The following is a 72,089-nucleotide window of genomic DNA, read 5'->3' as shown; positions in this document are numbered from 1 at the left end:
AGCAGAGCCAGCTAGATGCCTATCAATCCCATTTCCTCTTGTTGGGCATACAGAAACTTCGCATTCCCCAACTTCCCTCAATGAAAGGTTGGCATCATGGGACTGGGTTCTAGTCAACAAAATGAAGGCAAAAAGTAGGCATGCCACATCTATGCAAGGCCAAATGTCCCATGATCCTCCTTGATCCCTTTCACTCAATGGCCTGCTTAAAGCAGAGGATCCAGTGGAGAACTTTGAGGAGACCCTCAGAGACATAGATGCCAGTGATAGAAGAAGCTCAAACCCTGAATCATTACATAGAAGGCTACCTGTCAAATACCTGCCAGACTGTGACACAAGTGGAAAATAAACCCCACTTCATTAGGAAATAAATTTTTATTGTATTAAGCCATTAAGACAAGGATTTGTTCATTATTGCAACCCATTCTACTCCATCAAGGCTATTACATCTTTGTAGTTACCCCTCTCTGGATATATACCAGCTTGTCCATAGCCCTCTCAAAAGATGATACTTTTTTTTTTTTTCAAATGTAACCAGAACAGATACAATTTTTCAAATGTGACCTGGCCATGATAAAAGAAAACTCCCTCCTTGTTTCCCTGAGTGCCATATTTTTAGCAATGCCTTCCATAGTTGCCACATGCTTAGCAACCACATTGCAGGTACACTGGTAGCATAATTTAAACTTGTAGTTAATAACAACAAGACATTTTTTTCAAACCAATAGCTGTTAAGGGGTGGCACAGTTGGTGTTCACCAAATATCCCATTTGCTTCCTGCACTTCCCAGCTTCCTTCGCAGTTTGTTGGGAGCCAGGTTTACATTTCTGAGAGTGGAAATGGCATGTGACTGGGCTGGGGCAGTTAGGAGACAATGTGCCTCCTCCATCACTCTCATTCCTGCTGCAATGAACTTGGAAGACATAAGCTAGATGAAGGTAGCCTTCACAACCTGCACCAGACGTGACACAAAGAGAAATGTTTATCATATTAAAACACTAGAATTTCAGAATTTGTTATGGTATCTAACACAAATTAACTTGACTCTCCAACCTGGCACCTGTATTTATATACACTTTAATTTCAGACTTTATATTTACTGCTATCAATTTTTTTTTTTTTTTTTTTTTTTTTTTTGCCATGGTCATGGCATGTGGAAGTTCGCAGGCCAGGGAGCAACCTGGGCTGCTGTGGTGACAACACTGGATCCTCAACCTGCTGTGCCACAAGGGAACTTCCTACTGCTATCAATCTTCAAATTATTTATTTATTTTTTATTTTCCTACATAAAAGTGCCATATCATAAGTGAATTAATGAATTTTCACACACTGATACATATGCGTAGCTAACACCTGGACAAAAAAAAAAAAGAACATTACCTGCACCTCAAAAGCCCCTTCATGCCCCTTCTAGACACTATCTGCCCATGGGTAATCACTGCCCTGATTTCCAACAGCAAATATTAAGTTTTATATTTTTGTGTTTTATGTAAATGGAATCATACCGTACATACTCTTGGTCAAATACGATATTCGGGATATTCATCCAGGTCATGCATAGTTATTATTGGTTCATTCTTATTACAGATGATACTTCATTATGTAAATATGCTGCATTGTCATTTTTCTATGATTTTTTTAATAAAAACAGAATTCCTTAACTTTCATGTAATGTAAATTATCAGTTTTCCCTTATAATTAGCACTGTTTATGTCCTATGTAAGAAATCCTTGCCTACTCTAAGATCATGGATTTGCTCTACATTTTCTTTTAAAACTTTGTTTTATCTTTCATATTTAGATTGGCAGCTCATCTAGAATTAAATCTGAGGGTATGGTATGAGGCAGGGATCAAGATACAGTTTTCTCCATTTGGATAATTCATTGATTCAATGCCATTTATTGAAGACCATCCTTCCTTCCCTACATTGAGTGACACTTTTGTCATGAATATGTGCATTCTGTTTCTAGGCTTTATGTTCTGTTCCTTTGGTCATTTTACCTCTCTTTCACAAATACTACTGTTTAACTCAGTCTTAACATATCTGATAGTGTACGTCCTCCAACTTTGTTCTTCTACTTTTTTTTTCCTTTTTATGGCCATACCCATGGCATATGCAAGTTCCCAGGCTAGGGGTTGAATTGGACCTGCAGTTGGTGGTCTACATCATAGCCTCCACAACACAGGATCCAAGCTGCATCTACAACTTACACCACAGCTTTCAGCAATGCCGGATCCTTAACCACTGAGCAAGGCATGGATCAAACCCACATCCTCGGAGAAACATCCATTGTGTCCTTAACCTGCTGAGCCACTTGTTCTTCTACTTCTGAAATGCCTTTGATATTCTTGGTTCTTTGTGTTTCCACATATATTTTAGAATTATCTGGGAAATCTCCACAAATTAATCTGTGTATTATTATTACTATTATTATTATTATTATTATTATTATTATTATTATTATTATTCCATTCACGTCCTATGGAGATTCCCAGGCTAGGGGTCGAATCAGAGCTGTAGCTGCTAGCTTATGCCATAGCCACAGGAAGTAGGATCCAAGCTGCTACCTACACCACAGCTCGTGGCAATGCCAGGTCCTTAACCTGCTGAGTAAGGCCAGGGATCAAATATGCATCCTTAAGGTTAGGGTAAAAATCTTGCACATCTTTTGCTAAATTTATTCCTAGATGTTTAATGGTTTTTGGTGTTTCTGTAAATGGTATCCTTTTTTACCTTATTCTGTTTGTTCCTGCTATATAATACAATTGATTTTTGTATAGGTACCTTGTACACAAAGACCTTGCTAAATTCATATAGTAATATAGCTTGTAGATTCTTTTGGACTTTCTATATACTCAGTCATGTCATCTGTGAATAATGACACTTTTTTTCTTTCTTTCAAGTCCTTATGTTTATTTCTATTGCATTTGATCTTTTAGTTTTTAGTCCAAAATTCCAGCTGGTTGAGGTAATTTCAAATCTTGATTTTGTAACCCAGAGCATTATCTGCTTCCCCAACAATTCATCAGTTTTGCAAATGATAAACATGCTTCCTATGTGCTCATTCAAATAAGTATCCAAAAGCAATTTTTAAACAAGAAAAAGCTGAGACAAAGACATGGAAAAGACCACAGGAGACTTATTTCCAACTCGAAATGACTCACTAATCATCCAGTAGTCTTTGGATGCAAGTGTTCATCTATCCCTTGATTCACCCATACGTTTCTCAGCCGGCATCCATTTCTTCTCTAGAATATCCCAAGATATTTTGTCAGATTTTACCTGAAATCCACATACACTTTGTGCCGTAAATTCTCTATCTCTTTAGACTGAAGATTCTATGTAAAAAGTGTAAAGTTAATTGACCCCTTTCTCTTAAGGAACCTATACTGGCTTCTTAGTAATGACTTTTTCTTTTTCTTTTTCTTTTTTTTTTCAAGCCAAATTTGTATTTTTCTTTATTAAAATATAGTTGGTTTACAGTGTTGGGCCAATTTATGCTGTACAACGAAGTAACCCAGACACACACACACACACACACACACACACACACACACACTCCTTTTCAAGTGTTATCTTCCACCATAGTCTATCCTAGGAGATTGTATATAGTTCCCTGTGCTATACAGAAGGACTATATTGCTTACCCATTCTAAATGCAATAGTTTGCATGACTTCTTTTTAGGTAATCATAAAATATCTGCTTAATAATTTGTTCTGGCATTTTTCTGGGAGGCCACTTTTCTGTCCTTTTTTTGGAACTTCAAGGGCTACAACTGTTCATCTCTAGTTTCTTGTCATGCCTCCTATCCACCATAATTTTAAGAATTATTAATAATGATTCCTTGAATACTGATGAAGATGATTTCAGTTCCATGGGCTACAATTTGTAACATGAGACTGTAAACTCCCTAAAAGCAAAAAGGAAATGTCTTACTATAGCCTCACTTAGTGCACAAGTTAGGGTCCTGGCAGGACATGGAATCCCTTCACTGCTCCCAGAGAAGAGACTTTAATAGAAGGACTAGTACTTACAGGGTTGTGGGCAGAGTTAAGGAAACAAACAGGAATAGTAAAGCACCAAGGATGATGGGAAGCTGCTAAGACCTTGAACTAATCAAGATGCCAACCGGAAATAGATAACTTGAACCATGACCCTGTGATATTTGGCTACTTTCTCACATCCCATCTTTTGGATTTTTAAACTCTGAACTCACCAGGAAGCTTTCTGTCTCCTCATGGTTCTATTAGTTGTCTCTGTTTTCCTAACTGTAATCATCTTATATTATTTTGTCAATATTTCCTTTTAAGGAATGGCCATCCACTTTGTTCTCTCCCCTCCTTGGAGTCTCTGACCATGAGAAAAACCTCTGAAACATTTGAAATCAGTTTTCGCAAAACAGGCTAAGGCTAAGCCCAATATTGTCTTCATTGACTATTTTATGAGCTCTAAAATGGGTGTAGTCATTTTTTCCCAACAGTGGCTTAACTTTCACTGCAACAGTGTCCTCATTGCTATTCAGTTACTCCAGAGTTATGGTTCTTCTTATTTTATTCTCTCCATCCTAAAGGATTGGGTCACCAGTAAACCATGTTTATAAAAAGAACATATCAATTGGTTCTTTTAGTAGATTGAGATTTCTAACAATGTCTCAGTTTTATTATTTTGTGCCATAAAATTTTATGCTATTATATGCAAAAAATAAACTTAATATATACCTGATGATATATTGAATGCTATTAAAAATTTAGAGGAGTTAACACATATCCATCTGAAACCATTCCAAAAAAATTGCAGAGGAAGGAACACTTCCAAACTCATTCTATGAGGTCAACATCACTCTGATACCAAAACCAGACAAAGATACCACAAAAAAAAATTACAGGCCAATATCACTGATGAGGATAGATGTAAAAATCCTCAACAAAATACTAGCAAGCCAAATCCAGCAATCATTAAAAGAATCATATACCATGACCAAGTGGGATTTATCCCAGGGATGCAAGCATTCTTCCACATCTGCAAATAAATCAGTATGATACACCACATTAACAAACTGAAGAATAAAAACCATATAATCCTCTCAAAAGATGAAGAAAAAGCCTTTGACAAAATCCAACACCCATTCCTGGTAAAAAAAAAAAAAAAAAAAAAAAAACACTCCAGGAAGTGGGCATAAAGGGAACCTACCTCAAGATAATAAACGCCATATATGACAAACCCACAGCTAACATCATTCTCAATGGTTAAAAGCTGAAAGAATTTCCTCTGAGATCAGGAACAAGACAAGGATGTCAGCTCTTGCCATTTCTATTCAACATAGTTTTGGAAGTCCTAGGCAGAGCAGTCAGAGAAGAAAAAGAAATAAAAGGAATCCAAATTGGAAAGGAGGAAGTAAAACTATCACTGTTTGCAGATACTGTACTAGAAAATCCTAAATATGCTACCAGAAAACTATTAGAGCTCATTAGTGAATTTGGTAAATTTGAAAGATACAAAATTAATGCACTGAAATTGACTGCATTTCTATATACTAACAATGGAACATCAGAAAGAGAAAATAGGGAAACAATCCTATTTACCACACATCAAAAAGAACAAAATATCTAGGAATAAAACTACCTAAAGAGATGAAAGAGGAGTTCCCATTACAGCACAGCAGAAACAAAACCAACTAATATCCCTGAGGATGCATGCTCGATCCCTGGTTTCCCTCAATGGGTCGAGGATCTGGCATTGCCATGAGCTGTGGTGAGGTCACAGATGCAGCTTGGATCCCTCATTTCTGTGGCTGTGGTGTAGGCTGACAGCTATAGCTCCAATTATACCCCTAGCCTGGAAACTTTCATATGTCATAGTTGTGGCCCTAACAAAAAAAAGAGAGAGAGAGAGACAAAAGATCTGTACTCTGATAACTTTAAGATGCTGAAGAAAGAAATCAAAGAAGACACAAACAGATGGAAATATATACCATACTCTTGGATTGGAAGAATCAATATTGTCAGAATGAATATACTACCCAAGGCAATCTACAGATACAAAGCAATCCTTATCAAATTACCAGTGGCATTTTTCACAGAACTAGAACAAAATATTTAAAAAATTTTTGGAAGCACAAAAGACCCAGAATAGCCAAAGTAATCCTGAGAAAGAAAAATGGAGCTGGAGGGATCAGTCTCCCTGACTTAAGACTATACCACAAAGCTATAGTAATCAAAACAGTATGGTACTGACACGAAAATAGAAATATAGGTCAGTGAGATAGGATGGAAAGCCCCGAATTAAACCCACGCACTTACAGTCAACTAATCAATGACAAAGGAAGCAAGAATATACAATCGAGAAAATGCACTCTCTTCAATAAGTGGTGCTGAGAAAACTGGACTGCCATATTCAAAAGAACAAAATTAGAACATTCTCTAACACCATACACAAAAATAAACTCAAATTGGGTTAAACACCTAACTGTAAGACAGGATACTATAAAACTCTTAGAGGAAAACATAGGCCAAAGACTCTGCAGTAAACCACAGCAATATCTTCTCAGATCCACCTCTTAGAGTAATGATGATAAAAACAAAAATAAATAAAAGGGACCTAATTAAACCTAAAAGTTTTTGCACAGCAAAGGAAACCCTAAACAAAACAAAAAGACAATACACAGAATGGGAGAAAATAGTCACAGTATTAATCATTTGTCAAGCAACTGACAGGGATTAATCTCCAAAATATACAAACACCTCCTTCAGCTCAATATCAAAACAGTAAACAATGCAATCTAAATAGATATTTCTCCAAAGAAGACATATGAATGGCCAAAAAACACATGGAAGGATGTTCAACATCACTAATTATTAGAGAAATGCAAATCAAAACTACTATGAGGTACCACCTTACACCAACCAGAATGACCATCATCAAAAAGTCTACAAATCATAAAAGCTGGAGAGGGTGTAGAGAAGAGGGAAACTTCCTGCACTGTTTTTTTTTTTAATGGATTTATTAAGTTATAATTCATATATGAAGTAGTTTTCTTTTTTAATATAAAATGATTTTTATTTTTTTCCATTATAGCTGGGAATATACATTGGTGCAACCACTCTGGAAAACAGTATGAGGATACCTCAAAAAAACTAAAAATAGGAGTTCCTGTTGTGGCTCAGTGGGTTAGGAAACTGACTATTATGCATGAGGAGGCAGGCTTGATCCCTGGCCTCACTCAGTGGAGTAAGGATCCTGCATTGCCACAAGCTGTGGCATAGGTCACATATGCAGCTTGAATCTGGCATTGCTGTGGCTATGATGTAGCATGGCAACAGTAGCTCTGATTCAACCCCTAGCCCAGGAACTTCCATATGCTATGAGTGCGGCCTTAATAAGATTTAAAAAAAAAAGGTAAAAATAGAATTATGTGCAATCCAGCAATTCCACTCCTGGGCATTTATCTGGGGAAAAAACCCATAATTTGAAAAGCTACATGCACCCCAATGTTCATTGCAGCACTATTTACAACAGCCAAGACATGGAAACAACCTAAATGTCTATCAACAGAGGAATGGATAAAGAGGATGTGGTATATATACAGTGGAATATTACTCAGCCATTAAAAAAAGAATGAAATAATGCAATTTGCAGCAACATGGATGGACCTAGAAACTATCATTCTAAGTGAAGTTAGTCAGACAGTTAAAAACAAACACCATATGATATCACATTTTGTGGAATCTTTTTTTATAAAAAAGATACAAATGAACTTATTTGCAGAACAGAAACAGATTCACAGACTTTGAAAAACTTACGGTACCAAAGGGGACAGGTTGCAGGGGTGGGGGGAATGGACTAGGGGTTTGGGATTGACATGTGCACACTGAAGTATAGGGAATGATTGGCCAATGGAGACCTGCTGTATAGCATAGAGAACTCTACCTAGTATCTTCTGTGATAATTTATGTGGGAAAAAAAATCTGAGAGAGAATGAATATGGGTATATGCATGACTGGGTCATTTTGTTGTACAGCAGAAATTATCACAATCTTGTAAATTAACTATACTTCAATAAAATATTTTTTAAAAAGCTACAGTAATCAAGACAGTGTGGTACTCATACAAAAACAGACATGTGGGAGTTGCCATTGCGGCTCAACAGAAATGAATCTGACTAGTATCCATGAAGACACAGGTTCAATCCCTGGACTCACTAAGTGGGTTAAGGATCTGATGTTGCTGTGAGTTGTGGTATAGGTCACAGATGCAGCTTGGATCTGGTGGTGCTGTGGCTGTGGCATAGGCCAGCAGCAGCTACAGTTCTGATTCAACCCATTGCCTGGGAACCTCCATTTGCCATGGGTGCAGCCCTAAAAAAAAAAAAAAAAAAAAAAAAAGGCAAAAACGGACATATGGACCAATACAACAGAATAGACAGTCCAATTGCAATTAATCTTCCACTAGAAGGAGGCTACAATGCAAAATAAACAGTCTCTTCAGCTAGTGGGGCTGGGGAAACTAGAGAGCTGTGGGTAAATCAATGAAACTTGAACACACTCTCACACAATGCACAAAAGACTCAAAATGAATCAAAGACTTAAACATAAGACATGACGTCATAAAACTCCTACAAGAGAACATAGGCAGAACATTCTCTAACATAAACCATACAAATGTTTTATTAGGTTACTATCCTGTACAACAGCATAATACTGTACACAATACTGTAAAACAACAACAGTTTAATAAAAAAATTTTAATGTTTTATTTGGCCAGTCTCCTAAATCAATAGAAATAAAAACAAAAATAGACAAATGGGACCTAATCAAACTTATAAGATTTGGTACAGGAAAGGAAACCATTAAAAAGACAACCTATGGAACAAGAGAAGATAGTTGCAAATGATGCAACTGACAAGAGCTTAATCTCCAAAATATATAACGACACATACAACTCAACAACAAAAAAACAAACAACCCAATTGAAAAATGGGCAGAAGAGCTAAATAAACATTTCTCCAAAGGAGACAAATGGATGGCCAATAGGCGCATGAAAAGATGTTCAACATAGCTAGTTATTACAGAAATGCAAATCAAAACTACAGTGAGGTACCACTTCATACCGGCCAGAATGGCCATCATTAATAAGTCTACAAATAAATGCTAGAGTGGGTGTAGAGAAAAGGGAAAGTTTCTATACTTTTGGTGGAAATGTAAATTGGTACATCTATTATAGATAATAATATGAAAGTTCCTGAGAAAATTAAAAATAGAACAGCCATATAATCCAGCAAGCCCACTTCTGTGTATGCAGACAGATGAAACTATAATTCAGAAAGATACATGCATCCCTATGTTCACAGCAGCACTATCCAAACTACCCAGGACATAGAAACAACCTAAATGTACATCAGCAGATGAATGGATTAAGTAGATGTGGTACATATATACAATGGAATACTAGTCAGCCATGGAAAAATGAAATAATGTCACTGGTAGCAACATGGATGCAACTAGAGATTCTCATACTAAGTGAAGTAAGTCAGAAAAGAAGAACAAATACTATATGATATCACTTATATGTGGAATCTAAAATATGACACAAATGAACCTATCTACAAAACAGAAACAGAGAGAACAGACTTGTGGTTACCAAGGGGCATGGGAGAAGGAGTGAGATGGCCTGGGAGTTTGGGGTTAGTAGATGCAAACTATTACATTTAGAATGGGTAAGCAATGAGGTCCTACTGTACAGCACAGGGAAATATATCCAATCTCTTGGGATAGACTATGATTGAAAATAATATTTTAAAAAAATGTATATATATATATGTATGCCTGAGTCACTTTGCTGTACAGCAGAAAATGGCACAACATTGTAAATCAACTATAATTTTAAAAAAGAGGGCTTGACAAGGTTGTTGGATCGAAGATCAATATATCAAAGTCAATTACGTTATTATATATCTGTAATAAAACATTAGAAAATATACCTACAATAAAGATTTTTTCTCCTTTAAGTTATTATATATTTGCCAGATTTATTCTTAGATACCATTTTAATGATGTATTTTTAGAAGACAATACATGCAATGATACACCATGTATTTAGATGGGGAAACTTTATATTATAAATATGTTAATTAGCCACAGATTGGCCTATAACATGAATAGCCCTCAAAATTGAAGAAAATGTACTCATTTGTAATCTGAAAATATATAAGGAAAATGCATTAAGATACAATTATACCCATAAGACTAGCAAAAATTAAATGACGATAGTTGGCTATGATGTGGAGAAACAGAAATTTTAAATATTCCTGATGGGAAACAAAAACTGATGCAATAACTGGAAACAATTTGCCATTATCTGGAGAAAATTAGCATAACCAATAACACAATAATTCCACTCCTAGGTATATATATTCTCTAAAGAAAATCTAGGAAGATAGCCTCATTCCTTAAAATAGGGGGGGAAACCGAGAAAATAACTTAAATGGGAGATTGGACTGATATATAACCAAACAATAGAAAAACTGTATGTAGTTCAGTGAAAATGAAGAGCATCAAAATGGATAAAAATTTCCAGTTTAACAGTGAGCAAAAAGCAAGTTGCAGAATGAAACTTATAATAAGTCTCTTTACATAAAGGCCAAAACTGTGCAAAACTAAAAAATATATTGCTTAAAGAAGCAGATATCCATGATAAAAATCAAAGCAAGGCAAAAAAAATAACAGAACACAAGACAATATTTTTCTCTAGCAAGGAGAGACAGAGATGAAAGGGAAAGAGGAATACAGGAAGCTTCCAGGATGCTGGTGTTGTAGGTCTTATTCTAAGACAGGTGTATACAAGTTTTCACTATACTACACATATGTGTGTATACACACACACACACAGAGACACATACTGCATGTACACTATTTGTACTCACTTTGTGTGTATGACATATTTTATAATAAAAATAATGCATGAAAAAAAGAACATAAATTCATGAAGGCTTTTGACTCTTCAACGTCTTTTCAGAATGTTATATAGACATGACTCTAGAAATAAAGCAGGAGTACCCATCATGGCTCAGGGGTAAGGAGCCTGTTTAGTATCTATGAGGACACATGTTCAGTCCCCAGCTCTGCTTAGTGGGTTAAGGATCCAGAGTTGCTGTGAGCTGTGGTGTAGGTCACAGATGCGGCTAGGATCTGCCATTGCTATGGCTGTGGCGTAGGCCGGCAGCTGTAGTTCCGACTGGACCCCTACCCTGGGAATTTCCATATGCCGTAGGTGTGGCCCTAAAAAAAGACAAAAAGGAAAAAAAAAAAAAAAAGAGGCAAATATCATGTAAGGACAACAGCCAGATATTAAAGATGGTGGCACAGGAGGATAGAAGAAGTCCAGTTTTGATCACATGGTTGAGCCCCTTTTCCATCCCTGGAGAGCCTAGGAAACATCTTGTGATGTGAGCTATTTGTTATTAAAGCAAGGCTGTCTTTCACTCTCAGCTGCATGAATTCCTAGAAGATAGTGTGTTAATGAAACTCTTAGGATTCTAGTCCCAACTAGAGTCTTCTGTCTTGATCCTCTGATCACAAGCAAGTCAATGGGATACATGGATTCACATCCCATTCTTGTATCAAATCTAATAGCAATGGAACAATTGCAACACAACTCTTCTTCTCTGGGAGAAGTTCCATTTCAACCCATGCTTTCTGATTCAACCACTTGCCTCATTAACTATGTCTCTACTGGTGTAGCTCATTACACTCCTGAAATGTTCTTGCATATATTCCATGTAAATCCAGAAAATTCAGGAAAATTCAGCAAAGCTCCTATAGGGAAATATGTTATAGAATATTATCTTCAAATTATCTCCTACAAAGTGCCTCCATTAAAAAAACGGCTTTCACATCTATAAAGGTTATATTTTTAGAGATCTCTTTACCTGAGGCAGGGAAAAAAAAATATGGCTTCTGGGCTTAAAGTGACCTGAATTTCTCTCCTCCATTATTCACAAGCCCTTCCTTTTTATGGTTGTTTTTTGATTCATACAATGAAAATTTCTCATACCCTTGAATTCAAAAAGTTGACCTAAAAAGTTTCTTGACTCATCAAGATCTTGTAGCCTAACTATATCATGCTTCACTCCACTGTGTAGACACACTCACTCATGCACACACACAAAGGCACACACTTATGTATTAAAGATTAAACCTTTGATTCCTGGAGTTCCCGTCATGGCGCAGTGGTTAACGAATCCAACTAGGAACCATGAGGTTGCGGGTTCGGTCCCTGCCCTTGCTCAGTGGGTTAACGATCCGGCGTTGCTGTGAGCTGTGAGCTGTGGTATAGGTTGCAGACACGGCTCGGATCCCACGTTGCTGTGGCTCTGGTGTAGGCCGGTGGCTACAGCTCCGATTGGACCCCTAGCCTGGGAACCTCCATATGCTGCAGGAGCGGCCCAAGAAATAGCAAAAAGACAAAAAAAAAAAAACCTTTGATTCCTGAAAACATTATAGTGAAATTTGAAACTTCGCATGTCATTAAGAATTCTGGTTAAGATCTTTTGCTGTGACTATTTAGAAATCCTTCTGGGATCTAACAAATATTACTGCCCTTGTTTTCACCATGGTCCAAGTACAAAATAAGGGGATAAGATGGTCTGCCCTTAAGTACTGGCGCTTTTTGTGTCCTTTCTTCCCAATGATTAAACTGTTTAGATTTCAAAAATGTAGACTGAATAATTCAAATCATGAAAAACATGTAATAATGATTTTATGGAATCCGTGTTAATAAACAATTTTTTCTACTATCCATTGGCACCATTGAAGATAGGTAGTTTCTGCACACTCTTGACCCTTCCAGAGCAGTACAGCTACTCTTTTCTCCTTCAACTACTTTGCAGGGTGATTCCCTGAAGTTGGACACTGACCTAAAGAGAACAGGGAATCTCTAGCAGGGAGTGGTGGTCGTTCAGTGAAAGACCAAGCAGTTCACCGATGAATATGCAATTGCACGCTTTTCTCTCCTCTATCTCATCAATCTCCATTCCAGCCAGTAAGACGTGTTCAGTCAAATAAATAGATTCATTTAAAAACATTGTCAACAGCATGATCAATATGGGTTTGTGACATGGACACAAAAGACTAGGAGTCAACCCTTTTCTCTTTCAGGCGCTGTTACTGTGACAACTACTTAAACTCCCTATGCCTCAGTTTCCTCATCTGTAATTTTTTTTCTTTTTAGGTCCTCACCTGTGGCGTAGGGAATTTCCCAGGCTAGGGGTCAAATCAGAGCTGCAGCTGCCGGCCTGCACCACTGCAGCCAGCCACAGCAATGGCAGATCCAAGCTGCTTCTACAATCTACTCCGCAGCTTGCAGCAATGCCAGATTCTTAACCCACTGAGCCAGGCCAGGGATGGAACCCACATCTTCACTGATCTGACCCATGTTCTTAACCTGCTGAGCCACACCAATAACTTCATCCTCATCTATGAAATTGAAACAGTAATGTCTACCTCACTGTGTTGCCATGAAGATGAACAGAGAATATATGTGATAGCATTTTATAAACCGAAAAGAGCTATACGATTTTGTTATTATTATTATTACTACTATTATTATATTAATTCTCAGCTGAAAACAGGCTAAAACTGGTATGATTAACTTTCCACAGAGGACAAGGGTAGAACCAAGAAGGGTCCTAAACTAATATCCCCAAATGTGGTATAGAACACCAGTTCCATAAGCTATAAATAGATACTGTGTGGTTTTTTTTATCTTTTTGTCTTTTTGCCATTTCTTGGGCCGCTCCCACGGCATATGGAGGTTCCCAAGCTAGGGGTCTAATCAAAGCTGTAGCCACCGGCCTACACCAGAGCCACAGCAACGCAGGATCTGAGCCGCGTCTGCAACCTACACCACAGCTCACGGCAACACCAGATCGTCAGTACACTGAGCAAGGGCAGGGACCGAACCCGCAACCTCATGGTTCCTAGTCAGATTCGTTAACCACTGCGCCACGACGTGAACTCCGTACTGTGTGTTTTTTTTTTTTAAAGTTAAAGGGATCAAAATTAGTTGGGAAACATTTGTTTAAAAGGTAAATCAGGAGTTCCCATTGTGGCTCAGTGGGTTAAGAACCCAACTAGTATCCATGAGGATGCAGGCTCGATCCCTGGCCTTGCTCAGTGGATTAAGGGATCCGGGATTGGGGTGAGCTGTGGTGTAGGTTGCAGATGCAGCTCAGATCTGGTGTTGCTGTGGCTGTGTTGTAGGCTGGCAGTGCAGCTCTGATTCAGCCCCTAGCCATTAAAGAAAATGTGTGTGACCATTAAAGAAAAAATAAATAAATAAAAGGTAAATGAGGTTTTGTTTTGTTTTGTTTTGTTTATTACTGGGCTTCTCAGAACCTTTAATATGCAATGTTCTTGATGATGCTCTGAGAATATCATCTGTGCTAGTTACCCAAAATTTTTGCCCCCACTCATTTTCTTTTTGCACGATATTATTTTTAGCAAGTACAGCTTTACCTTTTGCCCGCTCTCTTCAATTTCTGCACTCCTATTTTCTGTTACCTAAGTCTTAGGGCACCTTCTCTAATTTCCATCTTGTTGGATTTCTGTTAACAGGCAGAGAATAATAGATTTTCCAAAACAATGTTTCATTGGAGCAAAAACCACATGGCTAAGCCCACTCTATATAATATAGTTACAGGAACTCAAGGGAACAAAATATTAACAGGAAACCAAAGCAACAGAAAAACATGAATTCCACTGCAGCAACTTACCTCTCTCTGACCTACAAAGCAGGTTTTCATAGAGTTAGTTAGTCAATCATCATAATTTATGTTTAATTATTCATTCTTATCCAACAATACTATGCTATGAAGTCTTAATCACAGGTCTCTTTACTAGAGAGTTTCAAGACCTAACATCTTAGCTACATGTTTTCAAGTTGCATGGTAGTTTTAGGTGCTTGTGATCTGTGACATGGGACTCCACAGGCGTTGGCTTCAGGCTAATATAAAAAGAGTGCAGAGTAAGTTTTTTTCACTTAGCACATTTTAGGCCTTAGCATAACCTAAGTGGCACTCCCTTCCTTATTTGGGGTATGAAAAATTTCCAGCACACTGTCAAAGTCACAAACTTGCTGTCCTCTGTGTATGAACTCATATTTGTCTGAAGCACACAACTTCTCCTTCTCTCAAATGTTTTCATGTCTCTGAGTCAGATCACAAGTTTTTGGGCCAAATACAAACCCTCTGCCCCTCTTTTTTCTTTTTCCTTTTGTATTATATTTAGTACTTACAACCCTTCCCCAACACATGGAGGTCACCCAGGTGTAGGAAATCTCTGATTGTGGCAATTGTCTTCCTAAACTTCACCTACACCTCCCCGACTGTGACCCCCCCACCCTCCCACAGACCCTCATGGCTCATTTTCTCCACTCTGGTTAGGGCACCCATGCACAGGCTCCATCTAAGTTACAAATGACTACATCCTGCAAAGGCCCATCTGGAGTCAGAAAACAACCCAGGTTTGATTTGAGTGTGAAAACCACTGTACTCACTTGTTTGTTAAAAGACTTATGAAGATGTGTTAATCACTTCAATTTCTGGACCCTCCCCCAAAAATGAAGAAAAGGAAAACAAGTGGGAAGGAAACCTACAGTATTGTTTCATATCCTTTTGCTACCATGCCTTGACACAAAGTTCACAGACTTATAGAATCTCTGAATGAGAAAGGCTATTAAGGTCAAGATAGTTTAAGCACTGAACCCATAATGAAATTGACATGCATACTATTGAAAAGAGAATAGGCTTTGGAGTCAGACAGAAACAGGTTGCCTTTGCCACTTCCTAGTCACATGGCCTTAGACAAATCCCTGAGTTACCTTGCATTTCAGCTCCATCAAATGAAAAATGAAGAAACTATTGTACAAAATTATCATGAAAGTATGAGGTTATGTACTCAGGTGCTCAACTGTGTACCTAGCACCAAACTCATGGTAGCTATGCTCTTATTTATTTACTTACTTATTTAATTTCTACATAATTGACAAATGATCCTCCAGTTGTTTTAACTCCCCTTCAAGGATGAGAAACTGTGCTTCCCTTGTCAGTCCATTCCATCTTTGGAAAGTCCTCTAAGAGTTGCAATGTGTTTCCTTATTGTTGGGGTTGCCAACCACCCAAGGAGGAAGAAAGTGGGGGTGGATGGTAGCAAGAGCCATACTAATGGCTAACAAAGGAGGCTGTGGATTCAGATAGATAAGAAGAGAAAATAAAAATTCAGGTTCAATCAGGTCAAAATATGCGCATTAACTCTCCTACACGTGTATATACCCAACCCACAAGCTCCTAGGTTTGTTTTTAAAAAAAGGTTGAAAGAAATTGACTATCAAGTTGCTAGCAAAAGTGTAAAGGTTTTGGGGGTAGTGAGTACTTTGGGACCTCCAGTATCCGAGCAATGTTTACAAACTTATAATCCATGAAAATTAGAAGAAAACATATGGTGTCTTAACTTGGGTTCCTCAGAAAGAAGAGCATGGAACAAAAACATGGACCACAATATTATGATTGAAGCTTCAAATGTTAGCTTCTTGAATGCCAGTATAAGAATGCTCTGCATATACATGGCATTCAAAAGTATACGGAATTTAGGAGTAATTTAGGAGTAATGTGAGATGCTGAATGCCAGTGAAGGGTTTCCAGCAAACACTGACTTTTTTCCTTTTTTTTTTTTTTTTGGTCTTTGTCTTTTTGCCATTTCTTGGGCCCCTCCCGCAGCATATGAAGGTTCCCAGGCTAGGGGTCGAATTGGAGCTATAGCCGCCGGCCTACATCAGAGCTACAGCAACGAGGGATCTGAGCCGCGTCTGCAACCTACACCACAGCTCATGGCAATGCCGGATCCTTAACCCACTGAGCAAGGCCAGGGACCGAACCCACAACCTTATGGTTCCTAGTCGGATTCGTTAACCACTGAGCCACCATGGGAACTCCCAAACACTGGCTTTTATGTTGTCTTTTGACATCTTTGCCTCTAAGCTTCTAAGGATATAGAGAGTGTTAAAGTGATCTTACATAGCAAATTAAACACCAAGTCTCCTGATTCCAAATTCTATACCCTATCCCCTTTGTTTTGTTTCATTTCATTGTTGTTCATTTGGGAAATGGCTATTTTTTTTCCTTTTTGGCCACCCCAGGCATATGGAGTTCCCCAACAAGGGATCAGATCTGAGCTGCAGTTGTGATCTATGCCACACATGTGGCAACGCCAAATCCTCAAACCACTGTGCCATGCTGGGGATCAAACCTGCATCCCAGAGCTCCAGAGACATGGCCAATCCCATTGAACTACAGTGGGAGCTCCTGGGACATGGCTACTTAAAAATTCTTTGCCCCTCTTTCCATCTTGAGATAGAGCCTAATTCTCCTCACCTTGAATTTGGATTGGTCTTAGTGACTCTACTTCTAAATTCTGCAGCAAACTGCTTCCGTCTGGATCTCTCAAGGGATCCCTGCCCTCAGACCTTTGCTGCCATACTACTCAGAATCCCAGGCCAGATGGAGAGGCTTTATATAGGCTAACAGCTTCCAGCTAACAGCATCCTCTGAAATCCCAGCTAGAAACCAACATCAGCTGCCAGAGTCTATAAGAAAGCTTTCAAGATGGCTCCAGAGACCCAAATGAGGATTTCCAAACTGACCCCGGTAACTCTCAGACTGGAAGAGATGGTAATAACATGTTGTCATGTGCCATTAAGTTCAGGATGGTTCGTTACATATCAACAGATATAGAAAATGGAATAGGAGCAGGGGTACAGAGGGAGGACAGAGCACTCACACCTTTGGGCACTATTTGTAGATGTAGGCATCAACTGTTACAGAACCAATTGATCTCATGTAGGGAAAATGTCAAATGCTCTGTCCACTAAAAGGAATATAATGCAAGCTCTGATGATTTTTCTTTGTCCCTCTATACCAAGTCGCTCTGTGCATTTTGCACCAAGAGAAGAATAAAAGAGCTTGCTTTGCAGGAAACAAATCCCCCATAGTCTATTTCTTTCTATTCATGCAGAGTGCAGCAAAAAGCTTGGGAGCAGTTGATTGTAATGGCTTTTCCACACACACTAAAAATAATGAATGCTCAGTGCTCTCTGCACATATCTGTGTGGGTGAGAAGGAGACCAGCATCTCTCCCCAGACCAAGATTCATTGCTCCTCCCAACCTTAGATTCCCTTCCCAACCCTCTATTCTCTACGTGCCCCAGTATGACCACCCCACCTCATTGCTTAGGGGTCTTTCACCATCTATTATTTTCTCTTATTCTTTCAGCTTTCATTTCCCCTTTATACTAGATGTCTGCCTTCCTTAGCTTAAATATTTGCCTTAGAACAACAAAACCTTCCTTTACCTTATCATATTCCCCTTGCTTTCCAATCAACAAACATTTGTGAGCCTCCCAAAGCCCGGTTACTTAAGAAGGTGCTAGACTTTTGAGACAGCATCAAGGCACTCCCAGACCAAAGAAGGAGAGCAGGTGCCATGAAGCTTCTCTTGCAAAGAAACTTATTGCCACAATTTCTACTCTCTTGACCTCTTATTCTTCAGTGTATGATTACAATTTTCCCTGCTAAGACCTCCCTTCTAGCCCCATCATCCCACTGAAACTAGTGTTGCCAAGGTCTAGTTGCTAAATACATAGAGATGATTTTATCCCTCATCTTACCTAATGAACACTGTTGACCACATTCTCAGACTTTTCTTATCCTTTCTCTTCTTTAAATTGAACTGTATGAAGTAACTGTTTCAGTATATTAAAAACAGCCAATTAGCCAGGATTCAAAGAAAGAAAAGATGAGTAGGTAGAATACAGGAAATTTTTAGAGAAGTGAAACTATATATATGATGTTATAATAATGAGTACATGTTACTATAAATTAGTCAAAAACTATGGGATGTACAACACCAAGAGTGAACCTTACTATGAACTGTGGATTTGGTTGGTAAAGATGTGTTAATGATGATTCACTGATTGTAGTAAATGTACCACTCTGGTGGGAGATTTGATAGTGGGGGCCTGACTGGGGGTGGGGAGTATATGAGAACTCTGCACTTTCATTCAATTTTTCAGTGCACTTAAAATTACTTTTTAGAATTTTTTTATTAATTTTTAAAGGGCAAAATATCAGCAATTTCACATGGTTCAACCTAACAATTCTACTCTCGCTTTTCTGGCTGCTTCTTCCAGGTCTTTTCTTAGCTGTTGGTTTTCTCCAGAGTCCTGTGTTTTCTTCTCACTCTGAAAACCTCACAGGAAAAGGGCTTCTGTCCTGAGATTCTGCACATCATTCTCTAGAAAACATCCTTCTATATCTCTTGCCCTATGACCTCAAAATACTGGGCAACCTCCTCCAAATGCCATAAAGGTTGCAGGTTGCACCTCTGCCCAATCTCAGACACAGATTCTGCTTCCAGGTGTGGGAAGGATTGAGTGTCAGAAAATTTCATCAAAAGGAAAGAAAAATTAGTCTTTTAAATTCTTCCTCTCAGATAGCATGAATGCAATATATCCTTTTATAATATTTTTTATAATAGTATTTTTATAATATTTTTCCCACTAATACTTAAACATCCTTTCCCTTGCTTCTCTTTGGGTTCCAATTTGTGGTTCCAGAGGTGCTTACAAATTAGCACACTGCTTGCAACCATCCCATGTAATATTTTGGAACATTTTGCAATATTTTGGAACATTTTGCAACATAATTTAAATAGCTTCAAAATGTGTATATTTCTAAACTAGACAACATGCATGAAGATTGATGCTGATTTTCTGCTATCATAGGTTAGGTTACCTGGGACCAAACTCTGGCCCTCTGAAATTTATTAGAGTTTTTACAGGGAAAAAACACTCAGGGAGGAGGAGCCACAGGGAAGCAGGATTGGCCATAAGGAGAAATTGAGTTGCAATGCAGTTGCTGTTAAAACAAAGCCTCAGTCGATACTATTGGAAGTTCCAGAGCAGAGATGCTTGGTCCTTCAGAATTTTTCCAACAGTGGCACCTCCAAAATGACCTGCCACTGAACAAAGATTGTTCCCAGGGAGAAGGCACAACCTCTGGTGAAGTGGATCCCTTCAGTAGAGAGCAATTCCTGGAGAGAGAACCATCAGAAGCAAAAACTGCAGCAGCTGAAGAAATGAGGCCTCCATCCTGCAGGGAATCTGGTTGACATACCTTTGTGTTCACCACATTTCATGGCCAACTAAGTGGACATTACATGATAGGAATGCAAATTTTAATATTTATTAAAATAATCATACTATTTATTTATCTATATCTTCAAAAACTTAAACCATTTTTGTTTTAGTTTGATTATTTTTTAATTGTCAAAAGAAAGCCCATGAGAATGGGGAATTCCCAGTGTGGCTCAGCCAAAACAAACCCCACTAATATCCATGAGGTTGTGGGTTCGATCCCTGGCCTCATTCAGTGAGCTAAGGATCCAGCATCGCTGCGAGCTGTGGTATAGGTCGCAGATGCAGCTTGGTTCCCACCTTGCTGTCCTGTAGCTGTGGCTGGCGCTGTAGCTCCGATTCTACCCATAGCCTGGGAATCTCCATGTGCTGCAGGCACAGCCCTAAAAAGAAAAAAATTTAAAAAGCCTATGAGAATGACATTAACATGGTTTAAAAGAAAATGTATACAAGCCAGAATTTTGGCCAAAAATACAGAAGTCACATATGGCTTATTGTTTGTATTTGGCACTATAAGATGTGACTTCAAATGTGCTGAAAGGAATGACATTCTATAGGAAAAGCTCAAAGATTATACACAATATTTTATGGATCTGCAAAAAGAAAGAAATCTTGATGAAACACAAAGCAAATCTACCTTATAACCACTTTGAACCCATGATGAAAATGCCCACAAAATACTATTAAAGCAAAGTCTAAAATAGAGAATATATTAGAAGAACTAAGTGAAACAACAGAAGATCCTCAAATAAAGAGCAGATTGTGATGTTTTTGTTAGAAAATGGAATTATTTCTGTACTTGTTCTGGTGAGTTAATTGGTATGAACTATTACTTATTGTTTATTATAAAATAAATATATCTAAATATGGATGTTTTATTTTTAAGGGAAATGTAAAGTATTTTCATTTTAGAGTAAATTATTTCTTAGATAAAAAGGAACTACATGTGAAAAGGCAACAAAAGCAAAGGCAACAAAAGGCATTTTAATAAAATATAAAGAAATTAGAACAAAACCCCAAAATGTTTACATGGATATGATAGAGAAGATTCACCTACAAATAATCCTGATTCTAATTTATCTAGAGACTGTTTTCTAGCCTTTTGAGATCAAGGCACAATCTCAACTGAGATTAAGAACTATTATGAATATAGATAAGTTGTCGCATTTAACATTAAAGTCATCAATACACAAATTATGTTTAAAATCTTGATTATAGCACTTGTGCTGAAATAGAAGCAAGAGAAATATATGTTATGGCATAAGTATATAATAAATTTTGAAAACTTTCTGCTAATTTATAATAATACATCCAAATTGTATGTGTAGAGCTCAGTGAATTTTCAGAATCAAAAGTAACCAATACCCACTGCAAAAAACGGAGCATTATATCCATCTTAATTTTGTTGCTCATTTAATCATCTCAGCCCCTTAAAAGAAGACCCTGACTTGGGTTATAATAACTAAATTCAGCTGTTGTTGATAATTCAGTTGTTGACTTTCCATGAAGGTATATTAGTCAAGGTTGGGGAATAAATCATTTACTTTGTTGTTTTGATTTATCATGTTTAGATATTTAGTGGGTCTCCCTTGATTGTTACTTTAGCCTGAGCTCCACAAAGATTGGGGCTTGGCCTGCCTGTGACTTTAACTTCAAAATGCCCCCCACTCAAGGCTCTACACCCTGAAGGTCTAGTAGAGAAGACTTGCCTGCCTATATATCCCCCCACCACCCAATTCCCCAGTCTAAATTTGATTTACACTGTTATTCTAGCCCATAAACCTTATTCTTTTTTCATAGCACCTCCCTCAATTCATAATTATATTTATTGTTGTAAGTCTATGTGTCGATGTCTATCTCTTCCACCTGCCTGAAAACTACATGAGGTGAGGAAACTTGTTTCTCTCATCATTTTATACCCAGCATGTAGCTCATAGAAGGCACTCAGTAAATATTTGTGGAAGGAACAAATGAGAAAATGATCAACCTACAAGTTGACGGCTGACTCACAAATCTATGTTCCAGCCCACTTCTCACTCCTGAGAGCCGCAATTCCATGTCCAACTGCTTCCCTAGGCCTCTCTATCAGGGTTCCCACAGGGAAATCAAACTCAGCATGTCCACAGTGAAATTCACCACCTTTCCTCTGCACTAATATCACTGTCTCCTCCTGCATCCATGTCTCAGACAGTGTGAGTACTACCTACTATAGAGTGCCAGTCACTATCCAAGAGCAACTCTCCACCTCCTAATAAGTTCTAGTCAGCCTTCATCTTCATCTTTCTACCAACTAAGTACCAGCCCCAACCCCTCTCTCCACTCCACATTCTTGCTTGCCTTACTATAACAGCTTCCAAACTACCCTTTACATGCTATGAAATTACCTTTCAAAAATGCAAATCTAATCAGGTCCCTGTCATGCTTAAAACCCTTCCCCCAAAATTGAGAAGGTGGGAGTTAGTGGAATTAAGCTAAATTCTTCAGTTTGCATTGTGGAGAGTTCATAAATACCATTAAATATTATAAATCAAGAAGTAGGAATATGGGAGTTCCCATTATGGCTCAGAGGAAATGAATCTGACTAGTGTCCATGAGGACGCAGGTTCGATCCCTGGCCTGGCTCAGTGGGTTAAAGATCCAGCCTTGCCATGAGCTGTGGTGTAGGTTGCAGACACGGCTTGGATCTGGCATTGCTGTGGCTGTGGCGTAGGCCAGTGGCTACAGCTCCAATTCAACCCCTAGCCTGGGAATGTCCATATGTCATGCACGTGGCCCTGAAAAGACAAAAAAAAAAAAAAAAAAAAAAAAGAAGTAGGAATATAAACATATTCACTGTTATGGAGGTAAATAGAAACTGTAAAAAATGAAGACTAGAAATGCAGGGGAGGGGACAAGGAAGAGGAAGACTTTTGGTTTTCATTTTGTAGCTTTCCATAATGCAATATGATAAATGATAGACTGTAACAATTTTAAATGCAGAATATATATACATGTAAAATGTGTGTGTGTGTGTGTGTGTGTGTGTGTATACGTCCTGCCATCTCCCACATTTCACCTGCTTTCCAGCCACTCTGAATCCCCATGCTGAGCTCCTCAAAGGCAGCAGGCTTGTATTTTTGGACAAGCTGATCTCTCTACCTGAAATGTAATTATCTCTTCTATCATCTTGCTAAGTCTTCCTTCTCCTTTAGGATTCAGCTAGTGTCACCTACTCTGTGAATATTTTCCTGAGCATCCCTAATTCCTCCCATGGGTTATGTGATGCCCCACCTTTGAGCCCCTATAACCCCCTACGCCTAGCTTTATCACAAACTCCCAAAACATGGGGAACATACTGTATCTCCCATAGACTGGAAGCTTCCTAAAGACAAGGGTTATGTCTAACTCCTGTGTCAGGTTCAGTTCTTGGTATGAATGGGTACTTTAAAAATCCTGATGAATGAATGAACAGTAAAACAATGTTTACTTCTGCTCATCTCTAAAATGAAGGACTTATAAGCAAAGGTCTAGTTTTCTTCAAAGAAGTCGTTCTTTAAAAATCAAGCAGCACAACTTAGGAAAAAAAATGGCAGAGAATATATGTTCACAGAAAAAGAGATACAAACGGGTCTTAACATATGAAAAGATAATGAATCTGATTCATAAAAAATGAATTGCAAATTAACTCGGTAATGAGTTATCAAATTTTACATTACCAAATTGGCAAAGATTGAAAGTGTTGATAACACTATTATGAAGAATAAGTAGAATAACAGGCTCTCTCAGAGGTGACATGTATATCAGTATGACCTCTACACAAAAAAAATTGACAACATTTCTAAAAATTAGAAATGCAAATACTCCTCCATGAAGCAGTTCTATTTCGCACATGTTGAAGAGATGTATGTACAAGTTTATTCATTCCAGTTCAAAGCCTTATCTGGAATTTCAGTCCACAATAAGCTTTCACCTCTGAACTTGAATTATGTATCATTTAATTAGAGCTTAGTATGTACTACCCTTATGACCAGTTATTTGCCCAAACAGATTGTAAGTTTATGAAGTCAGAACTATGTCTTAAACCCCTTTCTATTCTTTTTTTAATTTATTATTATTATTATTATTATTTTTGCTTTTTAAGGCTGCACCTGTAGCATGTGGAAGTTCCCAGATTAGAGGTCAAATCAGAGCTGCAGCAGCCGGCCAGCCTACACCACTGCCACCCAAGCCACATCTGTGACCTACACCACAGCTCACAGCAACATCAGATCCCTAACCCATGGAGCGAGAACAGGGATTGAACCTGTATCTTCATGGATACTAGTCAAGTTTGTTTCCACTTAGCCACAATGGGAACTCCCCTTTCTGTCCTTCTAAGTGTCCATCACTATATGGAACACACATAGTGTGCTCTGTGTCCTTTTCACAGCACACAAGTCTTCCTCTGGGAAATCCCAAAGCCACTTTAAGTTAATGTGCCATCCCTGGAAGACCAGTGTTGCCTGAGGGGTCAATCTCACAAGCCAAGAAAGACTGAAAGGATCAGGGGTCAGGCCCTGAATACCTACTTTGAACTTCTGATAAGATTTCATTAGAAGGAAAACGGAAAAGTGTTCTGCCACTTAAAAATTTACATCACTGATCTAAATAAACAATATGATGTTTTAAATTTGTTTTTAAAATATATTTTGAATTTAAAATTTAATATACTTTTAAAATATGTATCATTTTATACCTAGTAAAACCCATCTCTCCTACTGGCCCCTGGAGTTTAGGGTGGCATTAAGGAACACAGGGGTAAAAGAGACCACTCAGCTAGAAGAATCTTGAAAGACTTTTTATTAATGTACGGTATCCTATACATATTGCAAGGATTAGTAATCCTTTGTTCCCATTGTTTCATATACATATTTTAATTCAAAATATGACTATAAATTCCCCCAGGCTCCTTCCAGGTGGTGCTCCTTCTCGTTAATTCATGTAACAGAAGGAAGAGAAGGATAAAGTCTTAATAATATTTTGCAGGGCCCTTGAATCTTTTGCTATTCTGTGCTCTATAACACCCTCAAGAGGCAATGTGTTCAAAGAACAAATGGCCCAAATTGCATGCATCAATAAATATGGATAAGGTTTGAGTGTAGTAATGGCACTTCGTTACTCAGAGTTATCAGAGACATAATTAAGCATGTCAATTGGACAAGATACGATTGAGTCAAGTTCTTTGTATCTCCAAGTAATACAGCCTATGAGTATTTATACACATCAATAAAGATGAGGAAGGAGTTACCAGTTAGAATGCTTTAAGCTTCATGCAATGGAACATCCAAGTGGAAATGTTTTAAATAATAAAATGATTTATTGTCTCACCTAACAAGTGGAAGTTTTAGTGTTAGTTCAATCTGCAGCTCACCAATGTCATCAAGACCCAGATTCCTTCCCTCTCTCTCTCTGCCTCTCTCAGCATGTTCTTCTCAGGCTAATTCCCTTCACGGTCCTAAGATGGTTGTTCCAGATGCTCCTTGCAGACACAGCACTCTGGAGCAGAAAAGAAACTGTTCATTTCCACAGAGGTCGTTTTATTTTTTATTTATTTTTTATTATATTTTGTTTTTTCTATTATAGTTGGTTTACAGGGGTTCTGTCAATTTCTACTGTACAGCAAAATGACCCAGTCTCACACACACACACACACACACACACACACACACACACACACATATATATACATTCTTTTTCTCACATTATCCTCCATCCTGTTTCATCATAAGTGACTAGATATAGTTCCCCGTGCTGTACAGCAGGCTCTCATTGCTGATCCACTCCAAAGGCAGCAGCTTGCATCCATTAACGCCAGACTCCCAGTCCATTTCACTCCCTCCCCTTTCTCCATGGCAAGTCTGTTCTCCAAGCCCATGAGTTTCTTTTCTGTGGAGAGGTTCATTTGTACCATATATTAGATTACAGATATAAGTGATACACAGATCTCATTTAAAAAGTAAGGAAACCTTTCTCCAAGGCCCCTCAGAACACACGATCATGGCTATTGGTCAGAATTTTGTAACACGTCCGTGCTTAAGATGATCATTTGTTCACGAGAAGACTGGGACCACTCTTCTGGCTTAAACCAGCCCTTATCCACTTCTTGGGGCTCCCTAGAAGCACATGGAGGGTAGAGACTTGAACACAATTAGAGTTCTGGCTGTTGCCAAGAAAAGAAAAACAGCTTTTGCTTCTGAATGTCTGAATGATGTCTTAAAATGTGTATTAATAGACTCCATCTCAAAAATTTAAGAAATGGCAAATCTTTATCAGGAGTCCTCCATTTTCCCAAGTCTTTTCATAGAACCTAGTTCATCTAATCTGTCAACGACCAAAACACCATGCAGATATATATCAAAAGAAAGACATAACTCACTCATCCATCCATTTATTTATTCAGTTAAGATGTTCTGAACACCTATAATATTCCAGAGATAGTTCAATATGGAGGCCTCAATACTACAGTTTTTGTTATCATGAAGTTTATTATTTGTAAAATGCTAAACTTTTAAAATGATGTAATGAGAAACACTAATGGCATATTATACATGAAGGTGCCTTTCAAATTAACTCCATTAAAGTTCCACAAAATTTTCAAGACTTCTAGCCTAAACCTACAAATAAATTTTCTTAAGAGAAAGTGATGGAAATAATTTTGATAAGTTATTGGATTTTAAAGTTTTAGGAAACTGCAGATTTCTTCTAATAATCCTGATTGGCAAATATCAAACATAAGATATTTATATCTGTAAAACCTGCAGATGCGATGAAGAGAGAAAACCCAAAACAGTGGCATTTCTTTTTTAATTTTTTTTTTATTTTCCCACTGTACTGCAAGGGGATCAAGTTATCCTTACATGTATACATTACAATTACATTTTTTCCCCCACCCTTTCTTCTGTTGCAACATGAGTATCTAGACAAAGTTCTCAATGCTACTCAGCAGGATCTCCTTGTAAATCTAAGTTGTGTCTGATAAGCCCAAGCTCCCGATCCCTCCCACTCCCTCCCCCTCCCATCAGGCAGCCACAAGTCTTTTCTCCAAGTCCATGATTTTCTTTTCTGTGGAGATGTTCATTTGTGCTGGATATTAGATTCCAGTTATAAGTGATATCATATGGTATTTGTCTTTGTCTTTCTGGCTCATTTCACTCAGTATGAGATTCTCTAGTTCCATCCATGTTGCTGCAAATGGCATTATGTCATTCTTTTTTATGGCTGAGTAGTATTTCATTGTGTATATATACCACCTCTTCCGAATCCAATCATCTGTCAATGGACATTTGGGTTGTTTCCATGTCTTGGCTATTGTGAATAGTGCTGCAATGAACAGCAGCAAGTGTCTCTTTTAAGTAAAGTTTTGTCCCGATATATGCCCAAGAGTGGGATTGTGGGGTCATATGGAAGGTCTATGTATAGATTTCTAAGGTATCTCCAAACTGTTCTCCACAGTGGCTGTACCAGTTTACATTCCCACCAACAGTGCAGGAGGGTTCCCTTTTCTCCACAGCCCCTGCAGCACTTGTTATTTGTGGATTTATTGATGATGGCCATTCTGACTGGTGTGAGGTGGTATCTCATAGTAGTTTTGATTTGCATTTCTCTTATAATCAGCGATGTTGAGCATTTTTTCATGTGTTTGTTGGCCATCTGTATATCTTCCTTGGAGAACAGTCTATTCAGGTCTTTTGCCATTTTTCCATTGATTGATTGGCTTTTTTGCTGTTGGGTTGTATAAGTTGCTTATATATTCTAGAGATTAAGCCCTTGTCGGTTGCATCATTTGAAAGTATTTTCTCCTATTCTGAAAGTTGTCTTTTTGTTTTCTTTTTGGTTTCCTTTGCTGTGCAAAAGCTTTTCAGTTTGATTAGGTCCCATAGGTTTATTTTTGCTCTTATTTCTATGGCTTTGGGAGACTGACCTGAGAAAATATTCATGATGTTGATGTTAGAGAGTGTTTTGCCTATGTTTTCTTCTAGGAGTTTGATGGTGTCCTGTCGTATATTTAAGTCTTTCAGCCATTTGGAGTTTATTTTTGCACATGGTGTGAGGGTGTGTTCTGATTTCATTGCTTTGCATGCAGCTGTCCAGGTTTCCCAGGATTGCTTGCTGAATAGACTTTCTTTTTCCCATTTTATGTTCTTGCCTCCCTTGTCAAAGATTAATTGACCATAGGTGTCAATTAAGTTATTGGATTTTAAAGTTTTAGGAAATTGCAGATTTCTTCTAATAATCCTGATTGGCAAATATCAAACATAAAATATTTATATCTGTAAAACCTGGAAATGTGATGAAAAGAGAAAACCCAAAACAATGGCATTTCTTTTTTAAACGTTTTTTAATTATATTTGATTTACAATCTTGTGTCAATTTCTGCTGTACAGACGATAACATTTCTTTGGGGAAGATCATCCTGGAAGTGTTATAAAAACAACTCTTTGGAAATGATTATAGGAATTAGATGAGGTTATTTAGTCTAGCCCCTTCATGCACTGGTAATTATGAAATAAAAGACTCTGCCATTAACTGCAAAGTTCCAAAGACATCTTAAGAACTAACCCCAAATCTGATATTCTCCAGGTCACAAAAACTTATTTCTATTCCTCTGCAATCTGAACCAGGAAGTTTCTTGCATTACTCCTAAAAGATAACCCCACCAAATATATGTCAGGGAAAACCAACCAACTGAATTAAAGTGTGCAGAAATGCAGGGAAGAAAAGACGAAAGATATTTTTTACAATAATAATAACGATTCCATTTTTTTGTTTATAAAAAAATAATTTTAACTCTTGTTCATCCTGAATTATTCCTATTTTGAGAATGGGGAGCTAATTTAAAGAGTTTGGTAATTAAGCAGCGGAAAGGCAAGCATTCCTTGAGGACTTCAGTACCCCAGAGGTAGGGGTGTTACAGGAGGCAACCTCTCCAGGTGGACGTAGCTCTTCCAGAAAAGCTGCCTAATTAAGAGGTTCCTGACAGGTTTCTAGCCCCCTCATCTCCTTGGCTAGGGGCTCTTGCACAGTGTACCATAAAGGTACTCAGTGGCCCTGCATGTCTGAGGAGAAAAATCTGGAATTCCTGAGGCTATTCACCCAGACCCAGAACTTGAAAGCTGTGTACAAAGTCAGGATCAATCCATTCGATGAGAAATTTTTTCATTACTGGCATCCTAGATTGTTGGCACAGTAATCTTAATCATTTGACCTTTTAGAGGCAATTTCCTCATTTTGGCTGGACAGATCAAGCTAAATGTTATATTTGGTCCTATTTTTAAATTGCCCGGATCGTGTGAATGGGTGTGTGGCTCCGGGTGCCCACATACGCTGGGCTATTTCCAGGGACTATTCGTACTTTGGGTGTGACCAACAGCTGTAGAGAGGAGTGGGGAATGGAGGTGGGGGCCAGACAGCAAGGGCCGCCCAGTCAGTGCCATTCTTATCTGAGTAAAAATGACTTTGCTGCTTACCTTAGTTTGGATTTCAGAGGGGTCACTCTTGGTCACCCATAAAGTGACAGCCAGGGACAAACTGAAAGACTGTGATGGATAGAAAGTGGGAGGCCAGTTCGGAGACAGCTGTTTCTGATCTCTGCTACCCTCACCTAAGCTGGATCTGAGGGTGCTGGGTAAAGATGAATGAACAGGTAAAGGGGTTTACTTTTTGTCCTCTGCTTGCTATGACTCAAAATGTTTCCTTGGAGATTCAAAGGATTTTATGCCTAGAAAAGAAAAGGCAAACAGGACTTGAGAGAAGAGGAACTGCTATTCCCAAGAATATGTTCTGGGGACCCTATCGTCCTGAAGCTGCCTCTTGCCCTCTTTGCTTATAATCTCCCATTTCTTCTACCAAAATTGACTTTCCCTCAGATCAAGTTTCTTCTCCATCTTCATTGATCTATGTCCTTGTTTCAAAACAGGTACTTGACATTCACCATTCCCAAATGGATGCTTTCCAGCCCCAAAGTGCAGATAGCAGCTAGAACTCAAAGACAAGCTTGTAGTTAAAACTGCAGCTAGGGTCCAAGTCCAGAGTCAGCACACTGTAGCCTGCAGACCAAATCCAGCCCACTGCCTGCCTTTGAATAGCCCATGAGCTGAGAATGGGTTTTACATTGTGAATGGCTGGGGGGGGGGTAATCAAAAGAATACTGATATTATGTGATGTGGAAAAGTTACAGGAAATTCAAATATCCACAAATAGAGGTTGATTGGAATACAGACACATTCATTTGTTTATTTATGTCTGTGGCTTCTTTCGCACTCTAATGGCAGAATTCAGTAGCTGCAAAAAATTAGATAAATAGGGAGTTCCAGTCATGGCACAGCGGAAACGAATCCAACTAGGAGCCATCAGGTTACAGGTTCAATCCCTGGCCTCGCTCAGTGGGTTAAGGATCCAGCATTGCCGTGAGCTGTGGTGTATGTCGCATACACAGCTCAGATCTGGTGTTGCTGTGGCTCTGGTGCAGGCCAGAAACTACAGCTCTGATTAGACCCCTAGCCTGGGAAACTCCATATGCCAGGGGTGCAGCCCTAAAAGGACAAAAGACAAAAAAAAAAAAAATAGGTTGATAGATAGGTAGATAGATAGATAGATAGAGTCACAAAGGGTAAAATACTTATGATATGGCTTTTTTATTTTTTTAATGATTTTTATTTTTTCAGTTATTGCTGGTTTATAGTGTTCTGTCAGTTTTCTACTGCATAGCAAGGTGACCCAGTCACACATACATATTATACATTCTTTTTAGCACATTATTATTCTCCATCATAAGTGACTGGATATAGTTCCCAGTGCCATGGAGCAGGATCTCATTGTTTATCCATTCCAAAGGCAATAGTTTGCATCTATTAACCCTAAATTTCCAGTCCCTACCACTCCCTCCACCTTGGCAACCACTAGTCTGTTCTCCATGTCCATGCTTTTCTTTTCTGTGGAAAAGTTCATTTGTGCCATATATTAGATTCCAGATATAAGTGATATCACATAGTATTTGTCTTTCTCTTTCTAACTTACTTCACTCAGTATGAGAGTCACTAGTTTCATCCATGTTGCTGCAAATGGCACTATTCATTCTTTTTTATGGCCAAGTAGTATTCTGTCATGTATATATACCACATCTTCCCAATCCAATCATCTGTCAATGGACATTTGGGTTGTTTCCATGTCTTGGCTATTGTGAATAGTGCTGCAATGAACATGCAGGTGAATGTGTCTTTTTCAAGGAAAATCTTGTCTAGATATATGCCCAAGAGTGGGATTGCTGGGTGATATGGTAGTTCTATGTATAGTTTTCTAAGGTACCTCCATACTGTTTTCCATAGTGGTTGTACCAATTTACATTCCCACCAACAGTGTAGGAGGGTTCCCTTTTCTCCACATCCTCTCCAGCATTTGTTGTTTGTGGACTTATTAATGATGGCCATTCTGACTAGTGTGAGGTGGTACCGCATAGTAGTTTTGATTTGCATTTCTCTAATAAACAGTGATGCTGAGTGTTTTTTGTTTGTTGACCATCTGTATATCTTCTTTGGAGAAATGTCTATTCAGGTCTTTTGTGCATTTTTTCCACTGGGTTGTTGGCTTTTTTGCTGTTGAGTTGTATAAGTTGTTTGTATAATTTAGGTATTAAGCCCTTGTCAGTTGCAGTATGGCTCTTTTTAGAAAAAAGTTTGTTAATCACTGATCTAAGATATGAAATGTGTTAGGGGAGAACATCTCAAAGAATAAATTTCAGGCAAACCAACAAGACAAAGGCTATCAAATAGCCACATTCAGGTCTGAACCCATAATTAAGACTAAGCAGTTACCATGAGGATTAGGATTTTTCTTTTCTAAGGGACATAAAGCATCTTCACTCTGTACTTGCTTAGTGTGGAGAGAATAAAGTCAGTTGCTTGCTGCACATCCTAGTCCACTTCTTAGAGCTGGACTGGTGTTCCTTAAATTATTATCAAGTGAATGAAGAGGAAGGAAGGAGGAGGAAATATAAAACAAATGAAAAAAGTGTTGCTTAGAGTTGGGAATGCAAAAGGAACCCAAGGATAACTTCAGATTTGTCTATTGTTGTATAATATGTCACAAGTTTTCAAAAGTTAGCAAAGATGCACATCTTGGAAGCTAACATATCAAATGCTAAGTGTGTGCCCAGGAGAAATGACTAAATAACCATGGTAATTGCCATGACGCCCATTCAAGCCCACCTTGTCCCACCCCCTTCCTCAGTCACCAGACACTCGTCTATTTAGTCCAGAGACTAAATTCAGACTTGGAGATTAGCGAGGGGAAGGAAATCAAATCTAAAGCTCATGAAATAAACAGCACCACTTGTCACTGTTGATCTTTGATGAACTGGCTCTTCTTTCCGAACCAGGGCCTCTCTCTCTCTCTCTCTATTCTTGCAGGTGACACCCACACATATCCTTCAGTGTTGGCAGAGATGCTCACTCAGATAACAACTGGAGTTCGTGCTGCACATTTTCACCGTCGTGTGTCATCATCACCAAGCAAAACCACAACTATAGGAAAACAAAGCTGTTTGCTGCTCTTCTGTCTCAACTGACATTTCCACCCAGCTCTCACAACTTGTTCTTTGGAGCCAGAGGAAGGTTTCAATCTGTCATTGAGATAGCTCTGCCAGTTGAAGTGTAAGTAGAATCCAATCCACCCCTACTCTAAGACAAATTCACCTTTCTGTGACTTTTTGTACCCTCAAATTTCCAGCATTCCAAAACTTTTCACCAAGTTGACACAGGCAAATGAGATAAGGAAATGAGCTTGGGAAGCACAGATTCTGGCCTTTAGAGCAGCCTCGGTAATGAGGTCAGCTCAGAACAGAGGAAACATTCTTGGATCATCCATATTTCATCCTTAGCATTTTTCAAGCTTGGAGAATTTTCAGTGTCCACACCCTGAAAAGACCAAAAGGCAAACTGAGAAAATGTGCTCCATTCTGCCCCGGACAGTGGCCTGACTCTCTAACTGCTGAGAGCCTGAGCTTCTTCAAAGGGAATGCTCACATTCCTTGGGGATGCCAAATCAGAGAAAGTTGGGAGGTCCACCACTCAGATTCATTCCAGAAGAACCAAACTTCTTCTGAGCACCAATTTTGAAAAGCCAAGAGTTAGTGCCTCAATTAAGGAGGCAAACCTGTGTAACAAACAGGTTTCTTGTGTGACTCCCAAATCATTCTATCTGCTGTTGCTTGGGGGGGGGGCAGTCAGGGCCCCCATTATGGTGGATCCAGAAGTTCCTTTGATTTTTCCCACTTATCCACCATCTCTGTCCAGGACAACATGAGAGAGGATAAAATGTACTGCTTTAAAAAAAAAAATCAATCAGTTTCATCACACTGGAGGGGGAAAAAAGTGAATTCAGGGCTTCGGGGAACTACACTGTTCACATATTACATAATTATGATGTGGTGGGAGGTCTGCTAGGAGAGCTGGTGAAGTTTGTATGTTATTTCCTTTTTTTTTAGTTTCAAGGTATTGTAACCTTTTCACAGAACTAGGTTACACTATTTTATTAGCATAATAATGGAGTGCTTATTGAGCAGATCCATTTAATGGCTAATTTTTACAAACTTGTCCTTTTCCAATTGATTTGGTATGTCCAATGGAATTCATGAGTTGACTAGCTAAATTCAGTCTCTCTTGGAGTAGGAGGTTTTATTATTTTTATTAAGTTTAATGAGCTCCATTTCAACCAAGAATATAGTCCCTCTGGAGATGAACTCATTGCACACCTATGTGGCTTCAGGCCACCCTCAAAGCATAATTTGCAATGAAGTAATAGGAGCTGCTCTGTGAAGTATCAAACTAGCTCTTGTGTCTCTTGTTCACAGGCCTTTCCCCACCCACAAGAGGGTAGCTGTGTGTGTGTGTGTGTGTGTGTGTGTGTGTGTGTGTGTGTGGTGCTTAATTTGCCTGATTTGAATTTTCAACTTTCTCCAAGTTCCACAATTGTGTGTCGTTGTTCTTTTATTTTTAAACTATTGCAAGCCATTAGCATTTTCAGTTATGACAAGAGCACAACAGGTGAAGAAGCTGAAATTGTCTGTCCCCAGTATTCTCATCCTTGAGCTCTTTTTGAATCACAGCCAGACAAGGCATTTATAAAATTTGCTGGGGCAAAAGAAAAGAAAAGATCAGCAGTTTAGGATGGGATCTTAACTGTGAAGGTAACATTTTCCCCTAGACTAAAGGCATGTTTAAAATAGAGTCAATACTCCATTAAGAGGGAATTTGGGAACTTCAAGGAGAAATTAATTTAATTTCAACCATGACTTATTTAGTGTGATGTTTTGAAATGACTCTAACAATACTGGTTTTCACCACTGCACAAACATTTCTAAAATATAAATGAACTGATAGCCATCGGGTTTTCTCTCCCCAGGTTTGGCTGTGTATGTTTTACCTCTGGTCTCACTAATAAAATGGGTTTTTGAGGTTATTAGTAGGAAAGTGTAAAACAGAACTGGCTCTCTTCAGAATGTGATTAGTACATTAGACTGACCATTAATTCATAAAGGCATGTGAAATTCATCCATTCAGTCCATAAACATTTGTTACATGCCAGGCACTGTTCCAGACACTGGAGATAATGGCAATAAACAAAACAAAGTCCCATCCCTTCTACACCTTACATCCTATTTGGGGGAAACAGACAATAAACAAATAAGTTTAAAAATCGAGTGTAAGATACGGTGAAATGCTATGGAAAAAAAGCCAAGCAAGAAAAGTAGATGGGGCTGATGAGGCAGGTGAGGGATATCTACTAGGGTATAAGAGGACACTTGGGCAGGGACTTGAAGGAAATGAGGTAGATTTCCTCATTTAGGTATCTGGGGGAAAACATTCCAGACAGAGGAAAGAGCATGTGTAAAGGCCCTGAGGTTGGTACATGCCTGTGATATATCAGAAAGTATGCATACACTTCTAAGAAGGAGATTTCCTGAACCTCAAATGCCCTTGCAGATACCAAGGCCTGGGTAGTAACAGGGCCATATCTGTGATGACCTTGGCTCTAGGTTCATCACTGCCACCATCTCCAACATCCAGCAGGTAGTTAAATCTAACACTTTGGGATCAGTTTCCAGGCCTACTGTGGTTCCTATACAGCAGTACAAAAGGCTGGGATGAGGGATATGATATCCATTCAACATCCCCATTAAATTAGCCATGAGAACTAGTGGCCCTCTTAGTTAACCCAAGGGATGATGAAGTCAGGGTTGAAGTTTGATCTCTCTCATAGAGCATTTATATTACATGGAATGCACAGGTAAGTCTAGCCTGACCTCTCAGAGATATAAGCCACTGATCTGATGAGAAATTATAACTAAAGCCAAGCAAACAAACCTGAAGCGTACTCTGCTTTGAAGTGAAACTAATATTTGAAAGCCTGGATTTTGTTTAAGGTCAAATCGGAGATTTATAAAAAGGATTTATCCCACACCTTTTTTAAACTGCAAATTTTCTCCAGATTCATCACCAAAAGTGAAGCATACCTGCGCTGAAAAACAACATTAAAGCACAAATTTTAAAACAGGCATATGGTAGTTCAGTAATTTTGTCAATGAATACACAGAACATAGTGTACACTTGATCTCTTTAAATTGGTATGCTCAGCCCCAAATAGGTGAGGTCACAATCAAAAATTATAGAAACATCGGTAATGATGACTCTTACAATAATAGCAGCAAATGACATTGTTTTCTTCATAACTGCCATGTCTGAAACTGTAAAAGCATTGCTCCAACCACTGTTTTTAAACCATTTCTTTGTTCACACTAATAGTGAAAAAGGACTTCCCTATTAACATTTCTACTTTGGTTTTTTTCAGAGTGAGTAAGAAAAATCTAAAGTATGATTCATCTTCAGTAAACCTATTTTTCCCATCAGAAAATAAAAGCATTTACTGCCAAAGAGCAGATCTTTCCATTTTAAATTTATTTATTTTTTTGTCATTGCCCTTTCTAAAAATCCTCCAGCTCTGTCCTTTTCAAATTCAATCTGATAACTTAGATTAAGGAGGTCTATGTGCCAAGAGGCTGGCAATGTGGCACGTGTGCCAGTATAAATTCAACAGTTCTTCATCATCCAAATACTCCTAAATTTGACTTAATTCAAAATAATTAAATTCATGGAATGGTAGCCCATGTAAAAATCAACCAAAGTACAATATCCTCTGTCTGGAATTATAAGATTTCTATCCCTCCCATGTCACAAAAAAATAAAAATAATATAAAGAAGACCTCTTTATATACATAAAAGAGGGAGAAAGAATGCTGTACATTTTATCACAAGTTAAACAATTTTGAGGAGTTCCCGTTGTAGCTCAGCAAGTTAAGCACCCGACTAGTATCCATGAGACTGCGGGTTTGATCCCTGGCCATGCTCAATGGACTAAGGATCCATCCGGTGTTGCAACAAGCTGCAGTGCAGGCTGCAGATGCAGCTGAAATCAGGCATTGCTGTGACTGTGTGTGTAGGCTGGGAGCTGCAGCTCTGATTCGACCCTTAGCCCAGGAACATCCATATGCAGTAGGTGCGGCCATAAAAAGAAAAAAAAATTATATGTATATTTTGAAACATGGAAATAGGGGGAGTTAAGTGGCTTTCAAATTTTGTAGCACCTCATCCCTGAATAGTGGGTTTTACAGTTGTGTTACAATAGTCTCTCCCTCCACAGGTCATTGCCCAGTTTAATTTTTATACATAGTTTATTTATATGACAATAATGATAATACCTAACATATGTCAGGTATAGTACCATGTGCCAGAGATAAGCAGGAAAAAAAAAAGGCAAACTTGAGACATACCCTCGTGGAAATGATAGTATAAGGAAAGACATCCGTAATCATTATCTTCACTTTATAGTTGAAGAATCAGAGTCTTACAAAGGCAGTGACTCGCCTGAAGCCAGCTAGCCTGGGACTTGAATCAGGCCTCTCTGCCTCTAAAGCCTCGACTCCTCCAACATCTGAATGAATCGAAGCACTGAACAAATTATAAGGCAGCAGTATAGCAATCCTTCAAGGTCCCAGGACATACTCCACTTGACCCGTACTGGATCCATAAAAATATCCATGGTGTTTCCAGGGTCTGGCCTTGCAGGATATCTTGAGAACTTTGACTCTTTCTCAAAAACATCAAACACTTTTCCATGTTGATGGACTTCCAGGGGAAACAGGCAGCTGAACCACAGAGTTTTGGAGCTCTGAGCCCTAAAGCTTAAAATGTCCCATACAGGAGCTCTCAACACAGCTCCTTTTGCCTGCCTTCTGAGAAACTTCCACCAGATGCAGGGCATCCCTCAGAACATGGCAAGAATGACATCACTCCCTTATATTCTCCCTCCTTTGGAAGTTTTTCAGGGCTCATCTCCATGCTCAAGTGGATGCTAACATCCCCTTTTCACAGTATCATCACTTCTCCTAGGGATGCGCTCTCAGCATCCTACTCTAGATCTCCAAGCAGACAATAAAGAAACCAACTGTGCAAACCTGAAATACATGGATCAGAAAAGGTCCCTATATGATGGGACAGGAATGAGCTGCAAAACAAATAGTCCTTTATAGTATTCAAATAATCTTGACATCAAGAGGTGTTATTTCCTGACACATTATTCCTCAGTGTGGGAGGACTAGTTTATTCTTATAAAATCATATTGTAAAGACTATATTGAATTCCTGTCACAGGGAGTAAGGAAAGCAAGTTGGTTCACCTCCCACTGCTTTGAAAGAGTTCTATTGGTCAAAATGACCAAATAAGACCAGAATTCATCAAAAATAATCTCCACATCCTTCCAAACTAAATGTAAAACAGCATTAAATAGGAACTAAGGGGCTCATTTCCTGAGTGAGAGACAGTGTTTTAATGGTTTTTTAAATGTTTTCATCTCATCACTCCTTCCCCCGTCCTAGCCTATCCCCACCCCAAACCCCCATTTAACAAAAGGGAATGATTTTTCTGACCTTTCTTCTCCACCTAGAAAGTCTTTCAATATCACACATCACTTGACCACCATGTGCAGGTGAGTTAGAAAGGAGTGGAAGTGGAAGCAAATTTCCAGGCTAAAAGAACCTGCCCCACTTTTTGTTTTCTACCCTAACTTCTCCATCAAGTCAATAAATACATGGTGCGTTTGCATCTGGGCCATGGCACTACAAGATAGAGCCTGCCACAGTAACGTTCTTTAATGTCACTTCAGAGTCTCAAAATGATGTTATTCAGTCTAGTTGTTTAAGAAATATTGGCACTGGTGGCTTAACAGGAGCCCGCGGTGGCTGGCTGAAGATGAGGCAGTCCTTTCCTATCCAGAGCAGTGGTGTTGAGCAGGTGAAGAGGTGCCAGCCGGCCTGCATCTGGATAGGCGTCCGTGTCAGGAGCGGTAGGCTGCAAAGTCACGTGCTGGTGCATAGGGCTGGTAGTGCTTCCGGGTGGGCCCCAGCCTGCGGGGGGTCATGTTCATGTAGTCACTCTGAAGCATCCTGGTTCTCTTACTCTTCATCTGCAGAAAAGAGAAGTGTCACTAAAGGGGGCTGAGGACACAGAGGGAGACGTCTGGAGAGGAGTTCTAAGATTTGAGAGCAACTCTTCAAAACATGGAGAGTCAAACGAAGCTGAGCAAACTGGAATTCATTGACTACCTGGGACTTGGATAATGACTAATCCAACCCAACTACTTTGGACCCTTCCAAATTAACTTAAAAAGTTTGAATCAAAGTATTTTTATTTGTTACTCTCAATGCAGCTATTAGAACTGAATTCCAAAAGCATGTCTAATTAAGATCTCAACTGTTGATACGGGAATACTCTTGAAGGCTGTACCTCCTCTGAAAAGGTTAAGCATCTATATTGCAATCTTCTTGCTTTAGTTATATGCTTAAGAAGCCATTTTTCCATAATTAACCAAAGAGGATCTTCAGCCCTCCTGAGTCTGGAATAGTCACAAATTTATAGCAGTTGAGTCCAAATTAATTGGGTGTTACGGTTCTAGGCAACATGTTACATTCCCATTTCTTTATAAGTATGTACATTTCCATAAAGACATTAGGTCATTAATCTCCATTCCTTGGAGATTTCTGTCTTGGCTCAGTGGAAACCAATCTGACTAGCACCCATGAGGACCTAGGTTCAATCCCTGGCCTTCCTCAGTGAATTAGGATCCAGCACTGAGATGTAGTGTAGGTCACAGACACGGCTCAGATCCTGTGTTGCTGTGGCTGTGGTGTAGGCCAGCAGTTACAGCTCCAATTTAACTCTTAGCTGGGACCCTCCATATGTGTCGGGTGCAGCCCTATGAATGAATGAATGAATAAATAAATAAATAAATCTCTGTTTTCCTCTGACTCGGCTTCCCCTGGATGAATTTCTATCAGGGGGATGGGACATAGGTGGAAGATTAACCCCAGAGCAAGAGTTATATTCACCATGAATCTTAGCAAAGTTTTGACTAGGGGCAAGAAGCATTTTTTTCTGGATCAATGCGATGGTAAAATTTACATGTTTGATAAAATACCCATAAAAATTCTAGAAATAGAAAGCTTTCCAGATTTCTGGATTCAGAATTCTCTATAATGAACCAAAAAAAAATGTCTATTTCTTGGGCATGTAGATAGGCCTGATATGTAAGTAAATACATGGGACATGAATGACAGAATAAAACAGTGAAAGACTGGCCTTATTTCCATGCATTCCTACCTGAGTCTGCCTCACCTTCCTGGGCCAGAGAACATAGTGTTAAAGGTTGGGAAACACAGATCTCCAATCACTAAATACAACCAATATGTTGTCAGGCCTCATCTTTTGAGCTCCCAGCAGCATTCTAAATTATCACTGAAACACATCTGCTTTGCCTTCTGTGGGATGGTACCACCCAGTTTTCATCCCACCTCTCAGGCCACTCCCTCCAGGCTTCCTCTGCCAACTCATCCTTCTCTAAGTAGCCATCCAGGGTTAGAGTTCCTCACAGTTTGGTCCCAAGCCTTCTCTTCTGCTCAGCCGTCCTCTTTCCAGAGGCAACCTCATCCACATTCACAGCTTCGACTGCTAGCTGCGAAAGCATTTATATCTCCGGACTAGACCTCAATGGTCCTTTAAACTCAAAATGTCTAAAAGGAACTGAAGATCTTCCCCTAAAGTCTGGCTTCTCCAGTGTTTTTCATCTCAGTGAGTGACTGATACACCGTTGCCCATGCCAAACCTCCTAAACCTCATCTTTAACACCTCCAGCTCCCTCGTCCTCTCACCTAAAGGATATTTGACAATGTCTGAACACATTTATGGTTGTCATAACTTAGGGGAATGCTACTGGCATCTAGTGGGTAGAGGCTAGAGAGGCTGGTAAACATCCCATAAAGAACAGGGTACCCTCAACAACAAAGTATTATCCAGCCCAAAGTGTCAATGTTGCCAAGACAGAAATCCTAATCTGAAGAGCCTGATCATGAAAAAGTAGGGAATGGAAATGAAGCAGTGGGTACAAAATATGTCACCAAGTTAGAATGGATATTGTTAAACTGTTTGACTCCTCCTTCTTGCTTATACCCAAAGATGATGGATGATTTGTGCCTGAGTGGCTAGGAGGATGGTGTTCCATCCATAGATGCAAGGCAAGATGATAGGAGAAGGGGATTGAAAAGAGGCTATGGATCCAGCTTTGATCATTTGGGTTTTGAGATGATGGATGAGTAAGCTAGCTGCAAGTAAGAAGAGGACCATACTAAATAGACATAAGTGGGGGATTCATTCAGAGAGAGGTAGCTATGGAAACTGAGCGGGTGAGGGAAGTTGCTCTTCAAACATCTTGGTTCTACATTCTTTCTATAAATAAAAGACTAGAGTTCTCTTGGGCACAGGGTTATGGCAGGGCAGGAGTAAGGCAAGGAGGTGTCTGCTCCAACATAAATGTGGAAGGTTGCTGCTGATACCCTCGGACGCATTATGGTAATTTAACTCTGAGGACTCCCTTTACCAGACTCTCCAGAGTCTTTGCTTCTGTACACTCAAATAAAACTATAACTAGTAAAGGAGCACCCATAAGGAAGATGTCTTGACTCTGAGGTTCTCTGGGTTGCAGCAAAATTATAAAAGATCTGTTGCAATCAGCTCCCATGCTTACCCTCATGCTGTTATCAGATAGAAGATTTAGTCATTATCACCTTAACTGTAAACACAATAGTGGGATGGAAATGACAAATGCATGACTGGGAACAGTAGACAGAACCCACAGTGTCCATGTGCCTCTAGCATGTGCATATATGGGTACAGAGTTCTCTCCTTCATGTCTATGTGACTAAGTCATTCAGCCCTTCACCATTCACTGTCTGCTAAAGATGTGTGATTTCAGGACTACTTCTCCCTTCCTCTCCCTTCTAACCCTCATTGGTGCCCACTTGTTTCTTGGAAGCAGCAGCCAAGACACAGGCATACACAAGGCAATTCACTTAAAGACATTGTCTTCAAGTACCCACTGGATTTAAAGGCAGATACTACCTGTACACAAACTATCCACATTCCACAGTGTGATTTATAGTGGAAAAAAACTGTGTTCTTTAAAAGGGTCTTTAGATTAAGAAGAAGAACAGGTTTACCGGCTCAGCAGAGCAAGTGGAAGATTGAGTGAGAGTAACAGGTGCTGGTCTGTGGATGCCTGGCAAAGAGGGAGCTCTTTATTTATTCAAATGTCAGCAACAGGTCAAGAACTGAGATAGAATCAGCAGCTGCTCCCAGAAACCCACTCAGCCTAGAACTGCCTATGGTTGCACATCACAGGCCCTCAGGAAGTTTCAGAAAATAGCAAAATAGTACACAAAGGCACAGGGCAGACCAGCCAAAAACAGGATCCCAGAAAAGTACCCTGAAGTTGGCTAAACTGTAGGGTTCCCTGATGACCTGGCTGCCTATCCCAGCAAGGGGCTGGTTGTTTAGAGTAACAGCATTGGAAAAAGATGAGCCCAGGGTAAAAATGCTGTGTTCTACAAAATATACATATATATTTATTTCACACCCTTTTGGTCAGAGAATACAAAGGCCTGTGTTTGAGATGCAAATAAAGGGTACTTCTTATTGGGGAACCTAATTAACCACAAGAGGCCACAGAAGGTATAGTTAGCCAAACCCTGGGATGTCCCAGTTTTCAGGGAGCCTGTGAGACACAACAGGACCAAAATAAGTTTTTTCAAGACAAAGATGAACCTCAATAGGAATTAGTAGTGCTGCTAAGGAAAAACTCATAGCATTTATGTTATTTCCAAGTTGAAAGTAAAGCTTTTAAACTCATTCAAAACAAGAAGCTACTTTTGCCCCTTTGGGTAATTCAAGTCACTTAGCAAATTAGTGCCTGATTACAGTAACTGATATTCTGGTATATATTTACACTAAGCTTTAAATGGTGAGCAATACCCTTCTGGCCACTGAAAGGAAAAACATTTCCCAAAATGTCTTCTCATAAAGCTAGTAAGGCACATTGATCTTGGTCAGCATATTAGAGGAGAGTACCCATCCTGGAAATGACCCCAAAGGTACTGCCTCTGGCTTTTAAACTAAGTTACGATTCCTGCCCGGGATCGAGATAAAAACAAGAACTGAGATTCTAAATTCTAATATGATTGGCAAACTCCACAGGAGTGCAAAGATGGAAGGTAACTTGAACAAAGACACCAAGATCCAGAAAGATAAAGGGACTCCACAAACATCAGAGGAAGAACTTAGGCAATATTTCACTACATAAAAGGCCCCCCTCAGGGTTGGGCAACTTGCAGAAGGCAAGCCCAGCAAATTGTCAAGATGATATCTGGTATGAAGGACTTCTAGGAACAAGCTGCCACTTTGGTGGTTACAGATTTTGTGGGAGGTACAGATTAGGCTACAGGCAGCCTGATAAATGTCCATCTGCCCCCTATTATCTTCTGAAATCAGAGAAACATGTGGGGAACAAAGGAGAGGCAAATTTTGGCAACAGGCCAACAAGAGTTCACAAGGATCCCAGGTTGAATCCATCTTTGGCATGACTGTGACCCTAGGTCTGCCCTCCTACTCTACCCCCACCCTGCCCAGCACCAAGGGTAAGATGGCTTCAACACGGCAGGGCTTCCCAAAATCACTGATCCATGTATGAATTAGTTAGATGTATGGCATATGCCTTAAAATGAGTATTTCTCCTCAGGCATGTTCATGTAAGTCCTTACTTTGGCTGCTTCAGGGGTTACCAATTCATTAATTCATAAGCATTCTTTAAGCTCTAAACTAAACCTGCTTAATACCAGACTGGTGGTGACTATCAAGAGAAATAGTCCTTAATCCTTGAGGAGCATATATTTCTGGTTGAAGAAATGATGCATATACACATTTAACTTGCAGAAAAAAATTCAAAGACATATGGAATCAATGCATGAAGTATTTTGCGCCACACTGTATAGAACAGGAAATTTGTGAGTAAGAGAAAGGCCCTTGATAAGGAAGTCCCTTCCTCACAGTGGATATGGTTTTCAATATGCCTTCAAACATAGGCCAAAACTTCAGTGCTGAAGAAGGTGGAGAAAAATACACCAAGCTTATTACTTGAACACTTGCAAAAGTTCAAAAACTCCAAGTCAATGGTGAGAGCTCAGAAAAGTCTAACTCCCATTATAGTTTCGTAATGACAGCACCATACTTGGCCTCACAAAATTCAACTGCTTCAGAAGAGATAAAAATATGACTCAGATAAACAGACCTAGTTTCTTTGCTAGGTTTGAATGCATAATTTCGGTAGTCAAATTTCTCATGATTTTTGACCCTGAACCAAAGTTGTTCCTTGGCTTCAGTTGCTTAGATTTTTATACATATGTATATATTAGAACTATTTTACATGTCATAATGACATTGCAAAATACAGAGGAGAAAGGTAACTGTCTACCGTAATTTATCCCCCTGTTTATTTACCTGTTTAGCTTATTATAGCTGTTTAGTTTATTTACCTGCTTACCCTAATTTATTTATCTGTTTAGCTTCTTGCTCTGCCTGGCCACCTAATCAGTACCTTCTTTTTTTTTTTTTTTTTTTTTTTTTTCCTTTTCTAGGGCCACTCCCGCAGCATATGGAGGTTCCCAGGCCAGGGGTCTAATTGGAGCTGTTGCTTCAGGCCTACACCACAGCCACAGCAATGCGGGATATGAGCCTTGTCTGCAACCTACACCACAGCTCACGGCAACACCAGATCCTTAACCCACTGAGGAAGGTCAGGGACCAAACCCGAAACCTCATGGTTCCTAGTTAGATTCGTTAACCACTGAGCCACGACGGGAACTCCAATCACGTTCTTGATCAGAGACCTCACATCCATTTTTATCTCAGATAAAGTTGGATAGACCAAAAGAGAATCTACTCAAACCCAGCAAGGAAAAAAGAAAATAATCACATATTCAACAGAAAATAAGCCATATAGGCAAAATTCTTGAATATGTTCCCATTTCATATGCGGTAGAAAAGTTACATGAAAGCAGTGTTGTTTCTCTTACCCAGTAGAAAAAAAGAGCCAATGTTACTACCAAGCTATAGAAAGCTACGACTCCATTTACCACCACCAGCACCCAAAATATCTTAGAAGACTCAGGAGGCCGAGGAGCTGGACAATGTTTCTCTGAAAAATAGAACAGAGTAGATTAAATGATATGGGAATGGCACTTGAGTACATTTCCTTCCTTCTTCCTAGGGGACAATGGGCGAGGGATGGAAACATGCAAAGTATCACTAGCTGACTGATGTACAGACTTCCTCATTGGTCTTCCCTCTTTGGGAGTTAGCCAGCCCCACCACTGATCATGACCTAGTCTTCAAGACTGCAGTCAGAAACCATTACTTGAGAATGGACACTGCTCAAGCTGTACATTACCTTTCACATGGATAATAGTCCCGTTACTCTTCTCATTGTCTATATAAGGAGGCGGATACAGGACCTCGATTTTGCAGAAGTAAATATCCGTTTGGTTAACGTGCAAATTCCGGAGGTAGAATGTCACTGTTTCGTTGCCATACTTCACATCGCAGTTGAATCCTGTATTTGGTTTAAACTGAAGCAGGCGGGAGTAATTTACATTCACAACACAGACCTCCACAGCACTATCTGCTCCCTTATAAAGGGATGCCCGGAACTCCTTTGAGAAGAGGTTGTAGGTGTACTTGCAGCTAAGGTTGACCTCATTGTCGTTCACCACAAGTATGGGCGACTGCTTCACCAAAATCTTGTTTCCTGGAGGGGGAAAAATCATTTTCTTAGAACAAGAGTATAAGGGCTTTTTTTTCCTGAAATCAAGATATATTAATTAACAAAATCTATTTAGCAAAGGCTTTCTCTTGGCAGATGAAGATGCAGGAGCTCCTTGGCTGATCGTTATACTGAGAGCTTACATTTTGATATTTTCATCCTCTTTTGACTGGAACAATGGAGCATGTTTTTTCTTGGCAGGCAGAATGTCACCTTCTGTTGATGTTGAGCACCACGGCTATGAACTTTTGAATCTGTGCTAAGATTCCTAAGATGTTAATCATGCTTAATTGCATTAATTTCCTAACTGAGTGGTTTACTTGGAAATGGCTTCTAACACCTGACATAGATAAAAAAAAAAAAAAAAAAAAAAAAAAAAAAGAGTTGTAGTTTAAGTGGTGATTCAGCATTTTGTGAAGGAATTAAAATGTGTTTAAACATTTAGACTGTTTGTTGGCCATTCCAAGAGGAGGTGAAAGAGGTAAGAAAAATGTAACCCAAAGAATTCAATCTATCCTCCAGAGCAAATTCTGAGAAGAGCCTTTTCAAGATATGTGCATATTTGTTTCTTTAAATCACAGAAGATGGAAGAGGCCTAAGAGAACCACAGACTTCCTGCTCTAGTCCATTTTCTACCTTTATGCTGTTCCAGTGAAGGAGCAAAGAATTTGGAGACCCCCTCTATCAGCCCCTCTGTTTATAAAGTGAAGAACCTAAAGCAAGGTCATAAACTACATGAGGGAAGAAAACACATCTCTGCTGTCTTTTTTTTTTTTCCCACGCTACCCCCCATTCCCTAACACATATTCCCTGACAACATATTCCCTTTTTTAATGACTGTGTATACAGCCTAGAAACATCAGGTACTTTGTCTGATATGGCTGAGAGGATGGTAACCAAAGCAAGGACAAAAACGCAAGTAAAGTAGAACCACCTGGAAATAAGTCACTTAAGCACTTGAGAATCAACTTTACAACCAAGTCTCTCCAAAATTTCTCTAAAACCATAAAGCACTTTGTGTCTTTGATTCAAAATTCAATACAAATGAAAAACATTTTTGCTATTGTTTGGGGAGCATACTAACAACTGTCTAACAATTTGCATTTTTAAAAAAGGGTATTTGAATCAATATCCCCACACCCATGTGGAAAGATCAAATGAAATAATCTACCAAAATGAAATTTATAATTTAGCCTGGATTTGAAGACATGTATCAGGCATTTTGGTTTTGCTTTGGGGCAAAGAGAGCTGCAAAGAACTAAATCAAGAGTAGACTTTCACCTTGTACATAGCTCTCAATGCTGGCTCTACATCAAGAACCTATGCCCATGATGGAACATGATGGGGGATAATGTGAGAAAAAGAATGTATATGTGTGTGTGTGTGTATCACTTTGCTGTGCAGTAGAAAAGAGACATAACACTGTAAACCAATTATAATGGAAAAAATAAAAATCATTCTTAAAAATTTTTTTAAAAAGAACCTATGCCCAGATCCCTTCCCAGAAATTCCGATTTAATTGGCCTATGGTAGTGAGGAGAGGGATTGATCCTTTTCATTTTTTAATTACAACTTATTGAGATAGAATTCACATACCATAAAGCTCACCCTTTTTGTTAAAGTCCACCCTTTTAAAGTATATAGTTCAATGGCTTTTTATTATATTCACAAAGTCATGACTGGATCCCTACTATCTGGCTCCAAAATACTTCAATACCCCTCAAAAGAAATCCTGTGCCCATTAGCAGTCCCTTCCCATTTCTTCTTCTCTAACCCCTGGTAATCACTACTATATTTTCTAACTCCATGGATTTGCCTATTCTGGACATTTCATATAAATGGGATCATACAATATGTGGCCTTTTGTGTCTGGCTTCTTTCATCTAGCATAATGTTTTCAAGATTCATCTATGTTGTAACATGTACCAGAACTTCATTCCTTTCCATGATAATACCCCATGGCGTGGACATACCGTATTTTGTTTTTCCAGTCATCAGTTGCTTCCACACTTTGGCTGTTATGAGTAATATTCCTGTGAACATTTATGTACAAGTTTTTGTGTGGATGAATGTTTATTAGTCTCTTGGGTCTATGTCAGGAGTGGACTTCCTGGGTCATCATGGTAACTCTATTTTTAACTTTTTGAGGAATTGCCACACTGTTTCCTAAAACAACGGCGCCATTTTACATTCCTGCCAGCAATGTGTAAAGGTTCCAGTTTCTCCGCTTCTCTGCTAATACTTCTTATTGTCCATCTTTATTATTATAGCCATTCTAGAGTTGGTATCTTATTGTGGTTTGACTTGCATTTCCCTGATGACTAATGACACCGAGCATTTTTTAATGTGCTTATTAGCCATTTGAATATCCCTTTTAGAGAAATGTCTGTTCAGATCATTCGCCAACTAAACTTCGGTTGTCTTTATGTTGCTTATTAGAGTTCTTTACATATTTTTGAAACAATTTCCTTATCAAGATATGTAATTTGCAAATGTTTTCTCCTTTTCTGTAGGAGACCTTTGGTATTGGTTTAACAATTCCCCCAGTTGACTCTAATATTCACTCAGGGTTGAAAACTGCTATAGCCTAACAGATTTCTCAAGTTCTCAGCATATTAAAATCACCTGGGAACTTTAAAAACCTTTGATTCCCAGGCCAATTAAATAAGAATCTTTGGGTGTAGGACCCAGATATGAATATTTTTAAAGTTTCTCAGGAGATTCTAATTTGCATTCAAGTTTGTGAACCAGTGGTTTAACAGTTGAAAATCATTTCCTATCCTCAATTCAGAGGCCTCCACAGGCTTTTCCAACCTCATTTTCTCAAACCAAGACCCGCCCAGTTTGCCAGATTATTTAAGGGCAACCGCCCAGGCACAAGCTGTGGGCATTCTTCTCTCTGTGCCTTGTTCACTGACTCTGCAGCCTACCGCGTCTCTTCCTTTTCAGGGCTTCGATTTCTTTAGCTTTTGATATGTGTGCATTTCCTTTCCACCCCTACTTTCCAAGTCTCTTTTGAGCAGGGAAAATATGTTAGGCTTCTTGGAAAAATACTATGTGACTAATAGGATCTCGTTAAAGATGGGATCTGACTGTATCATTCTTAGCAGTAGCTAGCGCTGACTACCGTCTCACTAAATTCTTTTTCGAAATCTGTCCTGATAATAACTTTAGCTTCACTTATTATTTAACAAATACTCTCTAAAAGCACTGAAAAGTAAACATGTAAAGAATCAAAGTTTAGCCTGTCTTGATAGGAAAATCCAACTTATTTTTTGTTTTATCTCACATGGACTTTTTCTTTTGCTTACTTAGAATCAATGGGCCGGTTCTCATTGGAAGAACCAATCCCAGCAAGAAAAACATCTCTTTTCAAGTTAGGCATCTATATTTCTGCCTGTTAACTCCAGGAAGGGTGTTTGTTACTAATCATGGGAATTCTCTTCTTGTGGACATTTAAATTCTTCCTGATCTTCCTTTGAGAACTGATAAAAGAAAAAGATGAAAACAGAACTTTGTGGTAGGGATTAAAAAAGAAAAAAGTGGGGGGAAGAGGAGGAGGAACATGGGCAGGAAAACTTACTGAAGCTGGAGAGCAATCCCAAATGGTCACTCAGTTGGCTTCCTTCTCCCAGCACCCACAGCGAGGTGGAAGAGGGAAGCCAAGAAGCTCAAGTATCTACACTCCAGTATTTTGCTTAGTACATCTTGTATAACTTGGGGTGTGATGCCTTCCCAAGATGCACTGCAAGAGAGAAATTGATTTCCCAAAGAAAAGCAGGGCTCAGTTTCTATCCTTGGGCAGTTCACCATCTGCTTCATAAACAGACAGCTACTTTTAAAAGAATGTTATAGTGATCTGCAAGTGTTTGTGGTGGCAAATGGGGAACCAGCTAAGGATTTCAGGAGGAGGTCGCTGCTGACCTGAGACTTAAAAGGATTATGCAAACATACATAACATTAAGTAAAAGTTTATCCTAAAAAAAAAGGTTATCCTAGCTAAGATGAGTCTTTGTGTTGGGGTGTGGGGGTGAGGTTGGAGAATGTGTGTTGGGATCAGGGTAAGGTAAGGAGCTGTGGAGAAGACAAGACAAAGAGGAAAAAGAATAAGCAGAGCAGGTATGGAGGGGAGGAAGGAGCTCAGGTGTAGGGGATGGCAACTGCCTCAATTTGCTAGACCTGAGTTGTAAAAGACAGATTGGCAAAGGAAGCAGTGTTCACAGATCGGGGTCTCTCCTGCAGGTAATGAGGACCTATTGAAGGATTAATCATGTGTATAACTTTTCATTTTATACAGACCCCTTTAGGTAAATTCAAAGGGTGCAAGCGTAAAAACAAGGAGACCAGTTAGGACGCAATTATAGTAGTCTAGGCAAGGGTGGTAAGGGCCTGAACTATGATTAAAAAGAACAAACTCAAATATTTACAGCTGAAATTGGCAGAGCTTGGCATTGATTTAAATGTGGTGAGGAGTTCCCGTGGTGGCGCTGGCATAGGCCAGCGGCTATGGCTCCAATTTGACCCCTAGCCTGGGAATCTCCATATGCCGCAGGAGTGGCCCAAGAAATAGCAAAAAGACCAAAAAAATTTTAAAAATTAAGAAAATTAATGTGAGTGAGGGAGCTAACAAATGCCTTGGGCCACCAACCAGTACATTTTTGGTTTTCCTTTTCCCTATGTCTTTTCTTTACTCATTACATGACCAGAAGAGACAGCTCAGAAACTGAGGTGAATGTTGGACATTTTGGGTTGTGAAGAAGACATTCCTCCAGCCTAGGGGATCACGGCAAAGAGGAAGCAAATTACCTCGAAGTTCCTGGGCACGCAGTCAACTCCCCAGAGCTTAGTCAGTGTTTGCCCTTTTTCAGAAGGGAGAAGCCGTGGTCTTCCTCTGCCTTCCTTTATAAAGCATGGTGTGTTGAGCTAAGTGGAAGATTTTACTTCTGCTCATCACGGGGCCTCCAAATTCAGTGTTGTTAAAACTGATCAGATTCCTCCTGAGCCCCGTCTACCTCAGCTCTACAAATTGAGAAACTTTCTAGGGCCGAGCAATCCAAGATCCCAGTATCTAGGTTGCTGTTACATATTCAATATTCTCCTGGTTGATGGCATACCCAACAATTGGGCCAGGGACGGAAAATCCCCTTCTTGTGTGACTCTTTGTTCTAATATTTTGTTGAGAAAGAGCTTGAAAAATATCAATTGCAAGGCCATTTGTGGAAAAAGAGACATCGATTTAATTTGTTGATGTTTACTTCCTTCCCTCTTCCATGTCAACACAGATCATTTTTAAATTAGGTATTAGGCTTGAAATCGTTTGCTTAATAAGTGCTAGTGTGGGGCAATAGCCTCCTAGCTTAAGGGTCAACATGAGTTCAGTATTGGCTGATAGAACCTCTTGCTTTGCAACATGTGTAAGCTTATAGGACTTGGTCCCGCCTTGGTTCATGGCAGTCATTTGGAAAAGTCGAAGTGAGAAACCATCTCATAGGCCTTCAAAATCTACATCTGCTTTAGAGACACTAAATGAAGAAAATTCACTTTTGGTGATATAAAAAGATAACCACTTGCTCTAAGTGATATTGAGTATATGCGATCATTACAACTCCCAGTAGACACAATAGTCCTGCTTCCTTTCTTTTTTCTTAAAATGGAGCATATGTGAAAATGCACATCTCTTACTCTAATGGAAGAAATAACATGGATAACACAAAGCAAATAATAACCAGAATATCAAATGACATTTGGCTTTGGTATGTGTTGTGGTTCTCTGAGTTTCAGGGAATCCACGGTACTTCACATAATTTAAGGACATATTATAAAATTTAAGGACTTAATTAGACTCAGAAGAAGAAACTAGAGAAATATTTAGCTTCCCCATACTAACATCTGTTTGATCCCTTTTTGCTTTCTGCTTAGTGCCAGGAGTGGAAAACGTCCTCCTCAGGTTAATTTTTTCTTACCAGACCTTCCCTTTTCCCTGTAAATATTCAGTTTTCTGACTTGTGAGTAGTTAGGCAAAGTCTACCCAGGTGCATTGTCAGTCTCCCAGTTGTATTCACTTCTGGTTATCAAAAGAATGGCTTGACTGACATTTCTCTAATTGAATTAAGTTGTTTTGATGATGAATTGAGTGCTTTGCTTTTTAAACCCTTTCCTAGCAGCTAAACCAGCTAAAGGTGTGGAGACAGGAAGCAGTAACCTCAAACCTCTTTCCCTCACAACTCCTCCTTGACAACAGGCAACATGAAGAGTGAGATTGGAGGGGAGACGGTACTTATCTGCTGCTGATGAGCAGGGCAGTGAGAGCTGAAAGATTTCCCACAGATAATCTGTGAATTTTGTGACATCGTTGACTTCTGGAAAATTGAAAGTTGCTTATGCTTCCATGAGAAAGGAGGAAAGGAAGCTTAGTTACCAAAAACAAAACAAAGCTTTCCCATTTCACTTGTTGTAAATAGGTCAATTACTATAATAATAAGCAAGTCAACTCTCTGTACAGGTGGAGTGGATAACCATCTCTAAGGTGTGGCTCCAAACACCAGAGAAGAAACCCTGACCCTAAAAGGACACTCCCCACCAGCTCATTTAATGCTTTGATTTCAAAATAAGGTGAAGCCTAAAATGCAGTGTGGGGAATACAGCGACAAATTAGTAGCTATGATCTGCATTCACAGGGTTGCAAAGTGCTTTCTCCTATTTTATCTCATTTGAACTCCCCATTAACCTGGGAAGTAAATAAGCAGGATGACCATTTTATGCCCATTTTACAGATGAGGTCAAAGAGGTCCAATAACTTCTCCAAGGTTACAGTACAAGTTCATGACCCTTAGGACTTGGTTCATGCCTCATGTCTTCCAATATATTGTTCTTTTCCCTATGCCAGTTTGCATCAAAATTTCAATGCAATTTCAGTGATTATTTCTAGACCCTCTCAAAGCTTGGACTTGATAGTTGGATAATATTAAGTGAGAGATAGAATACCAGTGAGTAGGGGAGTAAATGGAGTGAGAAGTGGACAGGGCCAAGATACATTTCATTTTCTACCCCATGTTGCTGGAATACCAGCCTGCAAAAAGCACTCAGCTAGAAGGAAAATTGGGGATAATTTCAGCTAATTCCTTATTTTACAGAAGAAGCAACTGAAAACCAAAGTAAATGGCTTGCTAAACAAGGTTGCACAAAGAAGGGAAGAGCTAAGACCTCATGTATTTATCTGTGATTCTTAGGGTAATGTTTCAAATCATGAATGAATGAATAGAAAACAAAGTTTGTACATTCAGCAAATGGACTTGATTTCATGGTCCTATTTAGAAAAAGTCTGGGACCAAACTTTGTCTCTACACAAAAGATTTTGTTTACAACTTCAGAGACTTCCTGAAGGTCATAGATGGATCGCAGATAAGGCCTACAGACAATGTGGTCCTATGAAATGCCTCTCTTGTAAATTATTTCAGATTTGAAAGTAGTAATTATACCACTGCAACTATTCCATCTCAGGTTGCCCACATGTCCCCAAGGGTTTGAACATAAACACTAGTCCATACATAAAGTCACTTTCAGTCTAAACCTCACGGGCAAATCCTTAACCTCAGGGCTTTTGTGAATTACGTTTATTTTTCATGTTTCATTTACAATCTTCCATCTTTCCTTTTCTTTATCACAGTACCATAGAGCACTCACATGGCACATAGAGACAGGTGAACCCGAGAGCAGCACTCGAGGCTGAAGTCTGCAATTTAAGGAAGCACCCAAAAAGATAGAATACATGTTTCTTTAGCAATGTGATTTTTGCTTCAGAACCTCTTAAGAACTTTATTGGGTTCCATCTCTGCACATCACAATCAGAGTTTACTCTGCAGTTTAACCATCAGGTTGTAAAGATCCTAATCACGTTGTTTCCTTTTTTAAATTCTGACTGAACAGAATTTAACATGTCAGGCAGGAACCAAAGAAAATGAAAGCTTTCTATTTTCAACCATCTTGCCCCGTGATGTTTGTGAACATATTGTGAAGGTGACGCTGATTTCCCTGGCACAGAACACCCCCCTCCCGACCACAACACTGGTGAAGTTACCGTAACTTTCCTCTGAGCACATTTCCTGCCCAGGTCCAGGATACCCTTCCACACGTGGCCATCTGACCACTTACCCCTTTCTCAGCCTCCACAGGTGGCAGGCTCCCTGTGGGCCAACCCAGCATTCGCTCAGGGACTTGTAAGGCAAGCTGTGCTTTCTGGGAGGACAGGGACGCTCAACCACTGTGGCTCTGGTGACTCTAGCTGGCAGTTTGGCCTCATTCAGATGTGAGAAAGAGGAACACAAAACACTCATCTGACTATAGCATCTTTCACCATCCTCTTTGTTGCAAAGACAAAACCAAACCTACCAAATTGTGAATGGCTCCAGACTCTCTGAAATCCATGTTAAAGGGAGGGAAAGAAAAGGTAATGCAGACTATATTTTCAAAATAACTTGGTAGTCATTCTGTCTCATTTTCTGCTGACTGTCATCTTGAAACTCTCCTCATTTTCACAAGGAATAGAACTCTTAAGAAAAAGCCTCTACAAAAAAAAAAATAAGGCTTTTTCAAAGCCTTATTATATGGTCCATATACATAGACACGGTCTCATTCAAGATCTTGGCAGAAAACAGATGGCACACTCCAAACCAGGCAATAGGAGGAGGGTTTATTTAAAAAAAAAAAAAAAAAAAAGACTGACTGTCAGCAAAGGTTGGGAACCACAAGGGGTGGTACTAGAACCTGTAGCTCAGAGCAGCAGAATTATATCCACTCTCAGATCTAAAGGGACAGGGGGAGAGCAGGGTTCCCAGAAGCAGACGGAAAGGAGTGTTGTGCAGAAGGGGCCACCGTGACAGAAGCAATGACCTCTGCAGGGAAAAACAGCCAAGGAACCAGCCCTGCCCAAGGTTGTGTCTGCACAACTCCCAACTTACATCAAGCCCATTAACTCCTATCAAAAGCAAGTGTGATTTTTAAACAGAATCTGAAGAGACTATAGTTCAAACAATTACCAGTGATTATAGACAATAATAGAGAAAGAAGCTGCTCTTGGCCAGCACCACTCTAAGGGCCACCTTCAAGCTTGAACTGCATTTCTTCACAGGCAGACCCAGTAGTGCAGAGAACAACTATCCCTGGCCTTTGAAAAAATTGTGCTTCAGGCAACTGTCAGAAAGTAACGCAGAGGTCAGATCACAGCAAAAAGTCCCATCCAAGCACCTAGACCTAAGGCACTAATTCTTGAGAGAGAAAAATCATCAATATGATCAAGGAATACTTTCTGAAAAGAAATTTTGATGTATCAGAAAATTGCTCTTTGACTTTGTTAAGGCAGAAGACTAATCGTTCATTCAGCGAATAAATAATGGGACCTGAAGTACTAGGTTTTTGGGAGATGGGAAGACGGAAAAGATACGGCCAGCCTCTTCCTTCTAGGAGAAACCCTAAGGCAGATTCTCAATTAGCTACTCCAAAGCCATGCATGGTGATTGAGGCTTCTAGAGGGTAATGGACAGTCACACGGAAGAGCCCTTGTTTCCAGGCAAGAGGATTCTGGAGCCTTTGTGCAGACTGGCCTTTAACTGGGCCATGAACTTTGGGGCAAATTTAGACTAACGTAAAGGAAATGACTTAAGAGTTTTAAGAGTTTATAGGGACAAACAGCATTTACATGGGGCGGGGGGAGGGGGAGGGAGTAAGTGAAGATGGCTGATGCCAATCAGGGAGAACCTTTAATGCCAAGAGAAGGTACCTGGATTTTACTAGAAAGGCAATGGGGCTGAGGCAGAGACCAGTCAGGAGGCTGAACAATAGCATCAGTGTGAGGTGCTAGGGCCTGAGCTGTGGAGGGAGCAGCTGAGATAGAAAGGATGGGGCAAGGTGTTGGTGCTAGGTTACACTTGGTGATGGTAAATAGGAACCCAAAATGACTGGCATGGAGTTCATGGACTGACTGAGGGATCATTGACAAAATTAGCCAAGCAAAAAAAGGCAATTTGTTTGAAAAAAGCTATTGGGTTTTAGATACACTGGGTTTGAGGGGCAGGTCAGCCATCCTGGAGGAAAGGTCCAGGAGTTTGATGAGTCAGACTGGATCTCCAGAAAGTCAGATAGACATGTATCTTGGAAAGGAAAGTCATCTGTATTAGGGTGACAATCATTAAATCTGCCAAAAGCCTTGCCTGCACTAGAACCCATCCCTGCCACTCAGACATACTACCCAGCACTCAGGCCCTGCCATCCAAAGGTCTGCATTGTCCCTCCAGCTCCTAATGCGGGATGGATCATCAAAGAGGACAATGTGATTGAGCACCTTAATTTATATGAGAGAGCTACCAATACCCAAAGCCACCAAATCCTGCCAAAAATCAAATGTTAGTACCCTAAAAGATTCCCATAGTTCAGACAGTAGGTGACCAGGGCTTTCTAACTTTCTGCATAAACATTCTGACATAATTCTGTTAATAAATAGAAAGAAATCCCACACGTATCAGGGGCCTCCTGTATTAACATACTACAGTCTAAATATATATTTGAATCTAGTAACAAAACTTGGGAATCCTATTCCTCCTGAGCCACCATCATTCTGAGCCCTCATTCAAAGCAACTCTGTAAAGAAGATGACAGTGTATTGTTTCTATTTGTTTCATCCTCCCTAAAGCTTACACCTCTAAGAAGTCAGCTTAAGTCCACCTTGGCACATTCAGAGTCTTCTAGGCAACTGCCATGGCCTGGAACTTTGAAAATGATTCCTGCGTTGAACCTGAACATCAGTTAGGAAGATGGAGGAGAGCAAAGGCAATAGTGTCTCCCCAAGTCCTGCTGTCATTTCAAAGCACATTAGCTTCTAAGATTCTTGTTTTCAATCTCTCCAAGCAATTTCCAAGATGGCTAGTTGCAGTTCTTGTATTTTCTCTATCGGATCATAAGCACATCCACAAAGGGGTGGTGTGGTTGAGTTGCCTTGCTCGAGCTGATAAAAGCTAAAGTTTTTCTTCGACTTGAGAAGCATTTTTAAGCCCAAACTAGACCTGAGATCTCTTCTAGTCCAACCCCCTGGTGTATCAGATGAGAAAATGCAGGCCTAGAAAAGTCACAGTGTAACGGACCAAAACTCTTCATTGCATCCCCCTACCTTGATAAATCAGGGGTTTTCACCTTTGAGTTTGACAAAAGGAAGGGAAAAAGACGTGGCCTCCCCAAAGCCAAAGGCAAGCCACCATGTCCTTTCTCCAAAAAACAGATGTTAAAGTTAACTTCCATGACTGGAAACTGGAGCCCTGCCCATGGTGTTGGACAGGCTTGGTCCCATTCCTTGTGACCCTGTTATCGCAGCTGTGAGCTGAAGCCAAGCCCATCCCTAGTGAGCATTTTCGAAGACGCCAGCAAATTTGCAGTACAAAGAGGCAAACTCTTCAAAGTCAAGGTATATAATATCCCAATGGCCCTTGTTTATATAGATTTAGCACTATGGCCTGTCTTGAGAGAATCAAATATATATGTGTGTTATATACATAAACATTTCACAGAAGTTGTTTTCAATTTTTTTATTATAGCTGATTTACAATGTTCTGTCAATTTCTTCTGTACAGCAAAGTGACCTAGTTATACATACACACACACACACACACACACACATATATATATATATATACATTCTTCTTCTCATGTTATCTTCCATCATGTTTTAACATCAGGTTTGCCAGTATGGAATCATGCATCTACTCTAGCTTCATCCTATGCCCCTATAAATCTCTTCCCTTCCTCCCATTCTCCTTGGACCTTTGTCCTCTTCTCTCCAATACTCCAATTCTCCACATCCCCCTCCCAATCTCCTCAAGAAAACTGCATCCATTCCCTTTTTTCTCTCTCCCTCTTCCTCTTTTCTTTCCTAATAGCCCGCCCTCTCCTCCACCCATGCAATGAATACACACACACACACACACACACACACACACACACACACACACACACCCCTTCAAGATCAACACTTGGCTCCTTCCACAAGTCACATATAATTAAGTCACTCAGTTTTCAAACATTTATTACATACCTACTGTGTACATAATACCATGGTAAACACAATAGGTAATAAAAGTTCCTGATTGTCTTCACTTTAGCAATTTCTTTCATTTTCACTATCTCAATTTGTCTCCTTCCACCTTTTCTTAACCCTTTTAAGTGTTATCTTCCTTCTCCATCATTCAGTCTAAACTCAAAAGCCCCAGATGGCCTCCTCTTAGCCAATACAATGGCCTTCCCAAGCCATTATCCACTTCCCCTTCCCTTATACAACCAGCGCTATTAACCACGGTCTCTTTTTGAAACTTTCCTCTTTTACCTCTAGTGACATTCCATGAGCCCCATTCTCCTCTTACCCCTCCAAACACACTCTCTGTCTCCTTCAATAGCAACCCTCTTCAGCTGACTCCTAACCAGGCCTATTTTCTAGACTCATTTCAACTCTTTGCTTTTCTAGAGATATGCCCTCTCCCTTCTACCAGCCATCCATCTCCATGACTTCAACTTAATTTCAAAGTTGGGGATTCCTAAATATTTTCTTCTCACCCAGTTCCCACATCTTCAGCTTTACTCTGGAAATCTTTCTGACATCTCAAGCCTTTAATTCACATTCATTGTGTCTAAAACTAAACATTGCTTTCCTTCAAGACTCAATTGCACAACAACATTTTGATTTCAGGTGGTGACACCACCATTCCTCTGAAGCCAAAAATCTTGACATTATTCTTTGTCCCTCCCTCTCTTTCACAAACCAGGTACTAAGTCCTGGAATTTCTACTTTCAAAACATCTCTCAGAATAGTCACTTCTTTCCATCTCTCCTTGGTCACCCAAATCCTATCACCCTCTTCCTGACAAGGTAACAGAGTGCTCTACCATGACCTCCTGGTCACTAGTCCCTATTACATTCTAGGCCATCCCGTTTCCACAAACTTTCAGCTGCTTCCCAAAGTCCTGAAGATGAAATTCAAACTTTTTTATATACTTTTTTAAAATTCATTGGAGGACAGTTGATTTACAATGCTGTATTAGGATCACGTTTACAGCAAAGCGGATCAGTTATAAATATGCATATATCCATTCTTTCCCCCCCATATGTTATTACAGATCATGGAGTAAACCTCCCTGTGATATACAGTATGTCCTTGTTATTTTATGTATCATATGATATAACTTTCATGTGGAATCTAATAAAAATGATACAAAAGAACTTATTCATAAAACAGAAACTCAAAGATTTCAAAATTAAATTTAGGATGACCAAAGGGGAAACCATGGAAGTGGGGAGGAATAAACTGGGAGGATGGGATTAACATAGACATACCACTATATATAAAATAGAAGTGTGGATTTTGCCATTTACAGTATTCAATCCTTTGTTTGACCTGACTCTACACTACCTTTGCAAGCCTCTATACATTCAGACTGGCTACCTGTTCTGAGAACATGGAATAACATTCCTGGTTTAATTTCTTTATTGGTATTTCCTCTCCTTCCTGAGGCAACATGGCTTTGGTAAGAACATGAACCCTGGAACCCTGGATTTACTCACTTACTAGCTGTATGACCACAGGCAAGTTAATTGCTCTGTGCTTCAGTTTTCCCATCTTATAGATGAGATAATCATAATAACTACTTCAGAGGATTTAGAGAAAGAATAAATGATTTAATACAGGGAAAGACAAATAGTACAGTGTCTGGCACATCATAAGTGCAAAATAATTGTTAGCTAGCAATTATTGTTAATAACAGCATGCATTCAAATCCTAGCTAGCTTTAAAGTCCATTCTTAATTTCCAGCTCTCTGTAAAAGTTTATTATTCTATGTTAATCTTACTAGAGTATTTACTTTATGCCTCCTCATTTTAGTGCTAATTCATTCACTTCCTTCAACAAATATTTGTCCAACACCTACAATGCTTTTTGCACTATACATAGTACTGCAGTTATAAGGATGGGTATGACATGATCCTGCCTGCAAGAAGCACACTCTAAAAACAGATGCATCAACACACAATAACAATTGTATGAACCCTGATGAGGAGAGAAGTCCCTTGCTTTGCCATTTAGTCTCAGAGAAGCCTTCTTCAGAGGAGAGGAGTAGGAAACATTCCAAATCACAAGAATGGTTTATGCAAAGCCATTAAGGCATCAAATAGCATGATGAGGTATGGGACTGTCAAGAGTCATTTTTCTCTTTCCAGCTGTTATATCCTGTCCTATATAGTCTTCTCAAGTAGATCTGAAGTCCCTAAAAGTACAGAGAACTTGATTAATTGCACAAGCAGCTCTCATGTGATAATTAAGTTTTCATAATTCTTTTCCTCTTTTTATTTTTTTCAGCTCTCAATAAAGACTAAAGTATAACAGTGGTTTAATAAATTTGTTGAACTGTGTTACTCTTCCATTAGGACTTCTTTTATGTGACCATAACAGAGGTGAATACCCAGAGAAAGCTTCCTCAGAGAGATGGATCTTGCACCAAAGACATAAAGTGAAAGTTGAGTAGGATTTGGATGCGTGGAAAGGGGTAGGGAGGTGTGGAATTCCAACAGGGAAAGAGCATCAGAAAGTCATAAACACAGAATGCATGTGTGTGAGACAGTAAAGAAAGCTGCAGTATTGGGGTTAAGAATCTAATATTCGGGTATGAAAGGTGATGACCTGAATAGGTAAAATGGGTCCAGCCTAAAAGCATCCAAAAATGCCAGGAAACATGGCAATGTTGTCTTTCTCTTAGCATCTTCCAGGAACTATCAACACAACTTCCTTTTCTATAAATTAAGAGATATCTAAGTCCCCTCCCGCCTCTAAATATCTGTGGTTTGAATTCAACAGTTCCATGGAAGCTTCAGCTTATTACCATTTTCCATAAAACAAATTAAGGTGAATAGGGAATCAACCATTCCCAGTGGTTCTAAACTGAAAGAAAACAAAATTCTGGAAAGATTTCACAAGTCTCATTTTTACTTCACTGAAGCTCAAATTGGGTTTTTGTATTGGTCACAGAACCTAAAATAACACACTGAAGATGTTAATAAATACCTATTGAATGAACACATGAATGATGACCTGGTTTACCAAAGTGTAAGAAGAAGCAGGCACTTTAGAGAACAGTAACTAATTACCACCCTATTTCAGTCCCCCCAGGTAGGAGGAAACAGTCTCCTCATCTGTGCCCACTCTCACCCACCTACTATGGGAGAGAGTCTGTGAATCAGCAATGGAAACCTCCTGGATTCAACATCCTTGAAGCTGATCTTAAATGATGTACCTTTATTACTAGCAGTGTTGAATTTCAAAGAAAGCCACTGGGTCACATGGAAGCCACGGGGATGTTCTGACACTTCATCATGAGTCCAAGTACCCCTAAGCAACAAAAAGCACACCCCCTCTACCTTCTAAAGTTAAAAAAAAAAGTCACCCACCTAAGTTCTTAACAGGAGAATCTAGGTCATTGTTAAAAATGTAAGACATGTCAATAATTCAGGTTCTTAGGAGAGTGAGGGGGTAATGACTAGGAATTACTGTTATAATCAACACATTACGTGATAGATTGTGAGCCAATGAGGTGACTCAGAATACTGCAGAAAGGGGCTCACGATGGATGAGATTAGAGGTCAGAGTGAACGGTGAGTGGGTGACTCTTATGACACCATCAGGAACCATTAACCGAGGCAGCCAGAGTCCTCAAGATAATGAAGATGATGACAAATGAAAAAGATGACGGTAATGGTGATGCAGAGATAAAAATGCAGCTCAAAATTAAGTAAGAAATTCACCATCACCATATGGTTCTCTTCCAGCAATGAAAACATAAACTCACATAACTTGCAAGGTCACACGCAGACTAAATTAAGATGCCTATGAAATTAGCATTGAAATCTTAAGGCTCAAGAAGTCTAAACTCCCTTTTTCACATCCTCTAAGAAGTGGCTGTGTAGCCCTTGAACCCATCCAGCACACCTCTCTTCTAGAGTTAAGAGTCATCAAAATGAGAGTAACAAGAAAGAAATTAGACACCTACTTTCCATGGGGCCTAGGTTACCTTTCCTCCAGCTTCAGGGACCAATTCTCATGCAACAATTCTCAGACCGAAAGCTCTGGGTACATTTTTTTGATGACAACAACATGTCATTGACAAAAAGAGTCAAAGAAATTACCATAAAAGAGACATAGATTCTTTAAAACATCTTAGAAAATCAGAGACCCCTTCGGTCTATAACAATGTCGCCCAGATGTCATTTTTTTCCCTAAAACTCAGCTAAACTATCTACTGAGAAGAAAAATTCCAGCCTCCATGAAGTTCCATAAATAATAAATTTCTTGAAGAAAAAGGCACACACAAATTTAACCAAGATGAAAAGGAAAAAAGATTGCCTCCTTGTCAATGACCTGCTGTGAAATAACAGTGCTTTGAAAGAGGGCCTGCCCTCTGATAGTTAGACGAGAAAGTTTGCAATTAACTATGTGTCTTTATCAACGCCTGTATGTGTTAATAAAGAGCTATTGTTCTAAAGATGATAAACCACAAACGGAATTTTCTTCTGGGATGTTGGTGGCATAAAAATTTTCACTTTGTAAATGTCAGCACACTGCATGCAGGAAATATACTGGAGAAAGATATCCACACATGATAAAAACTGAATGGTAGTCATGGCATTTTGACACTCATGAAAATAGAATAAGGATATTAAAAAGGAGGATGTTCTATGTTTAAAGAAGGGAGAGAGATCCCCCCCAGCCCCCCCTCCCCCCGGTAAATGTTTGAATGGGAGAGCTTCAGAGCTACAATCGCAGATTCATTTCAATTTCCAACCTATCTGTGCAAATGACTCATTCTATTTCTTGGTATTGTTATATTGGTATTCATTGTACATTCCTTGCTGAAAAAGTCCTTTCTGAATGGTTGCCTTTTCAAAAAAAAAAATTAATATCTTTAGGGCACCATCGTAGAGTAAAACACATTCTTAAGCATTGTCTACACTTTCGAAATGTCCATCAAATTTACCTGAAATGACAAAACATCCAGTCAATTTTTTTTTTTTAACAGAAGACCTGGCTACCGGGTACTGGGTCTCATGTAGACACAGTAATCCGCTGATTTTATTGCATTTTCTAGGGCCATCTCTCTATTTCCCCAAGCCCAGCCTCAGAGCAGCACTTTCTGTGAGAGGTACATGACTCTTTTTTTGTACAACTACCTCAGGAGTCATTTGCTGAACTGAAAATAAAGTCTTTAACTACCTTGCTTTGCTGATGATTTTTTTTAATTAAATACCAATCATTTTCCTGCCTCCTGTGCCTCTCGCAAGGACCAAAAAAAAAAGTGCTGAGGGAAATGCAGCAACATTGGCGAAATCAATCGCATTTGAATTGGCCACTTTGGACAGTTTATTTGCTAAGGTTGGGGAACAAATGAAAAGAAATGCTCTCGTGGAAAAACTGTGTTGTCCTGATTTTTGTCTTCATACTGGATGATTAGCTTGCTGAAAAATAACCAAGATCAGCTGGGAAAAAAAAAAATCTATGAACAATGCCCTGTGTTATAGGCACACTCCTGTCATCAATAACAAATTGTTTCCCATTCAAGAGCCTGCAGTTCTAAGCTGGACCCATATTCCAAAGACCAACAAAATCCTCTGTTGTGGATCTCAGGTGCACAATAATCTGGTAGAAAGCATGGAATGTTAGTAAAGGAATGGTGTAAGTTACAGTTTTTTCATGGTCCCTAAATCATACTTCTTTAATTTAGTCACGACAAGCTTTCTACAGTGTCATTAAAATCATGAAGAATCAGGTTACTTTAACCTTCATAGAATAAGCATTTTAGGCTATGCTGTGAGGCAATGAGTTAGAATTATTAAATTCGTGGGGGGAAAATTTTACAAACACACACACACACACACACACACACACACACACACACACCCCTCAGCACAGAAAATAGCAGTAGTCTCTCTAGGGAGGACAATCACATTTTGACCAGAGAATTTCCTTGTCTGTAACTTCTTCACAGAGGGTAAATACAGGAAAACAAAGAGCCCACAGATTTTGCACTACTAACTAGAACAGATCAGACATTTCTGTATGTTGTAATCGCCATTTCTCATAAGTTTTCTTACTCAAAGAAGCATTTGGAAAGCACCTTCTCCAACCCTAACCTTTCCTACTTTACTAGATGGCCACTCAGTGTCAAACCTTAGTTTTTACAAAGGTGAGTTGGTGTTTGAAAAGTAGATGCATCTCAAAATTAAAAACACAGTCTCCATGTGCGTGAACTCTTCACTGCTTTTCTAGGTACCCCCCTTTTCATAAATGTTCTACAGGAAAAATGCAAAGCTTTGAGTCTTACCAAAAGTATCCTCAAAGGAGAATGAATGAATTGGTGATGGATGGCTGTCCACAAAGTGCATCCTCAAAGTATCATGTGTACAATTACCAATTTTAAGTAGTTTTCTGTCGGAGTGAGGCTTCGCTCTCCTTACTGTTATTCTTTACTGCCTAATACATTTTCAATATGCTCTAAAAATAAATTTTAGAGATCCCTTAAAAATAAAGACATTTTAAAAAATTAGTGTTGAAGGTTCTTTTAAAATATATTTGGTAGCTGTAAATGCTGGGTTTATAGCCTGTCTCACCACCAGTTAAGGTCTTTTATTCTATCAACCCCTCTTATAAATACACACAATTTGTAAATGTGCTCAGTAACGCCTCAGACAACAAAATGGATGGGTATATATGTAACTGTTGCACCTGTGCAGGTTGGGTAATTACACCCTTTGGAGCTCATGCACATGATTTTTAAGAACAACAGTCAATCATGCCGTCCACACACTACCAAAATAAGGGAGAAAGAAAATTGAAGATGCTAGCTTTTTGATGTATCTCTAAGGGAAAAATAACTCTCCTAATTTAAATATGCCAATGACCCCCACACACACCCCCGAGCATTGGTCCAAGTTTTGAGCCAAGTGGGACCCTTTGTTAACTCTGAGAGCGAGTTGAACAAATACCTGACTCCAGCCCACCTAAGCAATAAACTCGTTCCATTCGGAATGGTGATTTTCCAAAGATGACTTAGCCCTGGACATAGGTGGAGCTAAAAAATTATGAGGCGCATCATGTTAGGTGGAATAGCATAGGAGCACAGGCTCTAGAGTCCGATGAAGGTGGTTCAGACCTTAGTTCCAAAAATTCATAAGTGTATATCCTTAGCCAAATTAGCCTTCCTACCCCCATCTCTTCATCTGAAATGGGGTTAACTGTGACACTGTGAGGTTTTTCATCTTCGTCTTCATCATTGGAAACTTAAAGAATTTCAACCTAAGATTTTAGCCAACAGTTAAACTAACTTATTAGCATCTATATTGTACCAGCTTCCATGACAATGCTAGACTTCACTTTGACACTCATTCCATTCAGGTAGACAGGGTTATTACAACCAACGCTTACCTCGTTAGCCATGTACTGACTCTGCTAAATATTTTACATGGATCATTGCATTTTATCCTCACAATGACCTTGAAATGAGATTATTATCATCCCCATTTCACAGATAAGGAAACCGAGGCCTTGGAAATTTTAAATACTAGCCTAAGCTCGGCTAGCAAGAAACAGATCTGTGATATGAATCCAGGCTGTCTAAATCCAGAGCTTTCAGAACCAACCTGCTCACAGCAGTTTTCTTAAACATAAAAATCCATATGTATATACATAAACTAAAACTTTTTGAAACACCATCAACTCATAGCTAAATAAGTCTGATTTAATTCCAAGGGCCGTGCCTTAAAATATTTTGCTGGCTGTAGTGTGAGAATCAGTGAGTCTCTAGATAACAGGTGGCCGTTTTAGAGCAAAAACTATCCTTCGAAATGTCCAAATTTCCCAAGTTCTTTAAAATGTAAAATGAACCAATAAAAAAGAAAAAGAGGAGGAAAGAAATCAAGATTATTTACCTGTTACTTGAATTGAGGGGAAGAAGTTGAGAGCCAGGAGTAACCCGAGGATCATTGTGCGAATGGTGGGCCAGGGCTCCGGCCCCTCCTCCCTGAGAAGCCCAAGTGTGAGATGAGCTGGAGATGAACCCCAGCAACTTGTCACCCACGGCTACCACCAGCGACTTACTTCCCTTGGGCACATGATCAAGGGACTCAAACCACAGAGCATTGTGACTGCAACACTTCGCACAGGATATTACATTGTTTTGATGACTTTTAACTTTTCCCCTTCTTTTAAAGGCAAGCCTTTTCTTGTCACCGAAAGAGAATGTCAGTCACTCTATGATGGGCTCATGGAAATCCTTCTCCGTGGACAGGTGTCAGAGCTCTAAAAAATGACTGCTTGAAATCCAGCAGGAATGTAAAGGTACACAAACAAGGTATTCTAAAAAAGGAGAGATTTTCACAGGATGGGGATAGGTTGTCCAAAAGACACCCATAAGACTTATATTGAGGATCTGGGAAGTATTTGTTACCGAAGTTGAAAGGAGTTACAAATATAAGGAATTGAACTTTTGTGTTGGACATAGGTAGCCCCATGGAGCATTTAGCACCCACTGCTTAGTCTCTTCCATACCTCCTCCAACTCATTTCTAGGAACTTTGAGAAACACACTGCATTTGCAAGCACCCTACCTATTGAATATCCAGAGAACGTTCCCTAAGCAAAGAGAGAGTCAAAAATATCACCTGTCCTTAGAGGAACAATGAGGGAACCAGAAGCTCTTTGGCATCTATGTCTCTTTGGTCTCTATGTCCCTGAAGGAATCATTCAAGGCTAAGTGACAAGCATGAAAGGAAGGTCCATGGCATCCTCCCCAAGGCTGGTGACCATGCTTCTGCAGCCCTTACCACTAGCCAAGCCTTCTCCATCTAGGGTCCTCCCCCTGGTGTGGCCAGCTCTGCTCTCCTCTTCTAGCACCTGGGTCAGGAGCTTGCACTAGATGGCTTTCCCAAAAACTTTCCAGTAACTTTTTCTGCATTTCTGAAAATCTAAGCTTTATGTGATTATCCTACTTTGGGGTCTCTTATATGTGCTTTAAACAAACAAACATACCACATACACACACACACACTTTGCTTTTTAGTCCTTTTTTTTTTTTTTTTTTTCCTTTCTAGGGCTGCACCTGCAATATATGGAAGTTCCCAGGCTAGGGGTTGAATTAGAACTGCAACTGCTGGCCTACACCACAGCCATAGCAACACCAGATCTGAACCACATCTGTGACCTATGCCACAGCTTGTGGCAAGGCCAGATTCTTAACTCAGTGAGCAGGGCCAGGGATTGAACCCGCACCCTCATGAATACTAGTCAGGTTCTTAATCCACTGAGCCACAATGGGAACTCCTGCTCTTTTGAAATGCTGCACTGAACATCTTTCGTGATTTAGCTGTAAGTAAAAGAAGATTTCGTGTCCCTCCCTCCTTATCTGATAAATGAAAGATCAAAAGTATTTCCCCTCCTAGTGGATCCCCTTTGTCCATATTTTAATTTTCTCACCAACATAGTCTCTGTGACCTCCCATACGAATATATCTTTCTTCCCTTTAGAACAATTTGTCCTTAGAAATGACAAGCACGTCTGAACTAAAGGTAAAGGATGAAGTTCCTGTCCACAGTCCTAGAGAAGATTTATTTCTAGAATTGTACCCAGAATCCCTAGCTCTGACCCTCTAAGATATAGGGGATCTTATGTCTTACCCGGGGCCTGATGTTTTCCTAGGGACAATTTATAGGAGGCAGGGTGCCCTTCTCTAAAAGGTTACCTCTATTCTGGAGCCACCAGACCACCCAGACCTAGAAAAAGAGGCTCTGAAATTCATCACAGATTAACAATATGTACAGTAGAAACTAAGACTCCCCCGAATTTCCTGTGATTGATAACAAAAGGCTAAGGAGCAAATTAATAACTGTCTTGAGACATATAAAAGAAACTTCAAGCACACAGCATCTAATTAATATCATGTATATGGTAGTGCGTAATTGAATCAATCTTAGCTGGAAACAGTACAGTTATCTGGTCCAGTTCCTTTATTTTGCAAAGGAGGATGTTGAAGCCCAGAGAGGTTTGTTGGCTTATACAAACTCACAAAACAATAAATAAGCATACTTGGTTTTATTACTTGACTAATTTTAGTCAAGTACCTTTCTTTTTAGAATAAAAAGAAACCAAAACTTAGTTATTTTCTTTCTTTTAACATGCGTCGCACTAAAGAAGCAAACCATTTCATCAGAATCCTTTCACATTTGCTCTTGAAATTCAGTGGCATTCACACATACTAAGAAGTAGAAACAAGAGAGAGGAAATAATGGACCTTAAATCCATCAGTGCATGGAGTACAGAGACCCTCCTGCTTTTCCCATAATAATAATAGCCTTTTATGAACCAAGCACCTTACATTCCTGATCTCACTGAATACTCACACAACCTCTAAGGAACACGCTGTTATTATCCCCATTTTACAGATAAGAAGACTGACCCTGAGAGAGGGTTAAGACGTCTCAGGAAACCGTGGAGCCAGAATTAGAACCTAGACCTTTCTAACTTGAATTACTACGCCATAATCACAGCGCCAGACTGCCTCCTTCCAGGACAGCAAATTCCTTCAGGACGAAAGGGTAGGGGACTGTGCATTGCCTTTCTGGTACAAAGCATCTTACACAATGTCACTGTGTGACTAGAGGGTGGAGAGGAAGAGGGTAGTGGCCCAAGAGGGCACTGGCAAGACTGATCAAATTGTGTTTCATAAAAACACACCTGTAGTTTTCTGGAAAATTTCCAGATTCCTTAAATTCACACATGCTCTTGAAATTCAAGGACACCAGCTCTGGGATGAAACAAATGACCTTAATAAACTGAGATTCTACTGAAGTCCCAACTACAAGACTTGTCAGAGAAAAATATAATACAAGTGACCAAATTCTAGAGGCTGTTTGAAACATAATAGGAGCTAAGCCTAGGGATAAATTCCTGGTTTTTTAAAAAAAAATCTCAGGACATGTGATGGTGATATAATAAGAAATATGTGTTTTGGTCTTCATCCTTGGCTCCTAGCAAGAACTCCTAAAATCTTTGTAATTCCCTAAACAATAAAGATGCTAGGAGTATTTTTGCTTTAATATTTGGTCTTTGACCCCAGTTCCTGGCATATAGATCCTAAATCTCTTGGAACTTTCTGGGTGATAGGAACATTTTTTGTTCTGATGAGGTGATTCTTAGTGGGCTCCTGATGGCTTCAGGATGGAAGCTGACCATCAGAAAGATCAAGCCATGATTAGAAGTTTGGAAATTTTAGCCTTGCCCTTTCTCTGGGGAGGAAAGAAGGGCTGGAGAATGAGTTAAAAATAAATCATGCCTAAGTGATGAAATCATCCTAAAAATCCCTTAAATACCGGTCTGGGGGAGCCTCTGGGTTGATGAACACACCATAAGCTGGGAAGGTGGTGCACCCCAATTTCACAAGAGCAAAAGTTCTTGCACTTGGAATCCAGAACATAACCTATGTATCTTTTCATCTGGCTGTTCATTTATCATACCCTTTATTGTGTAAGAAACGGCCAACGAAAGTGTTTTCCTGAGTTCTGTGAGCTGTTGTAGCAAATTATTGAAACTGAGGAAGGTATTGTGGGAACTCAATGTATAGCCAGTTGGTCAGAGGTACAAGTGACCACCGGGGGCTTGCAGTTGGCATCTGGAGTGGGGTGGTCTGAGGGACTGAGCTCTTAACTTGTGGGATCTGACACTTAATGCCAGGTAAACAGTGTCAAACTGAATTGAATTGTAGGACACCCAGCTGCTGTGGGGAAAAAGAACCACACATTTGGGGATTTCATGGGCTAAAAGCACAGGACTTGAAGTCTCACAGGCTTAGGGGTCAAATCTCAGTTGGGTTACCTTGTAGCTTTATGATCTTAGAAAGTTGTAGCCTCAATTCCTCATGTGTAAAAATGGGGATCAAAAATGCTTCACTCATTAAGTTGTTCACATGTCACACAATGTGTGACTCTCCCCACATTTAAGACAGGAATAAGACGTAATGAATCTTTATGTCATGCTGATAATAAGGGGCTGAATAAATGCTTGTTGGATCTACCAAAATAGATCACTGAATACGTACTCAGCATATTTTTTTGGGGGGGGGTTACTTCACAGCAAGAGTGCCACTTTAGAAATTAACGTATTCCTGGACTTCCCATTATGGCTCAGCGGGTTAAGAACCCAAGTAGTATCCATGAGGATGTGGGTACAATCCCTGGCCTCATTCAGTTGGGTTAAAGGATCTGGCATTGTCGCAAGCTGCAGCATAGATCATGGATGCAGATCAGATCCCACATTGCTATGGCTATGGTATAGGCCAGCAGCTACAGCTCCAATTCAACCCCTAGCCTGGGAACCTCCATATGCTGTGGGTGCAGCCCTAAAAAAAAAAAAAAGAAAGAAAGAAATTAGCATGTTCCCACTCTTGGGCATATATACACCTGGAGAAAACCATAATTCTAAAAGATACATGCACCCCAATGTTCACTGCAGCACTATTTACAATAGCCAAGACATGGAAGCAACCTAAATGTCCATCAACAAAGGAATGTATAAAGAAGATGAGGTACATATATACAATGAAGTATTATTCAGCCATTAAAAAAAAAAACAAAATAATGCTGTTTGCCACAAGATGGATGGACCTAGAGATTATCATACTAAATCAGACCCAGAAAGACAAATATCATATGAGATTACTAACGTGGAATCTAATTTTTTAAATTATACCAAAAAAACAAATTCATAAAATGGAAATAGACTCAAAGATTTCAAAACCAAACTTGTGGTTACCAAAGGGGAGACGTTGGGGGAAGGGATAAATTGGGAGGTTGGGATTGGCATAGACACACTACTATATACAAAACCAGAAAGTAACACGGACCCACTGTATAGCTTGGGAAAATCTACTCAGTACTCTGTAATAGCCTATGTGGGAAAAGAATCTGAAAAAGAATGGAGATATGTATAACTGATTCACTTTGCTGTACACCTGAAACTAGCACAACATTGTAAGTCAACTATACGCCAAGAAAATTTTAAAAAAAGAAATTAGTAGAGTATTTCTCCTGGATGCCCAATCTTTTAATAATAACATAAACTGGTATAAACTACAAAGTATCATTGAAGAATCCTCAAGAATCAGAGCTGTCATGTCAGTCCCTAAGAAGCCCCGTGGCGATCTCTAACTCATACAGAACAAGACTATATATATCTTATACAAGGATAATATCTTCTTTGATCTAAATTCCGGCTAGATGCTTGCCTTTAACTGTAGTTTCTAATTTTCCCAAAGCTCTGCTCACAGAAGTTCAAATGCTCACGGGGTGATGGTGGAAAAATAATGAGGCCTGAGATTCTCCCTTTGAGCTGTGTGGTATTACCCCAGCTGTTAGTATGAAAATCTTATTCAAAATATAGACAAGAATGAAGTTTTAAAAGTTGTGCATATAATCCCCAGTCAGCAAGACCAAAGCCTGGGGAAAATATTGCACTACCACTAAAAGAAACAAAAAACAAGAAATAACTGCCCTAGTGATTGACTGAGCCCATTGAGTAAATGTATTACAAAGAGATACAAATATACAAAATGTTTTGTATCAATATATATTATGAAAGATATGTTTTCAGGAATAATCTGGGAGGCTTTATCCAGGATTATGTGAAAAACACGGTGAAAAGTAGCTTAAAACAATTACTTAAAAACCTTTTGACCACTGACATAGGTAGGCCTAGATCTCCACATAAAAGCGATAGCTAACATTTCCCAGGGGTTTCTGCTAGCAGGTATGTGCTAAACATGACGCAGGCATTATCTCATTCAATCTCCACAACAACCGTTAAGAGTTGGTACTATTAATGTCTTCGTTTTATAGGTAAGGAAGCAGAAGCTCAGAAAGGTTAGGTAATCTACCCACAATCACACAATAAGTAACAAAGCATGGATTTGAACTTGATTTGGTCCCACTCGGAAAAAGCAAACTCTAGATGCGTGTGTCATGAGCAAAGTAGACACAATTCTAAAGACATCAACCAACAGCTTGAATCTGTGATTGATTGTGTAGTGGTTAGGAGGCAGGTTTTTTAAGAGGCATGAATCTTCTTGATAGACGTATCTGAGCTGCAGCACCAGTTTCATAACGATTCAGTAAGAATTCTTTATGACTTGAAAAGTCATCCTTCAGTCAGGAGTAGGAGATTCTCATTACCTCTCTCCTGACCCTATATGCATACAGACCCAGTCAAGAGGATAAAAACGAATTTTGTGTAGTTCTGACCTCATCCTCGAGGAATTAATCCTGGCAAGACTAGGAATTTATGTGCTGTCAGCCAGGATACATCGTGAGCCCAGGCAATGCTGATCTAAGCTTTAGGACTTGTCCATGACAACAGGTTCACCCACTTGGTAACCTGAAAAAAAAAAAAAAAAAGCACAGGGAAGTGGCAGATGCAGAAAACCTCAACCACTGCCCTTAAAGATGGAGAGAGATTATTAC

At 39.4% G+C, this 72,089-nt stretch overlaps 1 protein-coding gene across 2 annotated transcripts; it reads right to left on the bottom strand.

Moving 5' to 3' along the window:
* Positions 1–30,878: 30,878 nt before the first annotated feature.
* On the bottom strand, positions 30,879–65,718 carry CD28 (CD28 molecule). Of its 2 annotated transcripts, XR_014828801.1 has the most exons (6): positions 65,515–65,718; positions 45,141–45,497; positions 44,767–44,888; positions 37,084–38,774; positions 35,718–35,774; positions 30,879–33,172 (listed from the first exon to the last, which is right to left on the bottom strand). XR_014828801.1 is itself a non-coding variant. In NM_001287410.2 (4 exon segments), coding segments are annotated over 4 exon segments (663 nt in total). In that variant the 5' UTR covers positions 65,570–65,628; the 3' UTR covers positions 36,966–38,645.
* Positions 65,719–72,089: the final 6,371 nt, after the last annotated feature.

This window comes from Sus scrofa, chromosome 15 (genome assembly GCF_054392235.1).
Source record: "Sus scrofa isolate SSC_HxYL_T2T_F1_AM1 chromosome 15, Sscrofa_HxYL_maternal_Yorkshire_Landrace_v2.0, whole genome shotgun sequence".
NCBI classification, from domain to species: domain Eukaryota; kingdom Metazoa; phylum Chordata; class Mammalia; order Artiodactyla; family Suidae; genus Sus; species Sus scrofa.
The sequence above is the reverse complement of the archived record's forward strand: the minus strand, read 5'-3'. Positions and strand labels throughout refer to the sequence as shown.